We start from the raw sequence: 72,089 nt of genomic DNA, 5'->3' as shown, positions 1-72,089 counted from the left end.
GCCCAATTTCACTTGTCATTTCAATGTCACTTTCCGGCCCACAAGCATAAACGCCACCGGCAACGGGAGTTCCCAAAATCCAAACAAATGTTGGAAGATATTTTTAAGTCTCCACATCTTTCTTACTTTTCTATATGAAAATAAAATGTAAGTATCACAATTACACACATACGAAAGTTTTTTTTTTAATTCAGTTTCATAATTACCAATTTTTAGTGAATAATCCTGAAATTTATGAAAATACATACATTTTAAGGTTATGTCATAATGTTTTCATTGTTATATTTGTGTTATATTTTGTTTTTGTGATTTTAGTGGACTACACCAATACACCAACAAAGGTTATGTGTTTTGCACCAGATTGAAAGCATCATAGCGAAAAACGGACCTGTCATTTCTTTAAATTTCTAAAAGAGCCTCACTACTTTTCCACATGCAAAGAGGTTAACCAAGGAGAAATTAAAGAAATTGTCAGAAACCTAGGTAGGTCTATACTTCCAACTTATCTTTATTTATTCTTGTATTATTCTTTATATATACTTGATTTTTTTCAAGGTAAATACAGAATTGCTTAGTACAAACCTATCTATACCCAGTACAAGTTTGTCCACTTCTTTGAAGCATGGTACTTCAAACAGAGAAACTGTCAACGATTTGGTAGAAGGTGAGCCCATGTCAAATTCCAGTAAGAGAGATGATTTCAATTTTGCACCAACAGCAGAGCCGAAATTCATTTTGCTTATTAAGTTTTGCAAATTAAGTTTTTCATATGAGCATATAAAAAATATTCATAACAAAGTTCAGTTGTATACAGGTTTGACATGTAATAAATATTTTGTAACCTTATTTAATAATAGTAATCTAATAAGTTAATTAGTTTTATACATTATTTAACTAATAATTGTATAGTTCACATAGAATAGACAGAAATTATATGTACATATATAAAAAAATGTATTAAGATAAGGACAACATGTATTAAAGCATAACACATAATATAGACACACACACATTAAAAATTATGATTGTATGTTATGTAGCATTAGAGCCTAAAAACATTAAGGAGAATAAAGGTCGTTATTGGCAAATGACAATATTATTTTCTCTATTTCCTACATTTTTGGTGAAGGGAATAGGCTCTGCCCTAAAAAGCCAGGTTAAACCAAGAGCAAAAAAGTTTAAGTCTCATGAGTGTAAGTAAAGTAAACCTTTCTATTGAAAAGGCCATCCAAGATAAAAAAAATATACTAAAAATATTAATGTTAATTCTTTAGCGACATCTAGGGTGGATATGCTGAATCAACTCATCAATTAATTCACTGTCGTACTGATGAAAGTTATGGCGTATTCACCAAAGTATGCAGATAATCGCTGAATTCAAAATAATTTCATTTGCGTTTTCAAATTATGCTTCAAATTCAAAACTTCTTTTTTTACATTAAAGGCCATTCAAAACTTGGTAGAAAAGTTTAATTTCCACGATTTATACGTGCCACAAGATAAAGGGAAAACAGGGTCCCATTTATTAGGGTATTGGGATAAGTCAACCGGGTTTATATGTCGATTTTTTTTATTTTGAAAAGCAATTGTAATAAAATATGAAAAGAATTAACGGGAAAAGAGTTAGTAATAAAAGAAACTATTAACAAATTGAATCGAAGCTATAGGGGCCGAGATATTAGTAAAAATGTGGGAAAAACAAAAGAAAACTGGTTTTTTCCCACGGTAATTTTTTTTTTTTTTAATGATTATTGACAAATTTTATAGTAAGCCCTAAACTAACAATTTCTAGTAAAAAAACTAAATAAAAAAATAATTTTTTTTTTGGTCGAAAATCGAAAGGGGTATGTATACCCACGAAAAATTTCAAAAAAATGATTTTTATTTTTTTCTAAATTAACTGTAAGTCTGAGAACTTTTTGTTTCCAACAAAAGTTCTTAGGAATTTTACGAGGTATCCGTGTGTCAAAACGAATCGGTTCTAACTATCATAGAATCGGAGAAAATTGAAAAAAACTATAAAACATAAATATCGAATTATCATGAGCCCTATGGAAAAATTTCAATTTTTTATTTTTCTATCCTATACTACTTCAAAGTACCTTTAAAAAAGGTTATTATCAATTTGACTCTAAAACAAACGGAAAACCTATTTCTTTGCATTTTTCGATTTTCGAACAAAATCCGGGTCAAAATGAGCATTTTTCCAAAATATGCTCCGAATTCAAAATTTCTTTTTTCTACTTAAAGAGGACTTAAAAAGTAGTAAAAAAAGCCTTATGACAAATTTTTGCACGAGTATACGAGTGCCACAATTTAAAGATAAAGATCAGGTCCCATAAGAATTGATAATTGGGGATAAGAAAACCGGGTTTTTTCGTGGATTTTTTTCATTTTTCAGTTTAATTTTTGAAAGCCAATACTAATTAAATATGAATAGACAGATGACGAAAAAGGAGTAAAAAAAACATCAATGAATTGAGTCGAAGCTATAGAAACCGAGATAGATATTAATAAAAAGGTGGAAAAAACAAAAGAAAACTCGTTTTTTGCCATGGTACCATTTTTTTTCCTAAAATAATTATTGGCAAATTTTAAAGTAGGCCCTAAACTAATAATTTCCAGTAAAAAAACCCAATAAAAAAAAAAAAATTTTTTTGGTCGAAAATCGAAAGGGGTATACCCACGAAAATTTTCGAAAAAATGATTTTTATTTTTTTCTGAATTAACTGTGAGTCTGAGAACTTTTTGTTTCAAACAAAAGTTCTCGGGAATATTACGAGGTATCCGTATGTCAAAACGAATTGATTCTAGTTATCATAGAATCGGAGAAAATTGAAAAAAACTGTAAAACATAAATATCGAATTATCAAGAGCCCTATGGAAAAATATCAATTTTTTATTCTTCTATCCTGCACTACTTCAGAGTACCTTTAAAAAAGGTTATTACCAATTTGACTCTAAAATGAATAGAAACCCTATTTCTTTGCAATTTTCGATTTTCGAACAAAATCCGGGGTCAAAATGACCATTTTTTCAAAATATGCTCCGAATTCAAAATTTCTTTTTTCTGGTTAAAGACCATTCAAAAACTAGTAAAAAAGCTTTATGACAAATTTTTCCACGATTCATACGAGTGCCACAATATAAATAGAAAGATTAGGTCCCATAAGAATTCATATTTGGGGATAAGAAAACCGGGTTTTTTCGTGGATTTTTTTGATTTTTCAGTTTTATTTTTTAAAGCCAATAGTAATAAAATATCAAAAGAATTGACAGGAGAAGAATAAGAAATAAAAGAAACCATAAACGAATTGAATCGAAGCTATAGAAGCCGAGATATAAGTAAAAATGTGGGAAAAATAAAAGAAAACTTCCTTTTTCCCACCGTACAATTTTTTTTTCCTAAAATGATTATTGGCAAATTTTCAAGTAGGCCCTAAACTAACAATTTCCAGTAAAAAAACCCATTAAAAAAATAATTTTTTTTTTGGTCGAAAATCGAAAGGGGTATACTCACGAAAATTTTCGTAAAAATGATTTTTATTTTTTTCTAAATTAACTGTAACTCTGACAACTTTTTGTTTTAAATAAAAGTTCTCAGGAATATTATGGGGTATCCGTATGTCAAAACGAATCGATTCTAGCTATCATAGAATCGGAGAAAATTGAAATAAACTGTAAAACATAAATATCGAATTATCAAGAGCCCTATGGAAAAATATCAATTTTTTATTTTTCTATCCTGCACTTCTTCAGAGTACCTTTAAAAAAGGTTATTACCAATTTGACTCTAAAATGAACAGAAACCCTATTTCTTTGCAATTTTCGATTTTCGAACAGAATCCGGGGTCAAAATGACCATTTTTTCAAAATATGCTTCGAATTCAAAATTTCTTTTTTCTGGTTAAAGACCATTCAAAAACTAGTAAAAAAGCTTTATGATAAATTTTTCCACGATTCATACGAGTGCCACAATATAAATAGAAAGATTAGGTCCCATAAGAAGCAATGTATTAGGATAAGAAAAAGTGGTTTGTTCCTTGTTTTTTTTTTTAATTTTTATTTTAAAAGGCAATTATAATAAAATAAAAAAAATTTAAAGAAAAGAAAACGAATAAAAAATTTATCAACTTATTGAATTGAAGCTATAAAAGCCGTGATATCAGTAATATAGTAAAATAATACAAAAAATACACCTTTTTTTGACAATGCATCAATGTCTTTTTTTTCTAAATTGATAAACTATTTATATAAATTTATTACCAATTTAGCAACCCCCACTAAAAGAACCCTAACTAAAATAAAACTATTATTACTATTATTTTTTTTCCAGATATTTATACCTTGTCTTAACCTTTATGCTGCTATTACTATTATTATAAATATTATCTTTCTTGTAAATGTCCTTAAACCTTAAAACACCCTTTATAATACGATTACTATAAATATAAATAATATTTTCCTTATGAAAGCACTAAAACCCTAAAATATGCTGACGATTATTATTACTTTTATTATAAATAATATTCTCCTTATTAATGCACTTAAACTTTAAAACACCCTGTAGATTAATATTACTATTATTATAAATATTATTTTCCTTATAAATGCCTTAAAACCTTAAAACCCCCCGTATAATTCTATTTATATATTATTATTATCCTCATAAATGTTCCATAATATCAATACCCTCTGTATATTTCAAATATATATTTATTAATATTTATATTCGTTTTATTTATCCTAGTAATTTATCAAGAAACCGCGTAAAATTGTCCCCATAATACTAATAATATTCATTAATAAAATAACTCATGACGTCACGAGACGAACACGACGCGTTTATAATTGTTGCCAGACATCCTCCATCCTTCTCTCAAACCGCTTTTCCTACTCTAACTCGTAGCGTAAACGGGCCGAATTTGCCGCCACAATACCCCGAAAACCCCGCGCTTACGTCATCAGACCATATGCGGCTCGATAGTGACGTCATCCCTATGCCTTTACATTGGGTCAATTTGGTGCTGGACCGCCAACGTTATTGTACCATGAGCTGGCTCCCTGTGTCTCGAGGGTATGACTGGTTGATTGGAACGGCTTATTTTTGGGGGTTTTTCTTAAATAACAGCGGGCCCCCGGAAAATGGTAACATTTGAAGAAAAACGGTTTTTAGTGGATTATAGCCAGATAGTGTCCGGTGGTTTCAGAAAAAAAATGGTTGTCGTAGGTGTCATAGGTATGCCGGTATTAAGCGTCAAAGTTAAAAAAAGGTGTAGAGCAAAAACTACTCTACGTAGAAGGTTGTAGAGTATGTCGAAAAATAGGATTTAAATAGTTCTTAAAACGCTGAAAGTTTGAAGTTTCTAGGTGCCGCCAATAAAGAGTTATTAAGAAAAATAGAAAAAATCGGTCAAAAAAAGGCTCAAAAAGGGGTTTATATTTGTTAACACAGCTCACCCTGTATAATACGTAGCACCATGAATAATACCTCTATTTAATCCTAAAGGATTAAGCTTACAAACGGTGTTAACAAAAAAAATTAAAAAAATTTTTTAGAAGTAGAAAAAAATTTATTTCTCGAAAAATTCACTTTTTTTTTTTCGAAAAAAAAAATTTTAAGTTTGAGCTCGTTTATCTCGGAAGGAGTTTCTTTTGGAAAAAAATAGTTTTAATAAAAAAAAAAGCTACATTTACGTAGAAAAGGTCTGTTTTGTTCGCATTACCGGGAACTTTACCGTTTAGGCCCCACAGCCGTTTAAGTCCGCGAGGTACCGCGCAAAAAGTTCAAAATTCATTCACAGAAAAATCCGACTTCTAAAGGGTTTATCTTAAAAAGCGCCCTTTAGGAGCTGCTTTATATAAAGGCCTTTAACGTCAATGAGTTTCAGAAAAATCGGCCCGGTCAGTTTTCCACAACGACTTAATCAAATTTTTTTCGTCAAAAAACCGTTTTTTGCCACGCCCACCCCTTCGGGGTGGGCGTGGCGAAAAATTTTTTTCACCGTTATATACTCTCATCCTTCCTACATATAACGGTAAAAACCCGAAAGAAAAATTCGCCATAGAAAAAAAGTTATTAGCGTTTTTGTGTCGAAAGTCGGAACCTCCGCCAATTTTTGTCGGTGCGTTCTTACAATACGCGAAGCGTATTGTAACAAGTAGACGCTTCGCGTCTACTTTGGTCCGTGGGGACCAGTAGAAATTTTTAAAATTTTTGTCAGTACTACAAAAAAAAATCTCTACAATAATCCAAGGAGTGCCCTAAACACGCAGTGGGGAAGAGACCTGCCGTATCCTCATAAGGCTCTGAGTTCAAACCTTAGCCTCGGCATGGTGCTCTACCCAACTTTTTCTTTTTTTAGTACTTCGACAGAATTAACATCTATAGTAAATACAGAGAGAAAAGGGGAGGTCTCATTATCTATTATAATCAGAAATACATTTTATTGAAATATTACTAACTTATTTCTGGGTGAGTTACTTATTATATTAGGTATTACGTCACTTATAGCAAAAATCAATTTAGAAATTTTTATCTCACACGCTCAACAATTGAAAAGAAGAAGAAAATAGACTTATTCAAGTTCAAGTTAAATTTAAGTTCATATTTCTTTTAAATACGTGAATAAGTCTATTTTCTTCTTCTTTTCAATTGTTGAGCGTGTGAGATAAAATTTTCTAATTGATTTTTGGTATAAGTGACGTAATACCCAATATAATAAGTAACTCATTATGAATTCGTCACAACAATAAAGATTTTACTTATTTCTGGGTATCATGCTTCAGAGAACCATGATGTGTTACAATACGCTCCGCTCTCAAGTAACTCGTATAAATATAACCAATATTCAATGATACCTTCATATTTTATTATATTGCGCCATCTATGGTAAATACGCTAAAACAGAGTTCTCAATTATAATACACTGTTGTACTGACGAACGTTATGGCGTATTCGCCATAGTATGCAGATAATTTCATTTACGTTTTTAAATTATGCTCCAAATTCAAAATGTATTTTTTTACCTTAAAGACCATTCAAAATTAAGTAAAAAGATTTATAAATAAATTTTCCACGATTTATCCGTGCCACAAGATAAAGGAAAAAAGAGGGTCCCATTTATTAGAGTATTGGAATAAGACAACCGTGTTTTTATGTCGATTTTTTTTATTTTTCAAATTTATTTTTGAAAGCTTATAGTAATAAGATATAAAAAGAATTGACATGAGGAGAATAAGGAATAAAAGAAACCAAAAACGAAATGAATCGAAACTATAGAAGCCGAGATATAAGTAAAAATGTGGGAAAAACAAAAGAAAACTGGTTTTTTCCCACCGTACCATTTTTTTTCCTAAAATGATTATTGGCAAATTTCAAAGTAAGCCCTAAACTAACAATTTCTATTAAAAAAACCCAATAAAAAAATAATTTTTTTTTGGTCAAAAATCGAAAGGGTTTTTATTTTTTTATAAATAAAATATAACTCTGACAACTTTTTGTATTAAATAAAAGTTCTCAGGCATATCACGAGGTATGCGTATGTCAAAATAAATCGGTTGTAGCTATCATAGAATCGGAGAAAATTGAAAAAAAACTATAAAACATAAATATTCAATTATCATGAGCCCTATGGAAAAATTTCAATTTTTTATTTTTCTATCCTATACTACTTCAGAGTACCTTTAAAAAAGATTATTACCGATTTGACTCTAAAACGAACGGAAAACCTATTTCTTTGCATTTTTCGATTTTCGAACAAAATCCGGGTCAAAATGAGCATTTTTTCAAAATATGCTCCGAATTCAAAATTTCGTTTTTCTACTTAAAGACGACTTAAAAAGTAGTAAAAAAGCTTCATGACAATTTTTTCCACGATTCATACGAGTGGCACAATATAAATAGAAAGATTAGGTCCCATAAGAATTGATGTTTGGGATAAGAAAATCGGGTTTTTTCGTGGATTTTTGTAATTTTTCAGTTTTATTTTTGAAAGCCAATACTAATTATATATGAAAGGAGTAGACAGATGAAGAAAAAGGAGTAAAAAAAACCATCAGTGAATTAAGTCGAAGCTATAGAAACCGAGATATTAATAAAAAAGGTGGAAAAAACAAAAGAAAACTTGTTTTTTCCCATGGTACCATTTTTTTTCCTAAAATAATTATTGGCAAATTTTAAAGTAAACCCTTAACTAATAATTTCCAGTAAAAAAACTCAATAAAAAAATAATTTTTTTTTTGGACAAAAATCGAAAGGGGTATACCCACGAAAAATTTCGAAAAAATGGTTTTTATTTTTTTCCAAATTAACTGTAACTCTGACAACTTTTTGTTTCGAATAAAAGTTCTCAGGAATTTTATGAGGTATCCGCATGTCAAAATAAATCGGTTCTAGCTATCATAGAATCGGAGAAAATTAAAAAAAACTGTAAAACATAAATATCGAAATATCAAGAGCCCTATGGAAAAATGTAAATTTTTTATTTTTCTATCCTACACTACTTCAGAGTACCTTTAAAAAAGGTTATTACCAATTTGACTCTAAAATGAACAGAAACCCTATTTCTTTGCAATTTTCGATTTTCGAACCAAATCCGGGGTCAAAATGACTATTTTTTCAAAATATGCTCCGAATTCAAAAATTCTTTTTTCTAGCTAATGTCCATTCAAAAACTAGTGAAAAAGCCTTATGACAAAATTTTCCACGATTTATACGAGTGTCACAATATAAAGAGAAACATTAGGTCCCATAAGAATTCATGTTTGGAAATAAGAAAACCGGGTTTCTTCGTGGATTTTTTTTATTTTTTAGGTTAATTTTTGAAAGTTAATAGTAATAAGATATCAAAAGAATTGACAGAAGAAGAATAAGAAAAAAAAATAAATAATCAACGAATTGAATCGAAGCTATAGAAGCCGAGATATAAGTAAAAATGTGGGAAAAACAAAAGAAAACTTGTTTTTTTTTTCCCCGTACAATTTTTTTTTCCTAAAATGATTATTGGCCGATTTTAAAGTAAGCCCTAAACTAACAATTTCCAGTAAAAAAACTCAATAAAAAAATAATTTTTTTTTGGTCGAAAATCGAAAGGGGGATACCCACGAAAATTTTCGAAAAAATGATTTTTATTTTTTTCTAAGTTAACTGTAAGTCTGAGAACTTTTTGCTTTCAACAAAAGTTCTTAGGAATATTACGAGGTATCGGTATGTTAAAACGAATCGGTTCTAACTATCATAGAATCGGAGAAAATTGAAAAAAACTGTAAAACATAAATATCGAATTATCAAGAGCCCTATGGAAAAATTTCAATTTTTTATTTTTCTATCCTCCACTACTTCAGAGTACCTTTAAAAAAGGTTATTACCAATTTGACTCTAAAATGAACAGAAATCCTATTTCTTTGCAATTTTCGATTTTCGAACAAAATCCGGGGTCAAAATTACCATTTTTTCAAAATATGTTCCCAATTCAAAATTTCTTTTTTCTGGTTAAAGACCATTCAAAAACTAGTAAAAAAGCTTCATGACAAATTTTTCCGCGATTCATACGAGTGGCACAATATAAATAGAAAGATTAGGTCCCATAAGAATTGATGTTTGGGGATAAGAAAATCGGGTTTTTTCGTGGATTTTTGTAATTTTTCAGTTTTATTTTTGAAAGCCAATACTAATTATATATGAAAGGAGTAGACAGATGAAGAAAAAGGAGTAAAAAAAACCATCAGTGAATTAAGTCGATGCTATAGAAACCGAGATATTAATAAAAAGGTGGAAAAAACAAAAGAAAACTTGTTTTTTCCCATGGTACCATTTTTTTTTCCTAAAATAATTATTGGCAAATTTTAAAGTAAACCCTTAACTAATAATTTCCAGTAAAAAAACTCAATAAAAAAATAATTTTTTTTTTGGACAAAAATCGAAAGGGGTATACCCACGAAAAATTTCGAAAAAATGGTTTTTATTTTTTTCTAAATTAACTGTAACTCTGACAACTTTTTGTTTCAAATAAAAGTTCTCAGGAATTTTATGAGGTATCCGTATGTCAAAATAAATCGGTTCTAGCTATCATAGAATCGGAGAAAATTGAAAAAAACTGTAAAACATAAATATCGAAAGATCAAGAGCCCTATGGAAAAATGTAAATTTTTTATTTTTCTATCCTACACTACTTCAGAGTACCTTTAAAAAAGGTTATTACCAATTTGACTCTAAAATGAACAGAAACCCTATTTCTTTGCAATTTTCGATTTTCGAACCAAATCCGGGGTCAAAATGACCATTTTTTCAAAATATGCTCCGAATTCAAAAATTCTTTTTTCTAGCTAATGTCCATTCAAAAACTAGTAAAAAAGCTTAATAGCAAAATTTTCCACGATTTAAAGGAGTGCCACAATATAAAGAGAAAGATTGGGTCCCATAAGAATTCATGTTTGGGGATAAGAAAAGCGTGTTTTTTCGTGGATTTTTTTGATTTTTCAGTTTTATTTTTGAGAGCCAATAGTAATAAAGTATTAAAAGAATTGACAGGAGAAGAATAAGAAATAAAAGAAACCATAAACGAATTGAATCGAAGCTATAGAAGCCGAGATATAAGTAAAAATGTGGGAAAAACAAAAGAAAACTTCCTTTTTCTCACCGTACAATTTTTTTTTCCTAAAATGATTAATGGCAAATTTTAAAGTAAGCCCTAAACTAACAATTTCCAGTAAAAAAACTCAATAAAAAAAAAATTTTTTTTTGGACGAAAAATTTCGAAAAAATGGTTTTTATTTTTTTATAAATAAACTATAACTCTGATAACTTTTTGTATTAAATAAAAGTTCTTGGGTATATTAAGAGGTATTCGCCTGTCAAAACGAATTAGTTCTAGCTATTATAGAATCGGAGAAAATTGAAAAAAACTGTAAAACATAAATATCGAATTATCAAGAGCCCTATGGCAAAATTTTAATTTTTTATTTTCCTATCCTGTACTACTTTAGAGTACCTTTAAAAAAGATTATTACCGATTTGACTCTAAAATGAACGGAAAACCTATTTCTTTGCATTTTTCGATTTTCGAACAAAATCCGGGTCAAAATGACCATTTTTTCAAAATATGCTCCGAATTCAAAATTTCATTTTTCTGGTTAAAGACCATTCAAAAACTAGTAAAAAAGCTTTATGACAAATTTTTCCACGATTCATACGAGTGTCACAATCTAAAGAGGAAGATCAGGTCCCATAAGAAGCAATGTATTAGGATAGGAAAAAGTGGTTTGTTTCTTGTTTTTTTTTTTTTAATTTTTATTTTAAAAGTCAATTATAATAAAATAAAAAAAATTTAAAGAAAAAAAAAACGAATAAAAAAATTTATCAACTTATTGAATTGAAGCTATGAAAGCCGTGATCTCAATAATATAGTAAAAAATATATAAAAATACACCTTTTTTTGACACCGCATCAATGTCTTTTTTTTCTAAATTGATAAACTATTAATATAAATTTATTACCAATTTAGCAACCCCCACTAAAAGAACCCTAACTAAAATAAAACTATTATTACTATTATTATAAATATTATCTTTCTTGTCAATGTCCTTAAACCTTAAAACACCCTTTATAATATGATTAATATAATTATAAGTAATATTTTCCTTATAAATGCCTTAAAACCTTAAAACCCCCCCGTATAATTCTATTTATATACTATTATTATCCTCATAAATGTTCCGTAATATCAATACCCTCTGTATATTTCAAATATATATTTCTTAATATTTATATTCATTTTATTTATCCTAGTAATTTATCAAGAAACCGCGTAAAATTGTCCCCATAATACTAATAATATTCATTAATAAAATAACTCATGACGTCACGAGACGAACACGACGCGTTTATAATTGTTGCCAGACATCCTCCATCCTTCTCTCAAACCGCTTTTCCTACTCTAACTCGTAGCGCAAACGGGGCCGAATTTGCCGCCACAATACCCCGAAAACCCCGCGCTTACGTCATCTGGCCATGTGCGACTCGATAATGACGTCGTCCGTATGCCTTTACATTGGGTCAATTTGGTGCTGGACCGCCACCGTTATTGTACCATGAGCTGGCTCCCTGTGTCTCGAGGGTATGACTGGTTGATTGGAACGGCTTATTTTTGGGGGTTTTTCTTAAATAACAGCTCGTTGCGGAAAAACGGTAACATTTGAAGAAAAACGGTTTTTAGTGGATTATAGCCAGATAGTGTCCGGTGATTTCAGAAAAAAAATGGTTTCCGTAGGTGTCATAGGTATGCCGGTATAAAGCGTCAAAGTTAAAAAAAGGTGTAGAGCAAAAACTGCTCTACGTAGAAGACTGTAGACTATGTCGAAAAATAGGATTTAAAAAGTTCTTAAAATGCTGAAAGTTTGAAATTTCTAGGTGCCGCCAATAAAGAGTTATTAAGAAAAGTAGAAAAAAACGGTCAAAAAAAGGCTTAAAAAGGGGTTTATATTTGTTAACACAGCTCACCCCGTATAATACGTAGCACCATGAATAATACCTCTATTTAATCCTAAAGGATTAAGCTTTCAAACGGTGTTAACAAAAAAATTTAAAAAAATTTTTTAGAAGTAGAAAAAAATTTATTTCTCGAAAAATTCACTTTTTTTTTTCTCGAAAAAAAAATTTTTAAGTTTGAGCTCGTTTATCTCGGAAGGAGTTTCTTTTGGAAAAAAATAGTTAAGATAAAAAAGAAAGCTACATTTACGTAGAAAAGGGCTGTTTTATTCGCATTATCGGGAACATTACCGTTTAGGCCCCACGGCCGTTTAAGTCCGCGAGGTACCGCGCAAAAAGTTCAAAATTCATTCACAGAAAAATCCGACTTCTAAAGGGTTTATCTTAAAAAGCGCCCTTTAGGAGCTGCTTTATATAAAGGCCTTTAACGTCAATGAGTTTCAGAAAAATCGGCCCGGTCAGTTTTCCACAACGACTTAATCAAATTTTTTTCGTCAAAAAACCGTTTTTTGCCACGCCCACCCCTTCGGGGTGGGCGTGGCGAAAAAATTTTTTCACCGTTATATACTCTCATCCTTCCTACATATAACGGTAAAAACCGGAAAAAAAAATTCGGGATAGAACCAAAGTTATTAGCGTTTATGTGACGCAGGGTCCGAAAATCCTTCAATTTAGCTGGATGCGTTCTTACAATACGCGAAGCGTATTGTAACAAGTAGACGCTTCGCGTCTACTTTGGTCCGTGGGGACCAGTAGAAATTTTTAAAATTTTTGTCAGTACTAAAAAAAAAAATCTCGACAATTATCCAAGGAGTGCCCTAAACACGCAGTGGGGAAGAGACCTGCCGTATCCTCATAAGGCTCTGAGTTCAAATCTTTGCCTCGGCATGGTGCTCTACCCAACTTTTTCTTTTTTTAGTACTTCGAAAAAATTAACATCTATAGTAAATCCAAAAATCTCATCCATTATTCTCTAAGAGACCAACATACAAAATTGACGAAAAACAAAGAAAAACACAAAGTCACGGTCTCACAACATGTAATTAAACGGGCTACACGTGTTTCGCTCTAGTTAGAGCATCATCAGGCCTTTAGAAGCCATCCACACACTTATGCTGTAACTGATGATGCTCTAACTAGAGCGAAACACGTGTAGCCCGTTTAATTACATGTTGTGAGACCGTGACTTTGTGTTTTTCTTTGTTTTTCGTCAATCTATAGTAAATACAGAGAGAAAAGGAAAGGTCTTATTATATATTATAATCAAAAATAAATTCCATTGAAATATTACTAACTTATTTCTGGGTATCATGCTTCAGAGAACCATGATGTGTTACAATACGCTCCGCTCTTTAATTTTAGTTTAGTAGAAAATATTCTCAAAACCTACATATATCAAAATTATGTCAGGGTTCTAAAATGAATCGGTAATAAAATCGTAAACCAGATCAACATTGGAAATAATTTAAAAAATTTGCTTTGGTCCGATTGAAAAAAGTACTATACTACCAAATAGTTACATCTATTCTGTAGCAATAAAAGTTATAAAATTCTGTCTATTATTAATTTTAATATTATAAAGTGTATCGTTTAACTCTTAGCCATTATTTATAATTTAATTGTTAATTATGCCTAAAAAAACGAATTAACAACTTTGGTATTGTTTGGAAGGTAAACAGCTTAATTCCTTTATGTAAAGCCACCTTAACATGTTTTTGCATAATTCTGACTCACGTTGGTTGCTATCGGGCTTAAGCCATAAAAATCGAAGAAAAAAAGAAGAAGACGAAGAGACTTTCACTTGTCATTTCAATGTCACTTTCCGGCCCACAAGCATAAACGCCACCGGCAACGGAAGTTCCCAAAATCCAAACAAATGTTGGAAGATATTTTTAAGTCTCCGCATCTTTCTTACTTTCCTATATGAAAATAAAATGTAAGTATCACAATTACACACATACAAGTTTTTTTTTTTAATTCAGTTTCATAATTACCAATTTTTAGTGAATAATCCTGAAATTTATGAAAATACATACATTTTAAGGTTATGTCATAATGTTTTGATTGTTATATTTGATTTTGTTTTTGTTATTTTAGTGGACTACACCAACAAAGGTTATGTGTTTTGCACCAGATTGAAAGCATCATAGCGAAAAACGGACCTGTCATATCTTTAAATTTTCAAAAGAGCCCCTGGAAAAAGAAAAATGAATATCTTTGCCAAGGAATAGGTACTAAGGTATTTTAACTAAATCTTTCATTTTTTTTAATACCTAAATGAGGTAATTTATAAATTTTGTTCCTTGTAGGCAAATGGATAAAAAACCTTCAGTCCATGCATTGGTATGTAATTGTTGACAAAAATACAATGAATGGCCTCACTACTTTTCCACATGCAAAGAGGTTAACCAAGGAGAAATTAAAGAAATTGTCAAAAACCTAGGTAAGTCTATACTTCCAACTTATTTTTATTTATTTCAAAGCTTGATTTTTTTCAAGGTAAATACAGAATTGCTTAGTACAAACATATCTATACCCAGTACAAGTTCGTCCACTTCTTTGAAGCATGGTACTTCAAACAGAGACACTGTCAACAATTTTGTAGAAGGTGAGCCGGTGTCAAATTCCAGTAAGGGACATGATTTCAATTTTGCACCAACAGCAGAGCTAAAATTCATTTTGCCGCAAAAAACTGGAGGATGTGAAAGAAAAAAGTGCAGAAGTTAAAATTAAGTTTTTCATATGAGCACATAAAAAATAATCATGACAAAGTTCAGTTGTATACAGGTTTGACATGTAATAAATATTTTTGTAATCTTATTAAGTTAATTAGTTTTATATATTATTTAAATAATAATTGTATACTTCACATAGAATATGCAGAAATTATATGTACATATATAAATTTTTTTATTAAGATAAGGACAACATGTATTAAAGCATAAAACATAATATAAACACACACGTAATATCTTCATTAAAAATTATGATTGTATGTTATGTAGCATTAGAGCCTAAAAACATTAAGGAGAATAAAGGTCGTTATTGGCAAATGACAATATTATTTTCTCTATTTCCTACATTTTTGGTGAAGGGAATAGGCTCTGCCCTAAAAAGCCAGGTTAAACCAAGAGCAAAAAAGTTTAGGTCTCATGAGTGTAAGTAAAGTAAACCTTTCTATTAAAAAGGCCATCCAAGATAAAAAAAAATATACTAAAAATATTAATGTTAATTCTTTAGCGACATCTAGGGTGGATATGCTGAATCAACTCATCAATTAATTCACTGTCGTACTGATGAAAGTTATGGCGTATTCACCAAAGTATGCAGATAATCGCTGATTTCAAAATAATTTTATTTGCGTTTTCAAATTATGCTTAAAATTCAAAACTTCTTTTTTTACCTTAAAGGCCATGCAAAACTTAGTAGAAAAGTTTATTAAGTAAATTTTCCACGATTTATACGTGCCACAAGATAAAGGGAAAAGAGGGTCCCATTTATTAGGGTATTGGGATAAGACAACTAGGTTTTTATGTCGATTTTTTTTATTTTCCATTTTTATTTTGAAAAGCAATTGTAATAAAATATAAAAAGAATTAACAGGAAAAGAATCGGTAATAAAAGAAACTATTAACGAATTGAATCGAAGCTATAGAAGCCGAGATATTAGTAAAAATGTGGGAAAAACAAAAGAAAACTGGTTTTTTCCCACGGTACAATTTTTTTTTTTTTAAATGATTATTGACAAATTTTAAAGTAAGGCCTAAACTAACAATTTCCAGTAAAAAAACTCAATAAAAAATAAATTTTTTTTTTGGTCGAAAATCGAAAGGGGTATACCCACGAAAAATTTCGAAAAAATGATTTTTATTTTTTTCTGAATTAACTGTGAGTCTGAGAACTTTTTGTTTCAAACAAAAGTTCTCGGGAATATTACGAGGTATCCGTATGTCAAAACGAATCGGTTCTAGCTATTATAGAATCGGAGAAAATTGCAAAAAACTGTAAAACATAAATATCGGATTATCAAGAGCCCTATGGAAAAATATCAATTTTTTATTTTTCTATCCTGCACTACTTCAGAGTACCTTTAAAAAAGGTTATTACCAGTTTGACTCTAAAATGAACAGAAACCCTATTTCTTTGCAATTTTCGATTTTCGAACAAAATCCGGGGTCAAAATGACCATTTTTTCAAAATATGCTCTGAATTTAAAATTTCTTTTTTCTGGTTAAAGACCATTCAAAAACTAGTAAAAAAGCTTAATAGCAAAATTTTCCACGATTTTAATGAGTGCCACAATATAAAGAGAAAGATTAGGTCCCATAAGAATTCATGTTTGGGGATAAGAAAACCGGGTTTTTTCGTGGATTTTTTTGATTTTTCAGTTTTATTTTTGAGAGCCAATAGTAATAAAGTATTAAAAGAATTGACAGGAGAAGAATAAGAAATAAAAGAAACCATAAACGAATTGAATCGAAGCTATAGAAGCCGAGATATAAGTAAAAATGTGGGAAAAACAAAAGAAAACTTCCTTTTTCCCACCGTACAATTTTTTTTTCCTAAAATGATTAATGGCAAATTTTAAAGTAAACCCTAAACTAACAATTTCCAGTAAAAAAACTCAATAAAAAAAAAATTTTTTTTTGGTCGAAAATCGAAAGGGGTATACCCACGAAAAATTTCGAAAAAATGATTTTTATTTTTTTCTGAATTAACTGTGAGTCTGAGAACTTTTTGTTTCAAACAAAAGTTCTCGGGAATATTACGAGATATCCGTATGTCAAAACGAATCGGTTCTAGCTATCATAGAATCGGAGAAAATTGAAAAAAACTGTAAAACATAAATATCGAATTATCAAGAGCCCTATGGCAAAATTTTAATTTTTTATTTTCCTATCCTGTACTACTTTAGAGTACCTTTAAAAAAGATTATTACCGATTTGACTCTAAAATGAACGGAAAACCTATTTCTTTGCATTTTTCGATTTTCGAACAAAATCCGGGTCAAAATGACCATTTTTTCAAAACATGCTCCGAATTCAAAATTTCTTTTTTCTGGTTAAAGACCATTCAAAAACTAGTAAAAAAGCTTTATGACAAATTTTTCCAGGATCCATACGAGTGCCACAATATAAATAGAAAGATTAGGTCCCATAAGAATTCATGTTTGGGGATAAGAAAACCGGGTTTTTTCGTGGATTTTTTTGATTTTTCAGTTTTATTTTTGAGAACCAATAGTAACTGGATATAAAAAGAATTGACAGGAGAAGAATAAGGAATAAAAGAAACCATAAACGAATTGAATCAAAGCTACAGAACCCGCGATACTATAGTAAAAATGTGGGAAAAACAAAAGAAAACTGGTTTTTTTCCCACCGTACAATTTTTTTTCCTAAAACGATTATTGGCATATTTTAAAGTAAGCCCTAAACTAACAATTTCCAGTAAAAAAGCCCAATAAAAAAATAATTTTTTTTTTGGTCGAAAATCGAAAGGGGTATACCCACGAAAAATTTCGAAAAAATGGTTTTTATTTTTTTATAAATAAACTATAACTCTGATAACTTTTTGTATTAAATAAAAGTTCTTGGGTATATTAAGAGGTATTCGCCTGTCAAAACGAATTAGTTCTAGCTATTATAGAATCGGAGAAAATTGAAAAAAACTGTAAAACATAAATGTCGAATTATCAAGAGCCCTATGGCAAAATTTTAATTTTTTATTTTCCTATCCTGTACTACTTTAGAGTACCTTTAAAAAAGATTATTACCGATTTGACTCTAAAATGAACGGAAAACCTATTTCTTTGCATTTTTCGATTTTCGAACAAAATCCGGGTCAAAATGACCATTTTTTCAAAATATGCTCCGAATTCAAAATTTCTTTTTTCTGGTTAAAGACCATTCAAAAACTAGTGAAAAAGGTTTATGACAAATTTTTCCACGATTCATACGAGTGTCACAATCTAAAGAGGAAGATCAGGTCCCATAAGAAGCAATGTATTAGGATAGGAAAAAGTGGTTTGTTTCTTGTTTTTTTTTTTTTAATTTTTATTTTAAAAGGCAATTATAATAAAATAAAAAAAATTTAAAGAAAAAAAAAACGAATAAAAAAATTTATCAACTTATTGAATTGAAGCTATGAAAGCCGTGATCTCAATAATATAGTAAAAAAAATATAAAAATACACCTTTTTTTGACACCGCATCAATGTCTTTTTTTTCTAAATTGATAAACTATTAATATAAATTTATTACCAATTTAGCAACCCCCACTAAAAGAACCCTAACTAAAATAAAACTATTATTACTATTATTTTTTTTCCAGATATTTATACCTTGTCCTAACCTTTATGCTGCTATTACTATTATTATAAATATTATCTTTCTTGTCAATGTCCTTAAACCTTAAAACACCCTTTATAATATGATTAATATAATTATAAGTAATATTTTCCTTATAAATACCTTAAAACCTTAAAACCCCCCCCGTATAATTCTATTTATATACTATTATTATCCTCATAAATGTTCCGTAATATCAATACCCTCTGTATATTTCAAATATATATTTCTTAATATTTATATTCATTTTATTTATCCTAGTAATTTATCAAGAAACCGCGTAAAATTGTCCCCATAATACTAATAATATTCATTAATAAAATAACTCATGACGTCACGAGACGAACACGACGCGTTTATAATTGTTGCCAGACATCCTCCATCCTTCTCTCAAACCGCTTTTCCTACTCTAACTCGTAGCGCAAACGGGGCCGAATTTGCCGCCACAATACCCCGAAAACCCCGCGCTTACGTCATCTGGCCATGTGCGACTCGATAATGACGTCGTCCGTATGCCTTTACATTGGGTCAATTTGGTGCTGGACCGCCACCGTTATTGTACCATGAGCTGGCTCCCTGTGTCTCGAGGGTATGACTGGTTGATTGGAACGGCTTATTTTTGGGGGTTTTTCTTAAATAACAGCTCGTTGCGGAAAAACGGTAACATTTGAAGAAAAACGGTTTTTAGTGGATTATAGCCAGATAGTGTCCGGTGATTTCAGAAAAAAAATGGTTTCCGTAGGTGTCATAGGTATGCCGGTATAAAGCGTCAAAGTTAAAAAAAGGTGTAGAGCAAAAACTGCTCTACGTAGAAGATTGTAGACTATGTCGAAAAATAGGATTTAAAAAGTTCTTAAAATGCTGAAAGTTTGAAATTTCTAGGTGCCGCCAATAAAGAGTTATTAAGAAAAGTAGAAAAAAACGGTCAAAAAAAGGCTCAAAAAGGGGTTTATATTTATTAACACAGCTCACCCCGTATAATACGTAGCACCATGAATAATACCTCTATTTAATCCTAAAGGATTAAGCTTTCAAACGGTGTTAACAAAAAAATTTAAAAAAATTTTTTAGAAGTAGAAAAAAATTTATTTCTCGAAAAATTCACTTTTTTTTTTCTCGAAAAAAAAATTTTTAAGTTTGAGCTCGTTTATCTCGGAAGGAGTTTCTTTTGGAAAAAAATAGTTTAGATAAAAAAGAAAGCTACATTTACGTAGAAAAGGGCTGTTTTATTCGCATTACCGGGAACATTACCGTTTAGGCCCCACGGCCGTTTAAGTCCGCGAGGTACCGCGCAAAAAGTTCAAAATTCATTCACAGAAAAATCCGACTTCTAAAGGGTTTATCTTAAAAAGCGCCCTTTAGGAGCTGCTTTATATAAAGGCCTTTAACGTCAATGAGTTTCAGAAAAATCGGCCCGGTCAGTTTTCCACAACGACTTAATCAAATTTTTTTCGTCAAAAAACCGTTTTTTGCCACGCCCACCCCTTCGGGGTGGGCGTGGCGAAAAAATTTTTCCACCGTTATATACTCTCATCCTTCCTACATATAACAGTAAAAACCGGAAAAAAAAATTCGGGATAGAACCAAAGTTATTAGCGTTTATGTGACGCAGGGTCCGAAAATCCTTCAATTTAGCTGGATGCGTTCTTACAATACGCGAAGCGTATTGTAACAAGTAGACGCTTCGCGTCTACTTTGGTCCGTGGGGACCAGTAGAAATTTTTAAAATTTTTGTCAGTACTACAAAAAAAAATCTCCACAATTATCCAAGGAGTGCCCTAAACACGCAGTGGGGAAGAGACCTGCTGTATCCTCATAAGGCTCTGAGTTCAAACCTTAGCCTCGGCATGGTGCTCTACCCAACTTTTTCTTTTTTTAGTACTTCGAAAAAATAAACATCTATAGTAAATACAGAGAGAAAAGGGAAGGTCTCATTATCTATTATAATCAGAAATAAATTTTATTGAAATATTACTTACTTATTTCTGGGTATCATGCTTCAGAGAACCATGATGTGTTACAATACGCTCCGCTCTCAAGTAACTCGTATAAATATAACCAAAATTCAATGATACCTTCTTAGTTTATTATAATGCGCCATCTATGGTAAATACGCTAAAACAGAGTCCTCAATTATAATACACTGTTGTACTGACGAACGTTATGGCGTATTCGCCATAGTATGCAGATAATTTCATTTACCTTTTTAAATTATGCTCCAAATTCAAAATGTATTTTTTTACCTTAAAGGCCATTCAAAATTAAGTAAAAAAGTTTTATAAATAAATTTTCCACGATTTATCCGTGTCACAAGATAAAGGAAAAAGAGGGTCCCATTTATTAGAGTATTGGAAAAAGACAACCGTGTTTTTATGTCGATTTTTTTTATTTTTCAAATTTATTTTTAAAAGCTTATAGTAAATAAGATATAAAAAGAATTGACATGAGGAGAATAAGGAATAAAAGTAACCAAAAACGAAATGAATCGAAACTATAGAAGCCGAGATATAAGTAAAAATGTGGGAAAAACAAAAGAAAACTGGTTTTTTCCTGCCGTACCATTTTTTTTTCCTAAAATGATTATTGGCAAATTTCAAAGTAAGCCCTAAACTAACAATTTCTATTAAAAAAACCCAATAAAAAAATAATTTTTTTTTTGGTCAAAAATCGAAAGGGGTATACCCACGAAAAATTTCGAAAAAATGGTTTTTATTTTTTTCTAAATTAACTGTAACTCTGACAACTTTTTGTTTCAAATAAAAGTTCTCAGGCATATCACGAGGTATGCGTATGTCAAAATAAATCGGTTGTAGCTATCATAGAATCGGAGAAAATTGAAAAAAACTATAAAACATAAATATTGAATTATCATGAGCCCTATGGAAAAATTTTAATTTTTTATTTTTCTATCCTATACTACTTCAGAGTACCTTTAAAAAAGATTATTACCGATTTGACTCTAAAACGAACGGAAAACCTATTTCTTTGCATTTTTCGATTTTCGAACAAAATCCGGGTCAAAATGAGCATTTTTTCAAAATATGCTCCGAATTCAAAATTTCTTTTTTCTACTTAAAGACGACTTAAAAAGTAGTAAAAAAGCTTCATGACAAATTTTTCCACGATTCATACGAGTGGCACAATATAAATAGAAAGATTAGGTCCCATAAGAATTGATGTTTGGGGATAAGAAAATCGGGTTTTTTCGTGGATTTTTGTAATTTTTTAGTTTTATTTTTGAAAGCCAATACTAATTAAATATGAAAGGAGTAGACAGATGAAGAAAAAGGAGTAAAAAAAACCATCAGTGAATTAAGTCGAAGCTATAGAAACCGAGATATTAATAAAAAGGTGGAAAAAACAAAAAAAAACTCGTTTTTTCCCACGGTACCATTTTTTTTTGCTAAAATAATTATTGGCAAATTTTAAAGTAAACCCTAAACTAATAATTTCCAGTAAAAAAACTCAATAAAAAAATAATTTTTTTTTTGGTCAAAAATCGAAAGGGGTATACCCACGAAAAATTTCGAAAAAATGGTTTTTATTTTTTTCTAAATTAACTGTAACTCTGACAACTTTTTGTTTCAAATAAAAGTTCTCAGGAATTTTATGAGGTATCCGCATGTCAAAATAAATCAGTTCTAGCTATTATAGAATCGGAGAAAATTGAAAAAAACTGTAAAACATAAATATCGAAATATCAAGAGCCCTATGGAAAAATGTAAATTTTTTATTTTTCTATCCTACACTACTTCAGAGTACCTTTAAAAAAGGTTATTACCAATTTGACTCTAAAATGAACAGAAACCCTATTTCTTTGCAATTTTCGATTTTCGAACCAAATCCGGGGTCAAAATGACCATTTTTTCAAAATATGCTCCGAATTTAAAAATTCTTTTTTCTAGCTAATGTCCATTCAAAAAGTAGTGAAAAAGCCTTATGACAAAATTTTCCACGATTTATACGAGTGTCACAATATAAAGAGAAACATTAGGTCCCATAAGAATTCATGTTTGGGAATAAGAAAACCGGGTTTCTTCGTCGATTTTTTTTTATTTTTTAGGTTAATTTTTGAAAGTTAATAGTAATAAGATATCAAAAGAATTGACAGAAGAAGAATAAGAAAAAAAAAGAAACAATCAACGAATTGAATCGAAGCTATAGAAGCCGAGATATAAGTAAAAATGTGGGAAAAACAAAAGAAAACTGGTTTTTTCCCCCGTACAATTTTTTTTTCCTAAAATGATTATTGGCCGATTTTAAAGTAAGCCCTAAACTAACAATTTCCAGTAAAAAAACTCAATAAAAAAATAATTTTTTTTTGGGCGAAAATCGAAAGGGGTATACCCACGAAAAATTTCGAAAAAATGGTTTTTATTTTTCTATAAATAAACTATAACTCTGACAACTTTTTGTAATAAATAAAAGTTCTTGGGTATATTAAGAGGTATTCGCCTGTCAAAACGAATTGGTTCTAGCTATTATAGAATCGGAGAAAATTGAATAAAACTGTAAAACATAAATATCGAATTATCAAGAGTCCTATGGAAAAATGTCAATTTTTTATTTTTCTATCTTGCACTACTTCAGAGTACCTTTAAAAAAGGTTATTACCAATTTGACTCTAAAATGAACAGAAACCCTATTTCTTTGCAATTTTCGATTTTCGAACAAAATCCGGGGTCAAAATGACCATTTTTTCAAAATATGCTCCAAATTCAAAATTTCTTTTTTCTGGTTAAAGACCATTCAAAAACTAGTAAAAAAGCTTTATGACGAATTTTTCCACGATTCATACGAGTGTCACAATCTAAAGAGGAAGATCAGGTCCCATAAGAAGCAATGTATTAGGATAGGAAAAAGTGGTTTGTTTCTTGTTTTTTTTTTTTAATTTTTATTTTAAAAGGCAATTATAATAAATTAAAAAAAATTTAAGGAAAAAAAAACGAATAAAAAAATTTATCAACTTATTGAATTGAAGCTATGAAAGCCGTGATCTCAATAATATAGTAAAAAAATATAAAAATACACCTTTTTTTGACACCGCATCAATGTCTTTTTTTTCTAAATTGATAAACTATTAATATAAATTTATTACCAATTTAGCAACCCCCACTAAAAGAACCCTACTAAAATAAAACTATTATCACTATTTTTTTTTTCCAGATATTTATACCTTGTCCTAACCTTTATGCTGCTATTACTATTATTATAAATATTATTTTCCTTATTTATGCCCTCAACCTTAAAACCCCCCGTATAATTCTATTTCCATACTATTATTATCCTCATAAATGTTCCATAATATCAATACCCTCTGTATATTTCTTAATATTTATATTCATTTTATTTATCCTAGTAATTTATCAAGAAACCGCGTAAAATTGTCCCCATAATACTAATAATATTCATTAATAAAATAACTCATGACGTCACGAGACGAACACGACGCGTTTATAATTGTTGCCAGACATCCTCCATCCTTCTCTCAAACCGCTTTTCCTACTCTAACTCGTAGCGCAAACGGGCCGAATTTGCCGCCACAATACCCCGAAAACCCCGCGCTTACGTCATCTGGCCATGTGCGACTCGATAGTGACGTCGTCCGTATGCTTTTACATTGGGGCAATTGGGTGCTGGACCGCCAACTATTTTGTACCATGCGTTGGCTCCCGTGGTGTCGACGGTATGATTGGTTGATTGGAACGGCTTATTTTTGGGGGTTTTTCTTAAATAACAGCGCATTGCGGGAAAACGGTAACATTTGAAGAAAAACGGTTTTTAGTGGATTATAGCCAGATAGTGTCCGGTGATTTCAGAAAAAAAATGGTTTTCGTAGGTGTCATAGGTATGCCGGTATAAAGCGTCAAAGTTAAAAAAAGGTGTAGAGCAAAAACTACTCTACGTAAAAGGTTGTAGAGTACGTCGAAAAATAGGATTTAAAAAGTTCTTAAAGCGCTGAAAGTTTGAAATTTTTAGGTGCTCCCATTAAAGAGTTATTAAGAAAAATAGAAAAAATCGGTCAAAAAAAGGCTCAAAAAGGGGTTCATATTTGTTAACACAGCTCTCCCTGTATAATACCTAGCGACATGATTAATACCTCTATTTAATCCTAAAGGATTAGGCTTTTAAATAGTGTAAACAAGAAAAATAAAAAAAAATTTTTACTAGTAGAAAAAAAATCATTTCTCAAAAAATTCCCTTTTTTTTTTTTCGAAAAAAAAAATTTTACGTTTGTGCTCGTTTATCTCGGAAGCAGTTGCTTTTTGAAAAAAATTGTTTTAACAAAAAAGATAGCTACATTCACGTAGAAAAGGACTGTTTTATTCGCATCATCATGAAGGTCACCGTTAAGGCCCCACCAATGTTTAAGTCCGCGAGGTACCGCGCAAAAAGTTCAAATTTCATTCACAGAAAAATCCGACTTCCAATGGGTTTTTTTTTTTAAGCTCCCCTTCTGCACTGCTTCCCATGAAGGGCTTTGACGTCAGTGAGTTTCAGAAAATTCGGCTCAGTCAGTTTTTCACAAACCTCTGCAGCGGCTGTTTTCGCGAAAAATGCGGTTTTTTTGCCACGCCCGCCCCTTCGGGGCGGCGTGGCCAAAAAAAATCTACACCGTCACGTAGCCTCAACCTTCCCACATATAACGGTGAAAACCAGAAAAAAAAATTCGCCATAGAAGCAAAGTTATTAACGTTTATGTGACGCAGGGTCCCGAAAATCACCCAACTATGTACGGTGCGTTCTTACAATACGCGAAGCGTATTGTAACAAGTAGACGCTTCGCGTCTACTTTGGTCCGTGGGGACCAGTAGAAATTTTTAAAATTTTTGTCAGTACTACAAAAAAAAATCTCTACAATAATCCAAGGAGTGCCCTAAACACGCAGTGGGGAAGAGACCTGCCGTATCCTCATAAGGCTCTGAGTTCAAACCTTAGCCTCGGCATGGTGCTCTACCCAACTTTTTCTTTTTTTAGTACTTCGACAGAATTAACATCTATAGTAAATACAGAGAGAAAAGGGGAGGTCTCATTATCTATTATAATCAGAAATACATTTTATTGAAATATTACTAACTTATTTCTGGGTGAGTTACTTATTATATTAGGTATTACGTCACTTATAGCAAAAATCAATTTAGAAATTTTTATCTCACACGCTCAACAATTGAAAAGAAGAAGAAAATAGACTTATTCAAGTTCAAGTTAAATTTAAGTTCATATTTCTTTTAAATACGTGAATAAGTCTATTTTCTTCTTCTTTTCAATTGTTGAGCGTGTGAGATAAAATTTTCTAATTGATTTTTGGTATAAGTGACGTAATACCCAATATAATAAGTAACTCATTATGAATTCGTCACAACAATAAAGATTTTACTTATTTCTGGGTATCATGCTTCAGAGAACCATGATGTGTTACAATACGCTCCGCTCTCAAGTAACTCGTATAAATATAACCAATATTCAATGATACCTTCATATTTTATTATATTGCGCCATCTATGGTAAATACGCTAAAACAGAGTTCTCAATTATAATACACTGTTGTACTGACGAACGTTATGGCGTATTCGCCATAGTATGCAGATAATTTCATTTACGTTTTTAAATTATGCTCCAAATTCAAAATGTATTTTTTTACCTTAAAGACCATTCAAAATTAAGTAAAAAGATTTATAAATAAATTTTCCACGATTTATCCGTGCCACAAGATAAAGGAAAAAAGAGGGTCCCATTTATTAGAGTATTGGAATAAGACAACCGTGTTTTTATGTCGATTTTTTTTATTTTTCAAATTTATTTTTGAAAGCTTATAGTAATAAGATATAAAAAGAATTGACATGAGGAGAATAAGGAATAAAAGAAACCAAAAACGAAATGAATCGAAACTATAGAAGCCGAGATATAAGTAAAAATGTGGGAAAAACAAAAGAAAACTGGTTTTTTCCCACCGTACCATTTTTTTTCCTAAAATGATTATTGGCAAATTTCAAAGTAAGCCCTAAACTAACAATTTCTATTAAAAAAACCCAATAAAAAAATAATTTTTTTTTGGTCAAAAATCGAAAGGGTTTTTATTTTTTTATAAATAAAATATAACTCTGACAACTTTTTGTATTAAATAAAAGTTCTCAGGCATATCACGAGGTATGCGTATGTCAAAATAAATCGGTTGTAGCTATCATAGAATCGGAGAAAATTGAAAAAAAACTATAAAACATAAATATTCAATTATCATGAGCCCTATGGAAAAATTTCAATTTTTTATTTTTCTATCCTATACTACTTCAGAGTACCTTTAAAAAAGATTATTACCGATTTGACTCTAAAACGAACGGAAAACCTATTTCTTTGCATTTTTCGATTTTCGAACAAAATCCGGGTCAAAATGAGCATTTTTTCAAAATATGCTCCGAATTCAAAATTTCGTTTTTCTACTTAAAGACGACTTAAAAAGTAGTAAAAAAGCTTCATGACAATTTTTTCCACGATTCATACGAGTGGCACAATATAAATAGAAAGATTAGGTCCCATAAGAATTGATGTTTGGGATAAGAAAATCGGGTTTTTTCGTGGATTTTTGTAATTTTTCAGTTTTATTTTTGAAAGCCAATACTAATTATATATGAAAGGAGTAGACAGATGAAGAAAAAGGAGTAAAAAAAACCATCAGTGAATTAAGTCGAAGCTATAGAAACCGAGATATTAATAAAAAAGGTGGAAAAAACAAAAGAAAACTTGTTTTTTCCCATGGTACCATTTTTTTTCCTAAAATAATTATTGGCAAATTTTAAAGTAAACCCTTAACTAATAATTTCCAGTAAAAAAACTCAATAAAAAAATAATTTTTTTTTTGGACAAAAATCGAAAGGGGTATACCCACGAAAAATTTCGAAAAAATGGTTTTTATTTTTTTCCAAATTAACTGTAACTCTGACAACTTTTTGTTTCGAATAAAAGTTCTCAGGAATTTTATGAGGTATCCGCATGTCAAAATAAATCGGTTCTAGCTATCATAGAATCGGAGAAAATTAAAAAAAACTGTAAAACATAAATATCGAAATATCAAGAGCCCTATGGAAAAATGTAAATTTTTTATTTTTCTATCCTACACTACTTCAGAGTACCTTTAAAAAAGGTTATTACCAATTTGACTCTAAAATGAACAGAAACCCTATTTCTTTGCAATTTTCGATTTTCGAACCAAATCCGGGGTCAAAATGACTATTTTTTCAAAATATGCTCCGAATTCAAAAATTCTTTTTTCTAGCTAATGTCCATTCAAAAACTAGTGAAAAAGCCTTATGACAAAATTTTCCACGATTTATACGAGTGTCACAATATAAAGAGAAACATTAGGTCCCATAAGAATTCATGTTTGGAAATAAGAAAACCGGGTTTCTTCGTGGATTTTTTTTATTTTTTAGGTTAATTTTTGAAAGTTAATAGTAATAAGATATCAAAAGAATTGACAGAAGAAGAATAAGAAAAAAAAATAAATAATCAACGAATTGAATCGAAGCTATAGAAGCCGAGATATAAGTAAAAATGTGGGAAAAACAAAAGAAAACTTGTTTTTTTTTTCCCCGTACAATTTTTTTTTCCTAAAATGATTATTGGCCGATTTTAAAGTAAGCCCTAAACTAACAATTTCCAGTAAAAAAACTCAATAAAAAAATAATTTTTTTTTGGTCGAAAATCGAAAGGGGGATACCCACGAAAATTTTCGAAAAAATGATTTTTATTTTTTTCTAAGTTAACTGTAAGTCTGAGAACTTTTTGCTTTCAACAAAAGTTCTTAGGAATATTACGAGGTATCGGTATGTTAAAACGAATCGGTTCTAACTATCATAGAATCGGAGAAAATTGAAAAAAACTGTAAAACATAAATATCGAATTATCAAGAGCCCTATGGAAAAATTTCAATTTTTTATTTTTCTATCCTCCACTACTTCAGAGTACCTTTAAAAAAGGTTATTACCAATTTGACTCTAAAATGAACAGAAATCCTATTTCTTTGCAATTTTCGATTTTCGAACAAAATCCGGGGTCAAAATTACCATTTTTTCAAAATATGTTCCCAATTCAAAATTTCTTTTTTCTGGTTAAAGACCATTCAAAAACTAGTAAAAAAGCTTCATGACAAATTTTTCCGCGATTCATACGAGTGGCACAATATAAATAGAAAGATTAGGTCCCATAAGAATTGATGTTTGGGGATAAGAAAATCGGGTTTTTTCGTGGATTTTTGTAATTTTTCAGTTTTATTTTTGAAAGCCAATACTAATTATATATGAAAGGAGTAGACAGATGAAGAAAAAGGAGTAAAAAAAACCATCAGTGAATTAAGTCGATGCTATAGAAACCGAGATATTAATAAAAAGGTGGAAAAAACAAAAGAAAACTTGTTTTTTCCCATGGTACCATTTTTTTTTCCTAAAATAATTATTGGCAAATTTTAAAGTAAACCCTTAACTAATAATTTCCAGTAAAAAAACTCAATAAAAAAATAATTTTTTTTTTGGACAAAAATCGAAAGGGGTATACCCACGAAAAATTTCGAAAAAATGGTTTTTATTTTTTTCTAAATTAACTGTAACTCTGACAACTTTTTGTTTCAAATAAAAGTTCTCAGGAATTTTATGAGGTATCCGTATGTCAAAATAAATCGGTTCTAGCTATCATAGAATCGGAGAAAATTGAAAAAAACTGTAAAACATAAATATCGAAAGATCAAGAGCCCTATGGAAAAATGTAAATTTTTTATTTTTCTATCCTACACTACTTCAGAGTACCTTTAAAAAAGGTTATTACCAATTTGACTCTAAAATGAACAGAAACCCTATTTCTTTGCAATTTTCGATTTTCGAACCAAATCCGGGGTCAAAATGACCATTTTTTCAAAATATGCTCCGAATTCAAAAATTCTTTTTTCTAGCTAATGTCCATTCAAAAACTAGTAAAAAAGCTTAATAGCAAAATTTTCCACGATTTAAAGGAGTGCCACAATATAAAGAGAAAGATTGGGTCCCATAAGAATTCATGTTTGGGGATAAGAAAAGCGTGTTTTTTCGTGGATTTTTTTGATTTTTCAGTTTTATTTTTGAGAGCCAATAGTAATAAAGTATTAAAAGAATTGACAGGAGAAGAATAAGAAATAAAAGAAACCATAAACGAATTGAATCGAAGCTATAGAAGCCGAGATATAAGTAAAAATGTGGGAAAAACAAAAGAAAACTTCCTTTTTCTCACCGTACAATTTTTTTTTCCTAAAATGATTAATGGCAAATTTTAAAGTAAGCCCTAAACTAACAATTTCCAGTAAAAAAACTCAATAAAAAAAAAATTTTTTTTTGGACGAAAAATTTCGAAAAAATGGTTTTTATTTTTTTATAAATAAACTATAACTCTGATAACTTTTTGTATTAAATAAAAGTTCTTGGGTATATTAAGAGGTATTCGCCTGTCAAAACGAATTAGTTCTAGCTATTATAGAATCGGAGAAAATTGAAAAAAACTGTAAAACATAAATATCGAATTATCAAGAGCCCTATGGCAAAATTTTAATTTTTTATTTTCCTATCCTGTACTACTTTAGAGTACCTTTAAAAAAGATTATTACCGATTTGACTCTAAAATGAACGGAAAACCTATTTCTTTGCATTTTTCGATTTTCGAACAAAATCCGGGTCAAAATGACCATTTTTTCAAAATATGCTCCGAATTCAAAATTTCATTTTTCTGGTTAAAGACCATTCAAAAACTAGTAAAAAAGCTTTATGACAAATTTTTCCACGATTCATACGAGTGTCACAATCTAAAGAGGAAGATCAGGTCCCATAAGAAGCAATGTATTAGGATAGGAAAAAGTGGTTTGTTTCTTGTTTTTTTTTTTTTAATTTTTATTTTAAAAGTCAATTATAATAAAATAAAAAAAATTTAAAGAAAAAAAAAACGAATAAAAAAATTTATCAACTTATTGAATTGAAGCTATGAAAGCCGTGATCTCAATAATATAGTAAAAAATATATAAAAATACACCTTTTTTTGACACCGCATCAATGTCTTTTTTTTCTAAATTGATAAACTATTAATATAAATTTATTACCAATTTAGCAACCCCCACTAAAAGAACCCTAACTAAAATAAAACTATTATTACTATTATTATAAATATTATCTTTCTTGTCAATGTCCTTAAACCTTAAAACACCCTTTATAATATGATTAATATAATTATAAGTAATATTTTCCTTATAAATGCCTTAAAACCTTAAAACCCCCCCGTATAATTCTATTTATATACTATTATTATCCTCATAAATGTTCCGTAATATCAATACCCTCTGTATATTTCAAATATATATTTCTTAATATTTATATTCATTTTATTTATCCTAGTAATTTATCAAGAAACCGCGTAAAATTGTCCCCATAATACTAATAATATTCATTAATAAAATAACTCATGACGTCACGAGACGAACACGACGCGTTTATAATTGTTGCCAGACATCCTCCATCCTTCTCTCAAACCGCTTTTCCTACTCTAACTCGTAGCGCAAACGGGGCCGAATTTGCCGCCACAATACCCCGAAAACCCCGCGCTTACGTCATCTGGCCATGTGCGACTCGATAATGACGTCGTCCGTATGCCTTTACATTGGGTCAATTTGGTGCTGGACCGCCACCGTTATTGTACCATGAGCTGGCTCCCTGTGTCTCGAGGGTATGACTGGTTGATTGGAACGGCTTATTTTTGGGGGTTTTTCTTAAATAACAGCTCGTTGCGGAAAAACGGTAACATTTGAAGAAAAACGGTTTTTAGTGGATTATAGCCAGATAGTGTCCGGTGATTTCAGAAAAAAAATGGTTTCCGTAGGTGTCATAGGTATGCCGGTATAAAGCGTCAAAGTTAAAAAAAGGTGTAGAGCAAAAACTGCTCTACGTAGAAGACTGTAGACTATGTCGAAAAATAGGATTTAAAAAGTTCTTAAAATGCTGAAAGTTTGAAATTTCTAGGTGCCGCCAATAAAGAGTTATTAAGAAAAGTAGAAAAAAACGGTCAAAAAAAGGCTTAAAAAGGGGTTTATATTTGTTAACACAGCTCACCCCGTATAATACGTAGCACCATGAATAATACCTCTATTTAATCCTAAAGGATTAAGCTTTCAAACGGTGTTAACAAAAAAATTTAAAAAAATTTTTTAGAAGTAGAAAAAAATTTATTTCTCGAAAAATTCACTTTTTTTTTTCTCGAAAAAAAAATTTTTAAGTTTGAGCTCGTTTATCTCGGAAGGAGTTTCTTTTGGAAAAAAATAGTTAAGATAAAAAAGAAAGCTACATTTACGTAGAAAAGGGCTGTTTTATTCGCATTATCGGGAACATTACCGTTTAGGCCCCACGGCCGTTTAAGTCCGCGAGGTACCGCGCAAAAAGTTCAAAATTCATTCACAGAAAAATCCGACTTCTAAAGGGTTTATCTTAAAAAGCGCCCTTTAGGAGCTGCTTTATATAAAGGCCTTTAACGTCAATGAGTTTCAGAAAAATCGGCCCGGTCAGTTTTCCACAACGACTTAATCAAATTTTTTTCGTCAAAAAACCGTTTTTTGCCACGCCCACCCCTTCGGGGTGGGCGTGGCGAAAAAATTTTTTCACCGTTATATACTCTCATCCTTCCTACATATAACGGTAAAAACCGGAAAAAAAAATTCGGGATAGAACCAAAGTTATTAGCGTTTATGTGACGCAGGGTCCGAAAATCCTTCAATTTAGCTGGATGCGTTCTTACAATACGCGAAGCGTATTGTAACAAGTAGACGCTTCGCATCTACTTTAGTCCGTGGGGACCAGTAGAAATTTTAAAAATTTTTGTCAGTACTACAAAAAAAAAATCTCCAAAATTATCCAAGGAATGCCCTAAACACGCAGTGGGGAAGAGACCTGCCGTATCCTCATAAGGCTCTGAGTTCAAACCTTAGCCTCGGCATGGTGCTCTACCCAACTTTTTCTTTTTTTAGTACTTGGAAAACATTAACATCTATAATAAATCCAAAAATCTCATCCATTATTCTCTAAGAGACCAACATACAAAATTGACGAAACACAAAGTCACGGTCTCACAACATGTAATTAAACGGGCTACACGTGTTTCGCTCTAGTTAGAGCATCATCAGGCCTTTAGAAGCCATCCACACACTTATGCTGTAACTGATGATGCTCTAACTAGAGCGAAACACGTGTAGCCCGTTTAATTACATGTTGTGAGACCGTGACTTTGTGTTTTTCTTTGTTTTTCGTCAATCTATAGTAAATACAGAGAGAAAAGGAAAGGTCTTATTATATATTATAATCAAAAATAAATTTCATTGAAATATTACTAACTTATTTCTGGGTATCATGCTTCAGAGAACCATGATGTGTTACAATACGCTCCGCTCTTTAATTTTAGTTTAGTAGAAAATATTCTCAAAACCTACATATATCAAAATTATGTCAGGGTTCTAAAATGAATCGGTAATAAAATCGTAAACCAGATCAACATTGGAAATAATTTAAAAAATTTGCTTTGGTCCGATTGAAAAAAGTACTATACTACCAAATAGTTACATCTATTCTGTAGCAATAAAAGTTATAAAATTCTGTCTATTATTAATTTTAATATTATAAAGTGTATCGTTTAACTCTTAGCCATTATTTATAATTTAATTGTTAATTATGCCTAAAAAAACGAATTAACAATTTTGGTATTGTTTGGAAGGTAAACAGCTTAATTCCTTTATGTAAAGCCACCTTAACATGTTTTTGCATAATTCTGACTCACGTTGGTTGCTATCGGGCTTAAGCCATAAAAATCGAAGAAAAAAAGAAGAAGACGAAGAGACTTTCACTTGTCATTTCAATGTCACTTTCCGGCCCACAAGCATAAACGCCACCGGCAACGGAAGTTCCCAAAATCCAAACAAATGTTGGAAGATATTTTTAAGTCTCCGCATCTTTCTTACTTTCCTATATGAAAATAAAATGTAAGTATCACAATTACACACATACAAGTTTTTTTTTTTAATTCAGTTTCATAATTACCAATTTTTAGTGAATAATCCTGAAATTTATGAAAATACATACATTTTAAGGTTATGTCATAATGTTTTGATTGTTATATTTGATTTTGTTTTTGTTATTTTAGTGGACTACACCAACAAAGGTTATGTGTTTTGCACCAGATTGAAAGCATCATAGCGAAAAACGGACCTGTCATATCTTTAAATTTTCAAAAGAGCCCCTGGAAAAAGAAAAATGAATATCTTTGCCAAGGAATAGGTACTAAGGTATTTTTACTAAATCTTTCATTTTTTTTAATACCTAAATGAGCTAATTTATAAATTTTGTTCCTTGTAGGCAAATGGATAAAAAACCTTCAGTCCATGCATTGGTATGTAATTGTTGACAAAAATACAATGAATGGCCTCACTACTTTTCCACATGCAAAGAGGTTAACCAAGGAGAAATTAAAGAAATTGTCAAAAACCTAGGTAAGTATATACTTCCAACTTATTTTTATTTATTTCAAAGCTTGATTTTTTTCAAGGTAAATACAGAATTGCTTAGTACAAACATATCTATACCCAGTACAAGTTCGTCCACTTCTTTGAAGCATGGTACTTCAAACAGAAACACTGTCAACAATTTTGTAGAAGGTGAGCCGGTGTCAAATTCCAGTAAGGGACATGATTTCAATTTTGCACCAACAGCAGAGCTAAAATTCATTTTGCCGCAAAAAACTGGAGGATGTGAAAGAAAAAAGTGCAGAAGTTAAAATTAAGTTTTTCATATGAGCACATAAAAAATAATCATGACAAAGTTCAGTTGTATACAGGTTTGACATGTAATAAATATTTTTGTAATCTTATTAAGTTAATTAGTTTTATATATTATTTAAATAATAATTGAATACTTCACATAGAATATGCAGAAATTATATGTACATATATAAATTTTTTTATTAAGATAAGGACAACATGTATTAAAGCATAACACATAATATAAACACACACGTAATATCTTCATTAAAAATTATGATTGTATGTTATGTAGCATTAGAGCCTAAAAACATTAAGGAGAATAAAGGTCGTTATTGGCAAATGACAATATTATTTTCTCTATTTCCTACATTTTTGGTGAAGGGAATAGGCTCTGCCCTAAAAAGCCAGGTTAAACCAAGAGCAAAAAAGTTTAGGTCTCATGAGTGTAAGTAAAGTAAACCTTTCTATTAAAAAGGCCATCCAAGATAAAAAAAAATATACTAAAAATATTAATGTTAATTCTTTAGCGACATCTAGGGTGGATATGCTGAATCAACTCATCAATTAATTCACTGTCGTACTGATGAAAGTTATGGCGTATTCACCAAAGTATGCAGATAATCGCTGATTTCAAAATAATTTTATTTGCGTTTTCAAATTATGCTTAAAATTCAAAACTTCTTTTTTTACCTTAAAGGCCATGCAAAACTTAGTAGAAAAGTTTATTAAGTAAATTTTCCACGATTTATACGTGCCACAAGATAAAGGGAAAAGAGGGTCCCATTTATTAGGGTATTGGGATAAGACAACTAGGTTTTTATGTCGATTTTTTTTATTTTCCATTTTTATTTTGAAAAGCAATTGTAATAAAATATAAAAAGAATTAACAGGAAAAGAATCGGTAATAAAAGAAACTATTAACGAATTGAATCGAAGCTATAGAAGCCGAGATATTAGTAAAAATGTGGGAAAAACAAAAGAAAACTGGTTTTTTCCCACGGTACAATTTTTTTTTTTTTAAATGATTATTGACAAATTTTAAAATAAGCCCTAAACTAACAATTTCCAGTAAAAAAACTCAATAAAAAAAAAATTTTTTTTTTGGTCGAAAATCGAAAGGGGTATACCCACGAAAAATTTCGAAAAAATGATTTTTATTTTTTTCTGAATTAACTGTGAGTCTGAGAACTTTTTGTTTCAAACAAAAGTTCTCGGGAATATTACGAGATATCCGTATGTCAAAACGAATCGGTTCTAGCTATCATAGAATCGGAGAAAATTGAAAAAAACTGTAAAACATAAATATCGAATTATCAAGAGCCCTATGGCAAAATTTTAATTTTTTATTTTCCTATCCTGTACTACTTTAGAGTACCTTTAAAAAAGATTATTACCGATTTGACTCTAAAATGAACGGAAAACCTATTTCTTTGCATTTTTCGATTTTCGAACAAAATCCGGGTCAAAATGAGCATTTTTTCAAAATATGCTCTAAATTCAAAATTTCTTTTTTCTGCTTAAAGACGACTTAAAAAGTAGTAAAAAAGCTTTATGACAAATTTTTCCACGATTCATACGAGTGCCACAATATAAATAGAAAGATTAGGTCCCATAAGAATTGATGTTTGGGGATAAGAAAACCGGCTTTTTCCGTGGATTTTTGCCATTTTTCAGTTTTATTTTTGAAAGCCAATACTAATTAAATATGAAAGGAGTAGACAGATGAAGAAAAAGGAGTAAAAAAAACCATCAGTGAATTGAATCGAAGCTATAGAAACCGAGATATTAATAAAAAGGTAGAAAAAACAAAAGAAAACTCGTTTTTTCCCATGATACCATTTTTTTTTCCTAAAATAATTATTGGCAAATTTTAAAATAAGCCCTAAACTAATAATTTCCAGTAAAAAAACTCAATAAAAAAATAATTTTTTTTTTGGTCAAAAATCGAAAGGGGTATACCCACGAAAAATTTCGAAAAAATGATTTTTATTTTTTTCTAAATTAACTGTAACTCTGACAACTTTTTGTTTCAAATAAAAGTTCACAGGAATTTTATGAGGTATCCGCATGTCAAAATAAATCGGTTCTAGCTATTATATAATCGGAGAAAATTGAAAAAAACTGTAAAACATAAATATCGAAATATCAAGAGCCCTATGAAAAAATGTCAATTTTTTATTTTTCTATCCTACACTACTTCAGAGTACCTTTAAAAAATTTTATTACCAATTTGACTCTAAAATGAACAGAAACCCTATTTCTTTGCAATTTTCGATTTTCGAACCAAATCCGGGGTCAAAATGACAATTTTTTCAAAATATGCTCCGAATTCAAAAATTCTTTTTTCTAGTTAATGTCCATTCAAAAACTAGTGAAAAAGCTTTATGACAAAATTTTCCACGATTTATACGAGTGTCACAATATAAAGAGAAACATTAGGTCCCATAAGAATTCATGTTTGGGGATAAGAAAACCGGGTTTTTTCGTGGATTTTTTTGATTTTTCAGTTTTATTTTTGAAAGCCAATAGTAATAAAATATCAAAAGAATTGACAGGAGAAGAATAAGAAATAAAAGAAACCATAAACGAATTGAATCGAAGCTATAGAAGCCGAGATATAAGTAAAAATGTGGGAAAAATAAAAGAAAACTTCCTTTTTCCCACCGTACAATTTTTTTTTCCTAAAATGATTATTGGCAAATTTTCAAGTAGGCCCTAAACTAATAATTTCCAGTAAAAAAACTCAATAAAAAAAAAAAATTTTTTTGTTCGAAAATCGAAAGGGGTATACCCACGAAAATTTTCGAAAAAATTATTTTTATTTTTTTCTGAATTAACTGTGAGTCTGAGAACTTTTTGTTTCAAACAAAAGTTCTCGGGAATATTACGAGGTATCCGCATGTCAAAACGAATCGGTTCTAGCTATCATAGAATCGGAGAAAATTGAAAAAAACTGTAAAACATAAATATCGATTTATCAAGAGCCCTATGGAAAAATATCAATTTTTTATTTTTCTATCCTGCACTACTTCAGAGTACCTTTAAAAAAGGTTATTACCAATTTGACTCTAAAATGAACAGAAACCCTATTTCTTTGCAATTTTCGATTTTCGAACAAAATCCGGGGTCAAAATGACAATTTTTTCAAAATATGCTCCGAATTCAAAATTTCTTTCTTCTGCTTAAAGACCATTCAATAACTAGTAAAAAAGCTTTATGACAAATTTTTCCACGATTCATACGAGTGTCACAATCTAAAGAGAAAGATCAGGTCCCATAAGAAGCAATGTATTAGGATAAGAAAAAGTGGTTTGTTTCTTGTTTTTTTTTTTTAATGTTTATTTTAAAAGGCAATTATAATAAAATAAAAAAAAATTAAAGAAAAGAAAACGAATAAAAAATTTATCAACTTATTGAATTGAAGCTATAAAAGCCGTGATATCAGTAATATAGTAAAATAATACAAAAAATACACCTTTTTTTGACACCGCATCAATGTCTTTTTTTTCTAAATTGATAAACTATTTATATAAATTTATTACCAATTTAGCAACCCCCACTAAAAGAACCCTAACTAAAATAAAACTATTATTACTATTATTTTTTTTCCAGATATTTATACCTTGTCTTAACCTTTATGCTGCTATTACTATTATTATAAATATTATCTTTCTTGTAAATGTCCTTAAATCTTAAAACACCCTTTATAATACGATTACTATAATTATAAATAATATTTTCCTTATGAAAGCACTAAAACCCTAAAATATGCTGACGATTAATATTACTTTTATTATATATAATATTCTCCTTATTAATGCACTTCAACTTTAAAACACCCTGTAGATTAATATTACTATAATTATAAATATTATTTTCCTTATAAATGCCTTAAAACCTTAAAACCCCCGGTATAATTCTATTTCCATACTATTATTATCCTCATAAATGTTCCGTAATATCAATACCCTCTGTATATTTCAAATATATATTTATTAATATTTATATTCATTTTATTTATCCCAGTAATTTATCAAGAAACCGCGTAAAATTGTCCCCATAATACTAATAATATTCATTAATAAAATAACTCATGACGTCACGAGACGAACACGACGCGTTTATAATTGTTGCCAGACATCCTCCATCCTTCTCTCAAACCGCTTTTCCTACTCTAACTCGTAGCGCAAACGGGGCCGAATTTGCCGCCACAATACCCCGAAAACCCCGCGCTTACGTCATCTGGCCATGTGCGACTCGATAATGACGTCGTCCGTATGCCTTTACATTGGGTCAATTTGGTGCTGGACCGCCACCGTTATTGTACCATGAGCTGGCTCCCTGTGTCTCGAGGGTATGACTGGTTGATTGGAACGGCTTATTTTTGGGGGTTTTTCTTAAATAACAGCGGGCCCCCGGAAAATGGTAACATTTGAAGAAAAACGGTTTTTAGTGGATTATAGCCAGATAGTGTCCGGTGGTTTCAGAAAAAAAATGGTTGTCGTAGGTGTCATAGGTATGCCGGTATTAAGCGTCAAAGTTAAAAAAGGGTGTAGAGCAAAAACTACTCTACGTAGAAGGTTGTAGAGTATGTCGAAAAATAGGATTTAAATAGTTCTTAAAACGCTGAAAGTTTGAAGTTTCTAGGTGCCGCCAATAAAGAGTTATTAAGAAAAATAGAAAAAATCGGTCAAAAAAAGGCTCAAAAAGGGGTTTATATTTGTTAACACAGCTCACCCTGTATAATACGTAGCACCATGAATAATACCTCTATTTAATCCTAAAGGATTAAGCTTTCAAACGGTGTTAACAAAAAAAATTAAAAAAATTTTTTAGAAGTAGAAAAAAATTTATTTCTCGAAAAATTCACTTTTTTTTTTTCGAAAAAAAAAATTTTAAGTTTGAGCTCGTTTATCTCGGAAGGAGTTTCTTTTGGAAAAAAATAGTTTTAATAAAAAAGAAAGCTACATTTACGTAGAAAAGGTCTGTTTTGTTCGCATTACCGGGAACTTTACCGTTTAGGCCCCACAGCCGTTTAAGTCCGCGAGGTACCGCGCAAAAAGTTCAAAATTCATTCACAGAAAAATCCGACTTCTAAAGGGTTTATCTTAAAAAGCGTCCTTTAGGAGCTGCTTTATATAAAGGCCTTTAACGTCAATGAGTTTCAGAAAAATCGGCCCGGTCAGTTTTCCACAACGACTTAATCAAATTTTTTTCGTCAAAAAACCGTTTTTTGCCACGCCCACCCCTTCGGGGTGGGCGTGGCGAAAAATTTTTTACACCGTTATATACTCTCATCCTTCCTACATATAACGGTAAAAACCCGAAAGAAAAATTCGCCATAGAAAAAAAGTTATTAGCGTTTTTGTGTCGAAAGTCGGAACCTCCGCCAATTTTTGTCGGTGCGTTCTTACAATACGCGAAGCGTATTGTAACAAGTAGACGCTTCGCGTCTACTTTGGTCCGTGGGGACCAGTAGAAATTTTTAAAATTTTTGTCAGTACTAAAAAAAAAAAATCTCGACAATTATCCAAGGAGTGCCCTAAACACGCAGTGGGGAAGAGACCTGCCGTATCCTCATAAGGCTCTGAGTTCAAATCTTTGCCTCGGCATGGTGCTCTACCCAACTTTTTCTTTTTTTAGTACTTCGAAAAAATTAACATCTATAGTAAATCCAAAAATCTCATCCATTATTCTCTAAGAGACCAACATACAAAATTGACGAAAAACAAAGAAAAACACAAAGTCACGGTCTCACAACATGTAATTAAACGGGCTACACGTGTTTCGCTCTAGTTAGAGCATCATCAGGCCTTTAGAAGCCATCCACACACTTATGCTGTAACTGATGATGCTCTAACTAGAGCGAAACACGTGTAGCCCGTTTAATTACATGTTGTGAGACCGTGACTTTGTGTTTTTCTTTGTTTTTCGTCAATCTATAGTAAATACAGAGAGAAAAGGAAAGGTCTTATTATATATTATAATCAGAAATAAATTTCATTGAAATATTACTTACTTATTTCTGGGTATCATGCTTCAGAGAACCATGATGTGTTACAATACGCTCCGCTCTTTAATTTTAGTTTAGTAGAAAATATTCTCAAAACCTGCATATATCAAAATTATGTCAAGGTTCTAAAATGAATCGGTAATAAAATCGTAAACCAGATCAACATTGGAAATAATTTAAAAAATTTGCTTTGGTCCGATTGAAAAAAGTACTATACTACCAAATAGTTACATCTATTCTGTAGCAATAAAAGTTATAAAATTCTGTCTATTATTAATTTTAATATTATAAAGTGTATCGTTTAACTCTTAGCCATTATTTACAATTTAATTGTTAATTATGCCTGAAAAAACGAATTAACAACTTTGGTATTGTTTGGAAGGTAAACAGCTTAATTCCTTTATGTAAAGCCACCTTAACATGTTTTTGCATAATTCTGACTCACGTTGGTTGCTATTGGGCTTAAGCCATAAAAATCGAAGAAAAAAAGAAGAAGACGAAGAGACTTTCACTTGTCATTTCAATGTCACTTTCCGGCCCACAAGCATAAACGCCACCGGCAACGGAAGTTCCCAAAATCCAAACAAATGTTGGAAGATATTTTTAAGTCTCCACATCTTTCTTACTTTCCTATATGAAAATAAAATGTAAGTATCACAATTACACACATACAAGTTTTTTTTTTAATTCAGTTTCATAATTACCAATTTTTAGTGAATAATCCTGAAATTTATGAAAATACATACATTTTAAGGTTATGTCATAATGTTTTGATTGTTATATTTGATTTTGTTTTTGTTATTTTAGTGGACTACACCAACAAAGGTTATGTGTTTTGCACCAGATTGAAAGCATCATAGCGAAAAACGGACCTGTCATATCTTTAAATTTTCAAAAGAGCCCCTGGAAAAAGAAAAATGAATATCTTTGCCAAGGAATACTAAGGTATTTTTACTAAATCTTTCATTTTTTTTAATACCTAAATGAGGTAATCTATAAATTTTGTTCCTTGTAGGCAAATGGATAAAAAACCTTCAGTCCATGCATTGGTATGTAATTGTTGACAAAAATACAATGAATGGCCTCACTACTTTTCCACATGCAAAGAGGTTAACCAAGGAGAAATTAAAGAAATTGTCAAAAACCTAGGTAAGTCTATACTTCCAACTTATCTTTATTTATTTCAAAGCTTGATTTTTTTCAAGGTAAATACAGAATTGCTTAGTACAAACATATCTATACCCAGTACAAGTTCGTCCACTTCTTTGGAGCATGGTACTTCAAACAGAGACACTGTCAACAATTTTGTAGAAGGTGAGCCGGTGTCAAATTTCAGTAAGGGACATGATTTCAATTTTGCACCAACAGCAGAGCTAAAATTCATTTTGCCGCAAAAAACTGGAGGATGTGAAAGAAAAAAGTGCAGAAGTTAAAATTAAGTTTTTCATATGAGCACATAAAAAATAATCATGACAAAGTTCAGTTGTATACAGGTTTGACATGTAATAAATATTTTTGTAATCTTATTAAGTTAATTAGTTTTATATATTATTTAAATAATAATTGTATACTTCACATAGAATATGCAGAAATTATATGTACATATATAAATTTTTTTATTAAGATAAGGACAACATGTATTAAAGCATAACACATAATATAAACACACACGTAATATCTTCATTAAAAATTATGATTGTATGTTATGTAGCATTAGAGCCTAAAAACATTAAGGAGAATAAAGGTCGTTATTGGCAAATGACAATATTATTTTCTCTATTTCCTACATTTTTGGTGAAGGGAATAGGCTCTGCCCTAAAAAGCCAGGTTAAACCAAGAGCAAAAAAGTTTAGGTCTCATGAGTGTAAGTAAAGTAAACCTTTCTATTAAAAAGGCCATCCAAGATAAAAAAAAATATACTAAAAATATTAATGTTAATTCTTTAGCGACATCTAGGGTGGATATGCTGAATCAACTCATCAATTAATTCACTGTCGTACTGATGAAAGTTATGGCGTATTCACCAAAGTATGCAGATAATCGCTGAATTCAAAATAATTTTATTTGCGTTTTCAAACTATGCTTAAAATTCAAAAATTCTTTTTTTACCTTAAAGGCCATGCAAAACTTAGTAGAAAAGTTTATTAAGTAAATTTTCCACGATTTATACGTGCCACAAGATAAAGGGAAAAGAGGGTCCCATTTATTAGGGTATTGGGATAAGACAACTAGGTTTTTATGTCGATTTTTTTTATTTTCCATTTTTATTTTGAAAAGCAATTGTAATAAAATATAAAAAGAATTAACAGGAAAAGAATCGGTAATAAAAGAAACTATTAACGAATTGAATCGAAGCTATAGAAGCCGAGATATTAGTAAAAATGTGGGAAAAACAAAAGAAAACTGGTTTTTTCCCACGTTACAATTTTTTTTTTTTTAAATGATTATTGACAAATTTTAAAGTAAGCCCTAAACTAACAATTTCCAGTAAAAAAACTCAATAAAAAAAAAATTTTTTTTTGGTCGAAAATCGAAAATCCCACGAAAAATTTCGAAAAAATGATTTTTATTTTTTTCTGAATTAACTGTGAGTCTGAGAACTTTTTGTTTCAAACAAAAGTTCTCGGGAATATTACGAGGTATCCGTATGTCAAAACGAATCGGTTCTAGCTATTATAGAATCGGAGAAAATTGCAAAAAACTGTAAAACATAAATATCGAATTATCAAGAGCCCTATGGAAAAATATCAATTTTTTATTTTTCTATCCTGCACTACTTCAGAGTACCTTTAAAAAAGGTTATTACCAATTTGACTCTAAAATGAACAGAAACCCTATTTCTTTGCAATTTTCGATTTTCGAACAAAATCCGGGGTCAAAATGACCATTTTTTCAAAATATGCTCTGAATTTAAAATTTCTTTTTTCTGGTTAAAGACCATTCAAAAACTAGTAAAAAAGCTTTATGACAAATTTTTCCACGATCCATACGAGTGCCACAATATAAATAGAAAGATTAGGTCCCATAAGAATTCATGTTTGGGGATAAGAAAACCGGGTTTTTTCGTGGATTTTTTTGATTTTTCAGTTTTATTTTTGAGAGCCAATAGTAATAAAGTATTAAAAGAATTGACAGGAGAAGAATAAGAAATAAAAGAAACCATAAACGAATTGAATCGAAGCTATAGAAGCCGAGATATAAGTAAAAATGTGGGAAAAACAAAAGAAAACTTCCTTTTTCCCACCGTACAATTTTTTTTTCCTAAAATGATTAATGGCAAATTTTAAAGTAAACCGTAAACTAACAATTTCCAGTAAAAAAACTCAATAAAAAAAAAATTTTTTTTTTGGTCGAAAATCGAAAGGGGTATACCCACGAAAAATTTCGAAAAAATGATTTTTATTTTTTTCTGAATTAACTGTGAGTCTGAGAACTTTTTGTTTCAAACAAAAGTTCTCGGGAATATTACGAGGTATCCGTATGTCAAAACGAATCGGTTCTAGCTATCATAGAATCGGAGAAAATTGAAAAAAACTGTAAAACATAAATATCGAATTATCAAGAGCCCTATGGCAAAATTTTAATTTTTTATTTTCCTATCCTGTACTACTTTAGAGTACCTTTAAAAAAGATTATTACCGATTTGACTCTAAAATGAACGGAAAACCTATTTCTTTGCATTTTTCAATTTTCGAACAAAATCCGGGTCAAAATGACCATTTTTTCAAAATATGCTCCGAATTCAAAATTTCTTTTTTCTGGTTAAAGACCATTCAAAAACTAGTAAAAAAGCTTTATGACAAATTTTTCCACGATCCATACGAGTGCCACAATATAAATAGAAAGAGTAGGTTCCATAAGAATTCATGTTTGGGGATAAGAAAACCGGGTTTTTTCGTGGATTTTTTTGATTTTTCAGTTTTATTTTTGAGAACCAATAGTAACTGGATATAAAAAGAATTGACAGGAGAAGAATAAGGAATAAAAGAAACCATAAACGAATTGAATCAAAGCTACAGAACCCGCGATACTATAGTAAAAATGTGGGAAAAACAAAAGAAAACTGGTTTTTTCCCACCGTACAATTTTTTTTCCTAAAACGATTATTGGCAAATTTTAAAGTAAGCCCTAAACTAACAATTTCCAGTAAAAAAGCCCAATAAAAAAATAATTTTTTTTTTGGTCGAAAATCGAAAGGGGTATACCCACGAAAAATTTCGAAAAAATGGTTTTTATTTTTTTATAAATAAACTATAACTCTGATAACTTTTTGTATTAAATAAAAGTTCTTGGGTATATTAAGAGGTATTCGCCTGTCAAAACGAATTGGTTCTAGCTATTATAGAATCGGAGAAAATTGAAAAAAACTGTAAAACATAAATATCGAATTATCAAGAGCCCTATGGCAAAATTTTAATTTTTTATTTTCCTATCCTGTACTACTTTAGAGTACCTTTAAAAAAGATTATTACCGATTTGACTCTAAAATGAACGGAAAACCTATTTCTTTGCATTTTTCGATTTTCGAACAAAATCCGGGTCAAAATGACCATTTTTTCAAAATATGCTCCGAATTCAAAATTTCTTTTTTCTGGTTAAAGACCATTCAAAAACTAGTAAAAAAGCTTTATGACAAATTTTTCCACGATTCATACGAGTGTCACAATCTAAAGAGGAAGATCAGGTTCCATAAGAAGCAATGTATTAGGATAGGAAAAAGTGGTTTGTTTCTTGTTTTTTTTTTTTAATTTTTATTTTAAAAGGCAATTATAATAAAATAAAAAAAATTTAAAGAAAAAAAAAACGAATAAAAAAATTTATCAACTTATTGAATTGAAGCTATGAAAGCCGTGATCTCAATAATATAGTAAAAAAAATATAAAAATACACCTTTTTTTGACACCGCATCAATGTCTTTTTTTTCTAAATTGATAAACTATTAATATAAATTTATTACCAATTTAGCAACCCCTACTAAAAGAACCCTAACTAAAATAAAACTATTATTACTATTATTTTTTTTCCATATATTTATACCTTGTCCTAACCTTTATGCTGCTATTACTATTATTATAAATATTATCTTTCTTGTCAATGTCCTTAAACCTTAAAACACCCTTTATAATATGATTAATATAATTATAAGTAATATTTTCCTTATAAATGCCTTAAAACCTTAAAACCCCCCGTATAATTCTATTTCCATACTATTATTATTCTCATAAATGTTCCGTAATATCAATACCCTCTGTATATTTCAAATATATATTTCTTAATATTTATATTCATTTTATTTATCCTAGTAATTTATCAAGAAACCGCGTAAAATTGTCCCCATAATACTAATAATATTCATTAATAAAATAACTCATGACGTCACGAGAGGAACACGACGCGTTTATAATTGTTGCGAGACATCCTCCATCCTTCTCTCAAACCGCTTTTCCTACTCTAACTCGTAGCGCAAACGGGCCGAATTTGCCGCCACAATACCCCGAAAACCCCGCGCTTACGTCATCTGACCATGTGCAACTCGATAGTGACGTCGTCCGTATGCCTTTACATTGGGTCAATTTGGTGCTGGACCGCCAACTATTTTGTACCATGCGTTGGCTCCCGTGGTGTCGACGGTATGACTGGTTGATTGGAACGGCTTATTTTTGGGGGTTTTTCTTAAATAACAGCGCATTGCGGAAAAACGGTAACATTTGAAGAAAAACGGATTTCAGTGGATTATAGCCAGATAGTGTCCGGTGATTTCAGAAAAAAAATGGTTTTCGTAGGTGTCATAGGTATGCCGGTATAAAGCGTCAAAGTTAAAAAAAGGTGTAGAGCAAAAACTACTCTACGTAGAAGGTTGTAGAGTACGTCGAAAAATAGGATTTAAAAAGTTCTTAAAACGCTGAAAGTTTGAAATTTCTAGGTGCCGCCAATAAAGAGTTATTAAGAAAAGTAGAAAAAAACGGTCAAAAAAAGGCTCAAAAAGGGGTTTATATTTATTAACACAGCTCACCCCGTATAATACGTAGCACCATGAATAATACCTCTATTTAATCCTAAAGGATTAAGCTTTCAAACGGTGTTAACAGAAAAATTAAAAAAAATTTTTTAGAAGTAGAAAAAAATTTATTTCTCGAAAAATTCACTTTTTTTTTTCTCGAAAAAAAAATTTTTAAGTTTGAGCTCGTTTATCTCGGAAGGAGTTTCTTTTGGAAAAAAATAGTTTAGATAAAAAAGAAAGCTACATTTACGTAGAAAAGGGCTGTTTTATTCGCATTATCGGGAACATTACCGTTTAGGCCCCACGGCCGTTTAAGTCCGCGAGGTACCGCGCAAAAAGTTCAAAATTCATTCACAGAAAAATCCGACTTCTAAAGGGTTTATCTTAAAAAGCGCCCTTTAGGAGCTGCTTTATATAAAGGCCTTTAACGTCAATGAGTTTCAGAAAAATCGGCCCGGTCAGTTTTCCACAACGACTTAATCAAATTTTTTTCGTCAAAAAACCGTTTTTTGCCACGCCCACCCCTTCGGGGTGGGCGTGGCGAAAAAATTTTTTCACCGTTATATACTCTCATCCTTCCTACATATAACGGTAAAAACCGGAAAAAAAAATTCGGGATAGAACCAAAGTTATTAGCGTTTATGTGACGCAGGGTCCGAAAATCCTTCAATTTAGCTGGATGCGTTCTTACAATACGCGAAGCGTATTGTAACAAGTAGACGCTTCGCGTCTACTTTGGTCCGTGGGGACCAGTAGAAATTTTTAAAATTTTTGGCAGTACTACAAAAAAAAATCTCCACAATTATCCAAGGAGTGCCCTAAACACGCAGTGGGGAAGAGACCTGCTGTATCCTCATAAGGCTCTGAGTTCAAACCTTAGCCTCGGCATGGTGCTCTACCCAACTTTTTCTTTTTTTAGTACTTCGAAAAAATAAACATCTATAGTAAATACAGAGAGAAAAGGGAAGGTCTCATTATCTATTATAATCAGAAATAAATTTTATTGAAATATTACTTACTTATTTCTGGGTATCATGCTTCAGAGAACCATGATGTGTTACAATACGCTCCGCTCTCAAGTAACTCGTATAAATATAACCAAAATTCAATGATACCTTCTTAGTTTATTATAATGCGCCATCTATGGTAAATACGCTAAAACAGAGTCCTCAATTATAATACATTGTTGTACTGACGAACGTTATGGCGTATTCGCCATAGTATGCAGATAATTTCATTTACCTTTTTAAATTATGCTCCAAATTCAAAATGTATTTTTTTACCTTAAAGGCCATTCAAAATTAAGTAAAAAAGTTTTATAAATAAATTTTCCACGATTTATCCGTGTCACAAGATAAAGGAAAAAGAGGGTCCCATTTATTAGAGTATTGGAAAAAGACAACCGTGTTTTTATGTCGATTTTTTTTATTTTTCAAATTTATTTTTAAAAGCTTATAGTAAATAAGATATAAAAAGAATTGACATGAGGAGAATAAGGAATAAAAGTAACCAAAAACGAAATGAATCGAAACTATAGAAGCCGAGATATAAGTAAAAATGTGGGAAAAACAAAAGAAAACTGGTTTTTTCCCACCGTACCATTTTTTTTTCCTAAAATGATTATTGGCAAATTTCAAAGTAAGCCCTAAACTAACAATTTCTATTAAAAAAACCCAATAAAAAAATAATTTTTTTTTTGGTCAAAAATCGAAAGGGGTATACCCACGAAAAATTTCGAAAAAATGGTTTTTATTTTTTTATAAATAAAATATAACTCTGACAACTTTTTGTATTAAATAAAAGTTCTCAGGCATATCACGAGGTATGCGTATGTCAAAATAAATCGGTTGTAGCTATCATAGAATCGGAGAAAATTGAAAAAAACTATAAAACATAAATATTGAATTATCATGAGCCCTATGGAAAAATTTCAATTTTTTATTTTTCTATCCTATACTACTTCAGAGTACCTTTAAAAAAGATTATTACCGATTTGACTCTAAAACGAACGGAAAACCTATTTCTTTGCATTTTTCGATTTTCGAACAAAATCCGGGTCAAAATGAGCATTTTTTCAAAATATGCTCCGAATTCAAAATTTCGTTTTTCTACTTAAAGACGACTTAAAAAGTAGTAAAAAAGCTTCATGACAAATTTTTCCACGATTCATACGAGTGGCACAATATAAATAGAAAGATTAGGTCCCATAAGAATTGATGTTTGGGGATAAGAAAATCGGGTTTTTTCGTGGATTTTTGTAATTTTTCAGTTTTATTTTTGAAAGCCAATACTAATTATATATGAAAGGAGTAGACAGATGAAGAAAAAGGAGTAAAAAAAACCATCAGTGAATTAAGTCGAAGCTATAGAAACCGAGATATTAATAAAAAGGTGGAAAAAACAAAAGAAAACTTGTTTTTTCCCATGGTACCATTTTTTTTTCCTAAAATAATTATTGGCAAATTTTAAAGTAAACCCTTAACTAATAATTTCCAGTAAAAAAACTCAATAAAAAAATAATTTTTTTTTTGGACAAAAATCGAAAGGGGTATACCCACGAAAAATTTCGAAAAAATGGTTTTTATTTTTTTCTAAATTAACTGTAACTCTGACAACTTTTTGTTTCGAATAAAAGTTCTCAGGAATTTTATGAGGTATCCGCATGTCAAAATAAATCGGTTCTAGCTATCATAGAATCGGAGAAAATTGAAAAAAACTGTAAAACATAAATATCGAAATATTAAGAGCCCTATGGAAAAATGTAAATTTTTTATTTTTCTATCCTACACTACTTCAGAGTACCTTTAAAAAAGGTTATTACCAATTTGACTCTAAAATGAACAGAAACCCTATTTCTTTGCAATTTTCGATTTTCGAACCAAATCCGGGGTCAAAATGACTATTTTTTCAAAATATGCTCCGAATTCAAAAATTCTTTTTTCTAGCTAATGTCCATTCAAAAACTAGTGAAAAAGCCTTATGACAAAATTTTCCACGATTTATACGAGTGTCACAATATAAAGAGAAACATTAGGTCCCATAAGAATTCATGTTTGGAAATAAGAAAACCGGGTTTCTTCGTGGATTTTTTTTATTTTTTAGGTTAATTTTTGAAAGTTAATAGTAATAAGATATCAAAAGAATTGACAGAAGAAGAATAAGAAAAAAAAATAAATAATCAACGAATTGAATCGAAGCTATAGAAGCCGAGATATAAGTAAAAATGTGGGAAAAACAAAAGAAAACTGGTTTTTTTTCCCCGTACAATTTTTTTTTCCTAAAATGATTATTGGCCGATTTTAAAGTAAGCCCTAAACTAACAATTTCCAGTAAAAAAACTCAATAAGAAAATAATTTTTTTTTGGTCAAAAATCGAAAGGGGTATACCCACGAAAAATTTCGAAAAAATGGTTTTTATTTTTTTATAAATAAACTATAACTCTGACAACTTTTTGTAATAAATAAAAGTTCTTGGGTATATTAAGAGGTATTGGCCTGTCAAAACGAATTGGTTCTAGCTATTATAGAATCGGAGAAAATTGAATAAAACTGTAAAACATAAATATCGAATTATCAAGAGTCCTATGGAAAAATGTCAATTTTTTATTTTTCTATCTTGCACTACTCCAGAGTACCTTTAAAAATGGTTATTACCAATTTGACTCTAAAATGAACAGAAACCCTATTTCTTTGCAATTTTCGATTTTCGAACAAAATCCGGGGTCAAAATGACCATTTTTTCAAAATATGCTCCAAATTCAAAATTTCTTTTTTCTGGTTAAAGACCATTCAAAAACTAGTAAAAAAGCTTTATGACGAATTTTTCCACGATTCATACGAGTGTCACAATCTAAAGAGGAAAATCAGGTCCCATAAGAAGCAATGTATTAGGATAGGAAAAAGTGGTTTGTTTCTTGTTTTTTTTTAAATTTTTATTTTAAAAGGCAATTATAATAAAATAAAAAAAATTTAAGGAAAAAAAAACGAATAAAAAAATTTATCAACTTATTGAATTGAAGCTATGAAAGTCGTGATCGCAATAATATAGTAAAAAAATATAAAAATACACCTTTTTTTGACACCGCATCAATGTCTTTTTTTTCTAAATTGATAAACTATTAATATAAATTTATTACCAATTTAGCAACCCCCACTAAAAGAACCCTACTAAAATAAAACTATTATCACTATTATTTTTTTTCCAGATATTTATACCTTGTCCTAACCTTTATGCTGCTATTACTATTATTATAAATATTATCTTTCTTGTAAATGTCCTTAAACCTTAAAACACCCTTTATAATACGATTACTATAATTATAAATAATATTTTCCTTATGAAAGCACCAAAACCTCAAAACATGCTGAAGATTAATATTACTTTTATTATAAATAATATTCTCCTTATTAATGCACTTAAACTTTAAAACACCCTGTAGATTAATATTACTATTATTATAAATATTATTTTCCTTATAAACGCCTTAAAACCTTAACGCCCCCGGTATATTCCGATTACTATTAAGACAAATAATATTTTCCTTATTTATGCCCTCAACCTTAAAACCCCCCGTATAATTACTATTTTTATACTATTATTATTATCCGCATAAATATCCCGTAATATCAATACCCTCTGTATATTACAAATATATATTTATTCATATTCATTTAATTTATCCTAGTAATTTATCAAGAAACCGCGTAAAATTGTCCCCATAATACTAATAATATTCATTAATAAAATAACTCATGACGTCACGAGACGAACACGACGCGTTTATAATTGTTGCCAGACATCCTCCATCCTTCTCTCAAACCGCTTTTCCTACTCTAACTCGTAGCGCAAACGGGGCCGAATTTGCCGCCACAATACCGAAAACCCCGCGGTTACGTCATCTGGCCATGTGCGACTCGATAATGACGTCGTCCGTATGCTTTTACATTGGGGCAATTTGGTGCTGGACCGCCAACTATTTTGTACCATACGTTGGCTCCCGTGGTGTCGACGGTATGATTGGTTGATTGGAACGGCTTATTTTTGGGGGTTTTTCTTAAATAACAGCGCATTGCGGGAAAACGGTAACATTTGAAGAAAAACGGTTTTTAGTGGATTATAGCCAGATAGTGTCCGGTGATTTCAGAAAAAAAATGGTTTTCGTAGGTGTCATAGGTATGCCGGTATAAAGCGTCAAAGTTAAAAAAAGGTGTAGAGCAAAAACCGCTCTACGTAGAAGACTGTAGACTATGTCGAAAAATAGGATTTAAAAAGTTCTTAAAATGCTGAAAGTTTGAAATTTCTAGGTGCCGCCAATAAAGAGTTATTAAAAAAAGTAGAAAAAAACGGTCAAAAAAAGGCTCAAAAAGGGGTTTATATTTGTAAACACAGCTCACCCTGTATAATACGTAGCACCATGAATAATACCTCTATTTAATCCTAAAGGATTAAGCTTTCAAACGGTGTTAACAAAAAAAATAAAAAAAATTTTTTAGAAGTAGAAAAAAATTTATTTCTCGAAAAATTCACTTTTTTTTTTTTCGAAAAAAAAAATTTTAAGTTTGAGCTCGTTTATCTCGGAAGGAGTTTCTTTTGGAAAAAAATAGTTTTAATAAAAAAGAAAGCTACATTTACGTAGAAAAGGGCTGTTTTATTCGCATTATCGGGAACGTTACCGTTTAGGCCCCACAGCCGTTTAAGTCCGCGAGGTACCGCGCAAAAAGTTCAAAATTCATTCACAGAAAAATCCGACTTCTAAAGGGTTTATCTTAAAAAGCGCCCTTTGGGAGCAGGTTTCCGTGGAGGTCTTTGATGTCAATGAGTTTCATAAAATTCGGCTCAGTCAATTTTCCCCCACCCGCCAAAGATCCTGTTTTCGCGAAAAAAGCAGTTTTTTGCCACGCCCGCCCCTTCGGGGCGGCGTGGCCAAAAAAAATTTACATCATCACGTAGCCTCAACCTTCCCACATAAAACGGTGAAAACCAGAAAAAAAAAATCGCCATAGGAGCAAAGTTATTAACGTTTATGTGACGCAGGGTCCGAAAATCCCTCAATTTAGCAGGATGCGTTCTTACAATACGCGAAGCGTATTGTAACAAGTAGACGCTTCGCATCTACTTTAGTCCGTGGGGACCAGTAGAAATTTTAAAAATTTTTGTCAGTACTACAAAAAAAAAATCTCCAAAATTATCCAAGGAATGCCCTAAACACGCAGTGGGGAAGAGACCTGCCGTATCCTCATAAGGCTCTGAGTTCAAACCTTAGCCTCGGCATGGTGCTCTACCCAACTTTTTCTTTTTTTAGTACTTGGAAAACATTAACATCTATAATAAATCCAAAAATCTCATCCATTATTCTCTAAGAGACCAACATACAAAATTGACGAAACACAAAGTCACGGTCTCACAACATGTAATTAAACGGGCTACACGTGTTTCGCTCTAGTTAGAGCATCATCAGGCCTTTAGAAGCCATCCACACACTTATGCTGTAACTGATGATGCTCTAACTAGAGCGAAACACGTGTAGCCCGTTTAATTACATGTTGTGAGACCGTGACTTTGTGTTTTTCTTTGTTTTTCGTCAATCTATAGTAAATACAGAGAGAAAAGGAAAGGTCTTATTATATATTATAATCAAAAATAAATTTCATTGAAATATTACTAACTTATTTCTGGGTATCATGCTTCAGAGAACCATGATGTGTTACAATACGCTCCGCTCTTTAATTTTAGTTTAGTAGAAAATATTCTCAAAACCTACATATATCAAAATTATGTCAGGGTTCTAAAATGAATCGGTAATAAAATCGTAAACCAGATCAACATTGGAAATAATTTAAAAAATTTGCTTTGGTCCGATTGAAAAAAGTACTATACTACCAAATAGTTACATCTATTCTGTAGCAATAAAAGTTATAAAATTCTGTCTATTATTAATTTTAATATTATAAAGTGTATCGTTTAACTCTTAGCCATTATTTATAATTTAATTGTTAATTATGCCTAAAAAAACGAATTAACAATTTTGGTATTGTTTGGAAGGTAAACAGCTTAATTCCTTTATGTAAAGCCACCTTAACATGTTTTTGCATAATTCTGACTCACGTTGGTTGCTATCGGGCTTAAGCCATAAAAATCGAAGAAAAAAAGAAGAAGACGAAGAGACTTTCACTTGTCATTTCAATGTCACTTTCCGGCCCACAAGCATAAACGCCACCGGCAACGGAAGTTCCCAAAATCCAAACAAATGTTGGAAGATATTTTTAAGTCTCCGCATCTTTCTTACTTTCCTATATGAAAATAAAATGTAAGTATCACAATTACACACATACAAGTTTTTTTTTTTAATTCAGTTTCATAATTACCAATTTTTAGTGAATAATCCTGAAATTTATGAAAATACATACATTTTAAGGTTATGTCATAATGTTTTGATTGTTATATTTGATTTTGTTTTTGTTATTTTAGTGGACTACACCAACAAAGGTTATGTGTTTTGCACCAGATTGAAAGCATCATAGCGAAAAACGGACCTGTCATATCTTTAAATTTTCAAAAGAGCCCCTGGAAAAAGAAAAATGAATATCTTTGCCAAGGAATAGGTACTAAGGTATTTTTACTAAATCTTTCATTTTTTTTAATACCTAAATGAGCTAATTTATAAATTTTGTTCCTTGTAGGCAAATGGATAAAAAACCTTCAGTCCATGCATTGGTATGTAATTGTTGACAAAAATACAATGAATGGCCTCACTACTTTTCCACATGCAAAGAGGTTAACCAAGGAGAAATTAAAGAAATTGTCAAAAACCTAGGTAAGTATATACTTCCAACTTATTTTTATTTATTTCAAAGCTTGATTTTTTTCAAGGTAAATACAGAATTGCTTAGTACAAACATATCTATACCCAGTACAAGTTCGTCCACTTCTTTGAAGCATGGTACTTCAAACAGAAACACTGTCAACAATTTTGTAGAAGGTGAGCCGGTGTCAAATTCCAGTAAGGGACATGATTTCAATTTTGCACCAACAGCAGAGCTAAAATTCATTTTGCCGCAAAAAACTGGAGGATGTGAAAGAAAAAAGTGCAGAAGTTAAAATTAAGTTTTTCATATGAGCACATAAAAAATAATCATGACAAAGTTCAGTTGTATACAGGTTTGACATGTAATAAATATTTTTGTAATCTTATTAAGTTAATTAGTTTTATATATTATTTAAATAATAATTGAATACTTCACATAGAATATGCAGAAATTATATGTACATATATAAATTTTTTTATTAAGATAAGGACAACATGTATTAAAGCATAACACATAATATAAACACACACGTAATATCTTCATTAAAAATTATGATTGTATGTTATGTAGCATTAGAGCCTAAAAACATTAAGGAGAATAAAGGTCGTTATTGGCAAATGACAATATTATTTTCTCTATTTCCTACATTTTTGGTGAAGGGAATAGGCTCTGCCCTAAAAAGCCAGGTTAAACCAAGAGCAAAAAAGTTTAGGTCTCATGAGTGTAAGTAAAGTAAACCTTTCTATTAAAAAGGCCATCCAAGATAAAAAAAAATATACTAAAAATATTAATGTTAATTCTTTAGCGACATCTAGGGTGGATATGCTGAATCAACTCATCAATTAATTCACTGTCGTACTGATGAAAGTTATGGCGTATTCACCAAAGTATGCAGATAATCGCTGATTTCAAAATAATTTTATTTGCGTTTTCAAATTATGCTTAAAATTCAAAACTTCTTTTTTTACCTTAAAGGCCATGCAAAACTTAGTAGAAAAGTTTATTAAGTAAATTTTCCACGATTTATACGTGCCACAAGATAAAGGGAAAAGAGGGTCCCATTTATTAGGGTATTGGGATAAGACAACTAGGTTTTTATGTCGATTTTTTTTATTTTCCATTTTTATTTTGAAAAGCAATTGTAATAAAATATAAAAAGAATTAACAGGAAAAGAATCGGTAATAAAAGAAACTATTAACGAATTGAATCGAAGCTATAGAAGCCGAGATATTAGTAAAAATGTGGGAAAAACAAAAGAAAACTGGTTTTTTCCCACGGTACAATTTTTTTTTTTTTAAATGATTATTGACAAATTTTAAAATAAGCCCTAAACTAACAATTTCCAGTAAAAAAACTCAATAAAAAAAAAATTTTTTTTTTGGTCGAAAATCGAAAGGGGTATACCCACGAAAAATTTCGAAAAAATGATTTTTATTTTTTTCTGAATTAACTGTGAGTCTGAGAACTTTTTGTTTCAAACAAAAGTTCTCGGGAATATTACGAGATATCCGTATGTCAAAACGAATCGGTTCTAGCTATCATAGAATCGGAGAAAATTGAAAAAAACTGTAAAACATAAATATCGAATTATCAAGAGCCCTATGGCAAAATTTTAATTTTTTATTTTCCTATCCTGTACTACTTTAGAGTACCTTTAAAAAAGATTATTACCGATTTGACTCTAAAATGAACGGAAAACCTATTTCTTTGCATTTTTCGATTTTCGAACAAAATCCGGGTCAAAATGAGCATTTTTTCAAAATATGCTCTAAATTCAAAATTTCTTTTTTCTGCTTAAAGACGACTTAAAAAGTAGTAAAAAAGCTTTATGACAAATTTTTCCACGATTCATACGAGTGCCACAATATAAATAGAAAGATTAGGTCCCATAAGAATTGATGTTTGGGGATAAGAAAACCGGCTTTTTCCGTGGATTTTTGCCATTTTTCAGTTTTATTTTTGAAAGCCAATACTAATTAAATATGAAAGGAGTAGACAGATGAAGAAAAAGGAGTAAAAAAAACCATCAGTGAATTGAATCGAAGCTATAGAAACCGAGATATTAATAAAAAGGTAGAAAAAACAAAAGAAAACTCGTTTTTTCCCATGATACCATTTTTTTTTCCTAAAATAATTATTGGCAAATTTTAAAATAAGCCCTAAACTAATAATTTCCAGTAAAAAAACTCAATAAAAAAATAATTTTTTTTTTGGTCAAAAATCGAAAGGGGTATACCCACGAAAAATTTCGAAAAAATGATTTTTATTTTTTTCTAAATTAACTGTAACTCTGACAACTTTTTGTTTCAAATAAAAGTTCACAGGAATTTTATGAGGTATCCGCATGTCAAAATAAATCGGTTCTAGCTATTATATAATCGGAGAAAATTGAAAAAAACTGTAAAACATAAATATCGAAATATCAAGAGCCCTATGAAAAAATGTCAATTTTTTATTTTTCTATCCTACACTACTTCAGAGTACCTTTAAAAAATTTTATTACCAATTTGACTCTAAAATGAACAGAAACCCTATTTCTTTGCAATTTTCGATTTTCGAACCAAATCCGGGGTCAAAATGACAATTTTTTCAAAATATGCTCCGAATTCAAAAATTCTTTTTTCTAGTTAATGTCCATTCAAAAACTAGTGAAAAAGCTTTATGACAAAATTTTCCACGATTTATACGAGTGTCACAATATAAAGAGAAACATTAGGTCCCATAAGAATTCATGTTTGGGGATAAGAAAACCGGGTTTTTTCGTGGATTTTTTTGATTTTTCAGTTTTATTTTTGAAAGCCAATAGTAATAAAATATCAAAAGAATTGACAGGAGAAGAATAAGAAATAAAAGAAACCATAAACGAATTGAATCGAAGCTATAGAAGCCGAGATATAAGTAAAAATGTGGGAAAAATAAAAGAAAACTTCCTTTTTCCCACCGTACAATTTTTTTTTCCTAAAATGATTATTGGCAAATTTTCAAGTAGGCCCTAAACTAATAATTTCCAGTAAAAAAACTCAATAAAAAAAAAAAATTTTTTTGTTCGAAAATCGAAAGGGGTATACCCACGAAAATTTTCGAAAAAATTATTTTTATTTTTTTCTGAATTAACTGTGAGTCTGAGAACTTTTTGTTTCAAACAAAAGTTCTCGGGAATATTACGAGGTATCCGCATGTCAAAACGAATCGGTTCTAGCTATCATAGAATCGGAGAAAATTGAAAAAAACTGTAAAACATAAATATCGATTTATCAAGAGCCCTATGGAAAAATATCAATTTTTTATTTTTCTATCCTGCACTACTTCAGAGTACCTTTAAAAAAGGTTATTACCAATTTGACTCTAAAATGAACAGAAACCCTATTTCTTTGCAATTTTCGATTTTCGAACAAAATCCGGGGTCAAAATGACAATTTTTTCAAAATATGCTCCGAATTCAAAATTTCTTTCTTCTGCTTAAAGACCATTCAATAACTAGTAAAAAAGCTTTATGACAAATTTTTCCACGATTCATACGAGTGTCACAATCTAAAGAGAAAGATCAGGTCCCATAAGAAGCAATGTATTAGGATAAGAAAAAGTGGTTTGTTTCTTGTTTTTTTTTTTTAATGTTTATTTTAAAAGGCAATTATAATAAAATAAAAAAAAATTAAAGAAAAGAAAACGAATAAAAAATTTATCAACTTATTGAATTGAAGCTATAAAAGCCGTGATATCAGTAATATAGTAAAATAATACAAAAAATACACCTTTTTTTGACACCGCATCAATGTCTTTTTTTTCTAAATTGATAAACTATTTATATAAATTTATTACCAATTTAGCAACCCCCACTAAAAGAACCCTAACTAAAATAAAACTATTATTACTATTATTTTTTTTCCAGATATTTATACCTTGTCTTAACCTTTATGCTGCTATTACTATTATTATAAATATTATCTTTCTTGTAAATGTCCTTAAATCTTAAAACACCCTTTATAATACGATTACTATAATTATAAATAATATTTTCCTTATGAAAGCACTAAAACCCTAAAATATGCTGACGATTAATATTACTTTTATTATATATAATATTCTCCTTATTAATGCACTTCAACTTTAAAACACCCTGTAGATTAATATTACTATAATTATAAATATTATTTTCCTTATAAATGCCTTAAAACCTTAAAACCCCCGGTATAATTCTATTTCCATACTATTATTATCCTCATAAATGTTCCGTAATATCAATACCCTCTGTATATTTCAAATATATATTTATTAATATTTATATTCATTTTATTTATCCCAGTAATTTATCAAGAAACCGCGTAAAATTGTCCCCATAATACTAATAATATTCATTAATAAAATAACTCATGACGTCACGAGACGAACACGACGCGTTTATAATTGTTGCCAGACATCCTCCATCCTTCTCTCAAACCGCTTTTCCTACTCTAACTCGTAGCGCAAACGGGGCCGAATTTGCCGCCACAATACCCCGAAAACCCCGCGCTTACGTCATCTGGCCATGTGCGACTCGATAATGACGTCGTCCGTATGCCTTTACATTGGGTCAATTTGGTGCTGGACCGCCACCGTTATTGTACCATGAGCTGGCTCCCTGTGTCTCGAGGGTATGACTGGTTGATTGGAACGGCTTATTTTTGGGGGTTTTTCTTAAATAACAGCGGGCCCCCGGAAAATGGTAACATTTGAAGAAAAACGGTTTTTAGTGGATTATAGCCAGATAGTGTCCGGTGGTTTCAGAAAAAAAATGGTTGTCGTAGGTGTCATAGGTATGCCGGTATTAAGCGTCAAAGTTAAAAAAGGGTGTAGAGCAAAAACTACTCTACGTAGAAGGTTGTAGAGTATGTCGAAAAATAGGATTTAAATAGTTCTTAAAACGCTGAAAGTTTGAAGTTTCTAGGTGCCGCCAATAAAGAGTTATTAAGAAAAATAGAAAAAATCGGTCAAAAAAAGGCTCAAAAAGGGGTTTATATTTGTTAACACAGCTCACCCTGTATAATACGTAGCACCATGAATAATACCTCTATTTAATCCTAAAGGATTAAGCTTTCAAACGGTGTTAACAAAAAAAATTAAAAAAATTTTTTAGAAGTAGAAAAAAATTTATTTCTCGAAAAATTCACTTTTTTTTTTTCGAAAAAAAAAATTTTAAGTTTGAGCTCGTTTATCTCGGAAGGAGTTTCTTTTGGAAAAAAATAGTTTTAATAAAAAAGAAAGCTACATTTACGTAGAAAAGGTCTGTTTTGTTCGCATTACCGGGAACTTTACCGTTTAGGCCCCACAGCCGTTTAAGTCCGCGAGGTACCGCGCAAAAAGTTCAAAATTCATTCACAGAAAAATCCGACTTCTAAAGGGTTTATCTTAAAAAGCGTCCTTTAGGAGCTGCTTTATATAAAGGCCTTTAACGTCAATGAGTTTCAGAAAAATCGGCCCGGTCAGTTTTCCACAACGACTTAATCAAATTTTTTTCGTCAAAAAACCGTTTTTTGCCACGCCCACCCCTTCGGGGTGGGCGTGGCGAAAAATTTTTTACACCGTTATATACTCTCATCCTTCCTACATATAACGGTAAAAACCCGAAAGAAAAATTCGCCATAGAAAAAAAGTTATTAGCGTTTTTGTGTCGAAAGTCGGAACCTCCGCCAATTTTTGTCGGTGCGTTCTTACAATACGCGAAGCGTATTGTAACAAGTAGACGCTTCGCGTCTACTTTAGTCCGTGGGGACCAGTAGAAATTTTAAAAATTTTTGTCAGTACTACAAAAAAAAAATCTCCAAAATTATCCAAGGAGTGCCCTAAACACGCAGTGGGGAAGAGACCTGCCGTATCCTCATAAGGCTCTGAGTTCAAACCTTAGCCTCGGCATGGTGCTCTACCCAACTTTTTCTTTTTTTAGTACTTGGAAAACATTAACATCTATAATAAATCCAAAAATCTCATCCATTATTCTCTAAGAGACCAACATACAAAATTGACGAAACACAAAGTCACGGTCTCACAACATGTAATTAAACGGGCTACACGTGTTTCGCTCTAGTTAGAGCATCATCAGGCCTTTAGAAGCCATCCACACACTTATGCTGTAACTGATGATGCTCTAACTAGAGCGAAACACGTGTAGCCCGTTTAATTACATGTTGTGAGACCGTGACTTTGTGTTTTTCTTTGTTTTTCGTCAATCTATAGTAAATACAGAGAGAAAAGGAAAGGTCTTATTATATATTATAATCAAAAATAAATTTCATTGAAATATTACTAACTTATTTCTGGGTATCATGCTTCAGAGAACCATGATGTGTTACAATACGCTCCGCTCTTTAATTTTAGTTTAGTAGAAAATATTCTCAAAACCTACATATATCAAAATTATGTCAGGGTTCTAAAATGAATCGGTAATAAAATCGTAAACCAGATCAACATTGGAAATAATTTAAAAAATTTGCTTTGGTCCGATTGAAAAAAGTACTATACTACCAAATAGTTACATCTATTCTGTAGCAATAAAAGTTATAAAATTCTGTCTATTATTAATTTTAATATTATAAAGTGTATCGTTTAACTCTTAGCCATTATTTATAATTTAATTGTTAATTATGCCTAAAAAAACGAATTAACAACTTTGGTATTGTTTGGAAGGTAAACAGCTTAATTCCTTTATGTAAAGCCACCTTAACATGTTTTTGCATAATTCTGACTCACGTTGGTTGCTATCGGGCTTAAGCCATAAAAATCGAAGAAAAAAAGAAGAAGACGAAGAGACTTTCACTTGTCATTTCAATGTCACTTTCCGGCCCACAAGCATAAACGCCACCGGCAACGGAAGTTCCCAAAATCCAAACAAATGTTGGAAGATATTTTTAAGTCTCCGCATCTTTCTTACTTTCCTATATGAAAATAAAATGTAAGTATCACAATTACACACATACAAGTTTTTTTTTTTAATTCAGTTTCATAATTACCAATTTTTAGTGAATAATCCTGAAATTTATGAAAATACATACATTTTAAGGTTATGTCATAATGTTTTGATTGTTATATTTGATTTTGTTTTTGTTATTTTAGTGGACTACACCAACAAAGGTTATGTGTTTTGCACCAGATTGAAAGCATCATAGCGAAAAACGGACCTGTCATATCTTTAAATTTTCAAAAGAGCCCCTGGAAAAAGAAAAATGAATATCTTTGCCAAGGAATAGGTACTAAGGTATTTTAACTAAATCTTTCATTTTTTTTAATACCTAAATGAGGTAATTTATAAATTTTGTTCCTTGTAGGCAAATGGATAAAAAACCTTCAGTCCATGCATTGGTATGTAATTGTTGACAAAAATACAATGAATGGCCTCACTACTTTTCCACATGCAAAGAGGTTAACCAAGGAGAAATTAAAGAAATTGTCAAAAACCTAGGTAAGTCTATACTTCCAACTTATTTTTATTTATTTCAAAGCTTGATTTTTTTTCAAGGTAAATACAGAATTGCTTAGTACAAACATATCTATACCCAGTACAAGTTCGTCCACTTCTTTGAAGCATGGTACTTCAAACAGAGACACTGTCAACAATTTTGTAGAAGGTGAGCCGGTGTCAAATTCCAGTAAGGGACATGATTTCAATTTTGCACCAACAGCAGAGCTAAAATTCATTTTGCCGCAAAAAACTGGAGGATGTGAAAGAAAAAAGTGCAGAAGTTAAAATTAAGTTTTTCATATGAGCACATAAAAAATAATCATGACAAAGTTCAGTTGTATACAGGTTTGACATGTAATAAATATTTTTGTAATCTTATTAAGTTAATTAGTTTTATATATTATTTAAATAATAATTGTATACTTCACATAGAATATGCAGAAATTATATGTACATATATAAATTTTTTTATTAAGATAAGGACAACATGTATTAAAGCATAAAACATAATATAAACACACACGTAATATCTTCATTAAAAATTATGATTGTATGTTATGTAGCATTAGAGCCTAAAAACATTAAGGAGAATAAAGGTCGTTATTGGCAAATGACAATATTATTTTCTCTATTTCCTACATTTTTGGTGAAGGGAATAGGCTCTGCCCTAAAAAGCCAGGTTAAACCAAGAGCAAAAAAGTTTAGGTCTCATGAGTGTAAGTAAAGTAAACCTTTCTATTAAAAAGGCCATCCAAGATAAAAAAAATATACTAAAAATATTAATGTTAATTCTTTAGCGACATCTAGGGTGGATATGCTGAATCAACTCATCAATTAATTCACTGTCGTACTGATGAAAGTTATGGCGTATTCACCAAAGTATGCAGATAATCGCTGATTTCAAAATAATTTTATTTGCGTTTTCAAATTATTCTTAAAATTCAAAACTTCTTTTTTTACCTTAAAGGCCATGCAAAACTTAGTAGAAAAGTTTATTAAGTAAATTTTCCACGATTTATACGTGCCACAAGATAAAGGGAAAAGAGGGTCCCATTTATTAGGGTATTGGGATAAGACAACTAGGTTTTTATGTCGATTTTTTTTATTTTCCATTTTTATTTTGAAAAGCAATTGTAATAAAATATAAAAAGAATTAACAGGAAAAGAATCGGTAATAAAAGAAACTATTAACGAATTGAATCGAAGCTATAGAAGCCGAGATATTAGTAAAAATGTGAGAAAAACAAAAGAAAACTGGTTTTTTCCCACGGTACAATTTTTTTTTTTTTAAATGATTATTGACAAATTTTAAAGTAAGGCCTAAACTAACAATTTCCAGTAAAAAAACTCAATAAAAAATAAATTTTTTTTTTGGTCGAAAATCGAAAGGGGTATACCCACGAAAAATTTCGAAAAAATGATTTTTATTTTTTTCTGAATTAACTGTGAGTCTGAGAACTTTTTGTTTCAAACAAAAGTTCTCGGGAATATTACGAGGTATCCGTATGTCAAAACGAATCGGTTCTAGCTATTATAGAATCGGAGAAAATTGCAAAAAACTGTAAAACATAAATATCGGATTATCAAGAGCCCTATGGAAAAATATCAATTTTTTATTTTTCTATCCTGCACTACTTCAGAGTACCTTTAAAAAAGGTTATTACCAATTTGACTCTAAAATGAACAGAAACCCTATTTCTTTGCAATTTTCGATTTTCGAACAAAATCCGGGGTCAAAATGACCATTTTTTCAAAATATGCTCTGAATTTAAAATTTCTTTTTTCTGGTTAAAGACCATTCAAAAACTAGTAAAAAAGCTTAATAGCAAAATTTTCCACGATTTAAATGAGTGCCACAATATAAAGAGAAAGATTAGGTCCCATAAGAATTCATGTTTGGGGATAAGAAAACCGGGTTTTTTCGTGGATTTTTTTGATTTTTCAGTTTTATTTTTGAGAGCCAATAGTAATAAAGTATTAAAAGAATTGACAGGAGAAGAATAAGAAATAAAAGAAACCATAAACGAATTGAATCGAAGCTATAGAAGCCGAGATATAAGTAAAAATGTGGGAAAAACAAAAGAAAACTTCCTTTTTCCCACCGTACAATTTTTTTTTCCTAAAATGATTAATGGCAAATTTTAAAGTAAACCCTAAACTAACAATTTCCAGTAAAAAAACTCAATAAAAAAAAAATTTTTTTTTGGTCGAAAATCGAAAGGGGTATACCCACGAAAAATTTCGAAAAAAATGATTTTTATTTTTTTCTGAATTAACTGTGAGTCTGAGAACTTTTTGTTTCAAACAAAAGTTCTCGGGAATATTACGAGATATCCGTATGTCAAAACGAATCGGTTCTAGCTATCATAGAATCGGAGAAAATTGAAAAAAACTGTAAAACATAAATATCGAATTATCAAGAGCCCTATGGCAAAATTTTAATTTTTTATTTTCCTATCCTGTACTACTTTAGAGTACCTTTAAAAAAGATTATTACCGATTTGACTCTAAAATGAACGGAAAACCTATTTCTTTGCATTTTTCGATTTTCGAACAAAATCCGGGTCAAAATGACCATTTTTTCAAAACATGCTCCGAATTCAAAATTTCTTTTTTCTGGTTAAAGACCATTCAAAAACTAGTAAAAAAGCTTTATGACAAATTTTTCCACGATCCATACGAGTGCCACAATATAAATAGAAAGATTAGGTCCCATAAGAATTCATGTTTGGGGATAAGAAAACCGGGTTTTTTCGTGGATTTTTTTGATTTTTCAGTTTTATTTTTGAGAACCAATAGTAACTGGATATAAAAAGAATTGACAGGAGAAGAATAAGGAATAAAAGAAACCATAAACGAATTGAATCAAAGCTACAGAACCCGCGATACTATAGTAAAAATGTGGGAAAAACAAAAGAAAACTGGTTTTTTTCCCACCGTACAATTTTTTTTCCTAAAACGATTATTGGCATATTTTAAAGTAAGCCCTAAACTAACAATTTCCAGTAAAAAAGCCCAATAAAAAAATAATTTTTTTTTTGGTCGAAAATCGAAAGGGGTATACCCACGAAAAATTTCGAAAAAATGGTTTTTATTTTTTTATAAATAAACTATAACTCTGATAACTTTTTGTATTAAATAAAAGTTCTTGGGTATATTAAGAGGTATTCGCCTGTCAAAACGAATTAGTTCTAGCTATTATAGAATCGGAGAGAAATTGAAAAAAACTGTAAAACATAAATATCGAATTATCAAGAGCCCTATGGCAAAATTTTAATTTTTTATTTTCCTATCCTGTACTACTTTAGAGTACCTTTAAAAAAGATTATTACCGATTTGACTCTAAAATGAACGGAAAACCTATTTCTTTGCATTTTTCGATTTTCGAACAAAATCCGGGTCAAAATGACCATTTTTTCAAAATATGCTCCGAATTCAAAATTTCTTTTTTCTGGTTAAAGACCATTCAAAAACTAGTGAAAAAGGTTTATGACAAATTTTTCCACGATTCATACGAGTGTCACAATCTAAAGAGGAAGATCAGGTCCCATAAGAAGCAATGTATTAGGATAGGAAAAAGTGGTTTGTTTCTTGTTTTTTTTTTTTTAATTTTTATTTTAAAAGGCAATTATAATAAAATAAAAAAAATTTAAAGAAAAAAAAAAACGAATAAAAAAATTTATCAACTTATTGAATTGAAGCTATGAAAGCCGTGATCTCAATAATATAGTAAAAAAAATATAAAAATACACCTTTTTTTGACACCGCATCAATGTCTTTTTTTTCTAAATTGATAAACTATTAATATAAATTTATTACCAATTTAGCAACCCCCACTAAAAGAACCCTAACTAAAATAAAACTATTATTACTATTATTTTTTTTCCAGATATTTATACCTTGTCCTAACCTTTATGCTGCTATTACTATTATTATAAATATTATCTTTCTTGTCAATGTCCTTAAACCTTAAAACACCCTTTATAATATGATTAATATAATTATAAGTAATATTTTCCTTATAAATACCTTAAAACCTTAAAACCCCCCCGTATAATTCTATTTATATACTATTATTATCCTCATAAATGTTCCGTAATATCAATACCCTCTGTATATTTCAAATATATATTTCTTAATATTTATATTCATTTTATTTATCCTAGTAATTTATCAAGAAACCGCGTAAAATTGTCCCCATAATACTAATAATATTCATTAATAAAATAACTCATGACGTCACGAGACGAACACGACGCGTTTATAATTGTTGCCAGACATCCTCCATCCTTCTCTCAAACCGCTTTTCCTACTCTAACTCGTAGCGCAAACGGGGCCGAATTTGCCGCCACAATACCCCGAAAACCCCGCGCTTACGTCATCTGGCCATGTGCGACTCGATAATGACGTCGTCCGTATGCCTTTACATTGGGTCAATTTGGTGCTGGACCGCCACCGTTATTGTACCATGAGCTGGCTCCCTGTGTCTCGAGGGTATGACTGGTTGATTGGAACGGCTTATTTTTGGGGGTTTTTCTTAAATAACAGCTCGTTGCGGAAAAAACGGTAACATTTGAAGAAAAACGGTTTTTAGTGGATTATAGCCAGATAGTGTCCGGTGATTTCAGAAAAAAAATGGTTTCCGTAGGTGTCATAGGTATGCCGGTATAAAGCGTCAAAGTTAAAAAAAGGTGTAGAGCAAAAACTGCTCTACGTAGAAGATTGTAGACTATGTCGAAAAATAGGATTTAAAAAGTTCTTAAAATGCTGAAAGTTTGAAATTTCTAGGTGCCGCCAATAAAGAGTTATTAAGAAAAGTAGAAAAAAACGGTCAAAAAAAGGCTCAAAAAGGGGTTTATATTTATTAACACAGCTCACCCCGTATAATACGTAGCACCATGAATAATACCTCTATTTAATCCTAAAGGATTAAGCTTTCAAACGGTGTTAACAAAAAAATTTAAAAAAATTTTTTAGAAGTAGAAAAAAATTTATTTCTCGAAAAATTCACTTTTTTTTTTCTCGAAAAAAAAATTTTTAAGTTTGAGCTCGTTTATCTCGGAAGGAGTTTCTTTTGGAAAAAAATAGTTTAGATAAAAAAGAAAGCTACATTTACGTAGAAAAGGGCTGTTTTATTCGCATTACCGGGAACATTACCGTTTAGGCCCCACGGCCGTTTAAGTCCGCGAGGTACCGCGCAAAAAGTTCAAAATTCATTCACAGAAAAATCCGACTTCTAAAGGGTTTATCTTAAAAAGCGCCCTTTAGGAGCTGCTTTATATAAAGGCCTTTAACGTCAATGAGTTTCAGAAAAATCGGCCCGGTCAGTTTTCCACAACGACTTAATCAAATTTTTTTCGTCAAAAAACCGTTTTTTGCCACGCCCACCCCTTCGGGGTGGGCGTGGCGAAAAAATTTTTCCACCGTTATATACTCTCATCCTTCCTACATATAACGGTAAAAATCGGAAAAAAAAATTCGGGATAGAACCAAAGTTATTAGCGTTTATGTGACGCAGGGTCCGAAAATCCTTCAATTTAGCTGGATGCGTTCTTACAATACGCGAAGCGTATTGTAACAAGTAGACGCTTCGCGTCTACTTTGGTCCGTGGGGACCAGTAGAAATTTTTAAAATTTTTGTCAGTACTACAAAAAAAAATCTCCACAATTATCCAAGGAGTGCCCTAAACACGCAGTGGGGAAGAGACCTGCTGTATCCTCATAAGGCTCTGAGTTCAAACCTTAGCCTCGGCATGGTGCTCTACCCAACTTTTTCTTTTTTTAGTACTTCGAAAAAATAAACATCTATAGTAAATACAGAGAGAAAAGGGAAGGTCTCATTATCTATTATAATCAGAAATAAATTTTATTGAAATATTACTTACTTATTTCTGGGTATCATGCTTCAGAGAACCATGATGTGTTACAATACGCTCCGCTCTCAAGTAACTCGTATAAATATAACCAAAATTCAATGATACCTTCTTAGTTTATTATAATGCGCCATCTATGGTAAATACGCTAAAACAGAGTCCTCAATTATAATACACTGTTGTACTGACGAACGTTATGGCGTATTCGCCATAGTATGCAGATAATTTCATTTACCTTTTTAAATTATGCTCCAAATTCAAAATGTATTTTTTTACCTTAAAGGCCATTCAAAATTAAGTAAAAAAGTTTTATAAATAAATTTTCCACGATTTATCCGTGTCACAAGATAAAGGAAAAAGAGGGTCCCATTTATTAGAGTATTGGAAAAAGACAACCGTGTTTTTATGTCGATTTTTTTTATTTTTCAAATTTATTTTTAAAAGCTTATAGTAAATAAGATATAAAAAGAATTGACATGAGGAGAATAAGGAATAAAAGTAACCAAAAACGAAATGAATCGAAACTATAGAAGCCGAGATATAAGTAAAAATGTGGGAAAAACAAAAGAAAACTGGTTTTTTCCTGCCGTACCATTTTTTTTTCCTAAAATGATTATTGGCAAATTTCAAAGTAAGCCCTAAACTAACAATTTCTATTAAAAAAACCCAATAAAAAAATAATTTTTTTTTTGGTCAAAAATCGAAAGGGGTATACCCACGAAAAATTTCGAAAAAATGGTTTTTATTTTTTTCTAAATTAACTGTAACTCTGACAACTTTTTGTTTCAAATAAAAGTTCTCAGGCATATCACGAGGTATGCGTATGTCAAAATAAATCGGTTGTAGCTATCATAGAATCGGAGAAAATTGAAAAAAACTATAAAACATAAATATTGAATTATCATGAGCCCTATGGAAAAATTTTAATTTTTTATTTTTCTATCCTATACTACTTCAGAGTACCTTTAAAAAAGATTATTACCGATTTGACTCTAAAACGAACGGAAAACCTATTTCTTTGCATTTTTCGATTTTCGAACAAAATCCGGGTCAAAATGAGCATTTTTTCAAAATATGCTCCGAATTCAAAATTTCTTTTTTCTACTTAAAGACGACTTAAAAAGTAGTAAAAAAGCTTCATGACAAATTTTTCCACGATTCATACGAGTGGCACAATATAAATAGAAAGATTAGGTCCCATAAGAATTGATGTTTGGGGATAAGAAAATCGGGTTTTTTCGTGGATTTTTGTAATTTTTTAGTTTTATTTTTGAAAGCCAATACTAATTAAATATGAAAGGAGTAGACAGATGAAGAAAAAGGAGTAAAAAAAACCATCAGTGAATTAAGTCGAAGCTATAGAAACCGAGATATTAATAAAAAGGTGGAAAAAACAAAAAAAAACTCGTTTTTTCCCACGGTACCATTTTTTTTTGCTAAAATAATTATTGGCAAATTTTAAAGTAAACCCTAAACTAATAATTTCCAGTAAAAAAACTCAATAAAAAAATAATTTTTTTTTTGGTCAAAAATCGAAAGGGGTATACCCACGAAAAATTTCGAAAAAATGGTTTTTATTTTTTTCTAAATTAACTGTAACTCTGACAACTTTTTGTTTCAAATAAAAGTTCTCAGGAATTTTATGAGGTATCCGCATGTCAAAATAAATCAGTTCTAGCTATTATAGAATCGGAGAAAATTGAAAAAAACTGTAAAACATAAATATCGAAATATCAAGAGCCCTATGGAAAAATGTAAATTTTTTATTTTTCTATCCTACACTACTTCAGAGTACCTTTAAAAAAGGTTATTACCAATTTGACTCTAAAATGAACAGAAACCCTATTTCTTTGCAATTTTCGATTTTCGAACCAAATCCGGGGTCAAAATGACCATTTTTTCAAAATATGCTCCGAATTTAAAAATTCTTTTTTCTAGCTAATGTCCATTCAAAAAGTAGTGAAAAAGCCTTATGACAAAATTTTCCACGATTTATACGAGTGTCACAATATAAAGAGAAACATTAGGTCCCATAAGAATTCATGTTTGGGAATAAGAAAACCGGGTTTCTTCGTCGATTTTTTTTTATTTTTTAGGTTAATTTTTGAAAGTTAATAGTAATAAGATATCAAAAGAATTGACAGAAGAAGAATAAGAAAAAAAAAGAAACAATCAACGAATTGAATCGAAGCTATAGAAGCCGAGATATAAGTAAAAATGTGGGAAAAACAAAAGAAAACTGGTTTTTTCCCCCGTACAATTTTTTTTTCCTAAAATGATTATTGGCCGATTTTAAAGTAAGCCCTAAACTAACAATTTCCAGTAAAAAAACTCAATAAAAAAATAATTTTTTTTTGGGCGAAAATCGAAAGGGGTATACCCACGAAAAATTTCGAAAAAATGGTTTTTATTTTTCTATAAATAAACTATAACTCTGACAACTTTTTGTAATAAATAAAAGTTCTTGGGTATATTAAGAGGTATTCGCCTGTCAAAACGAATTGGTTCTAGCTATTATAGAATCGGAGAAAATTGAATAAAACTGTAAAACATAAATATCGAATTATCAAGAGTCCTATGGAAAAATGTCAATTTTTTATTTTTCTATCTTGCACTACTTCAGAGTACCTTTAAAAAAGGTTATTACCAATTTGACTCTAAAATGAACAGAAACCCTATTTCTTTGCAATTTTCGATTTTCGAACAAAATCCGGGGTCAAAATGACCATTTTTTCAAAATATGCTCCAAATTCAAAATTTCTTTTTTCTGGTTAAAGACCATTCAAAAACTAGTAAAAAAGCTTTATGACGAATTTTTCCACGATTCATACGAGTGTCACAATCTAAAGAGGAAGATCAGGTCCCATAAGAAGCAATGTATTAGGATAGGAAAAAGTGGTTTGTTTCTTGTTTTTTTTTTTTAATTTTTATTTTAAAAGGCAATTATAATAAATTAAAAAAAATTTAAGGAAAAAAAAACGAATAAAAAAATTTATCAACTTATTGAATTGAAGCTATGAAAGCCGTGATCTCAATAATATAGTAAAAAAATATAAAAATACACCTTTTTTTGACACCGCATCAATGTCTTTTTTTTCTAAATTGATAAACTATTAATATAAATTTATTACCAATTTAGCAACCCCCACTAAAAGAACCCTACTAAAATAAAACTATTATCACTATTTTTTTTTTCCAGATATTTATACCTTGTCCTAACCTTTATGCTGCTATTACTATTATTATAAATATTATTTTCCTTATTTATGCCCTCAACCTTAAAACCCCCCGTATAATTCTATTTCCATACTATTATTATCCTCATAAATGTTCCATAATATCAATACCCTCTGTATATTTCTTAATATTTATATTCATTTTATTTATCCTAGTAATTTATCAAGAAACCGCGTAAAATTGTCCCCATAATACTAATAATATTCATTAATAAAATAACTCATGACGTCACGAGACGAACACGACGCGTTTATAATTGTTGCCAGACATCCTCCATCCTTCTCTCAAACCGCTTTTCCTACTCTAACTCGTAGCGCAAACGGGCCGAATTTGCCGCCACAATACCCCGAAAACCCCGCGCTTACGTCATCTGGCCATGTGCGACTCGATAGTGACGTCGTCCGTATGCTTTTACATTGGGGCAATTGGGTGCTGGACCGCCAACTATTTTGTACCATGCGTTGGCTCCCGTGGTGTCGACGGTATGATTGGTTGATTGGAACGGCTTATTTTTGGGGGTTTTTCTTAAATAACAGCGCATTGCGGGAAAACGGTAACATTTGAAGAAAAACGGTTTTTAGTGGATTATAGCCAGATAGTGTCCGGTGATTTCAGAAAAAAAATGGTTTTCGTAGGTGTCATAGGTATGCCGGTATAAAGCGTCAAAGTTAAAAAAAGGTGTAGAGCAAAAACTACTCTACGTAAAAGGTTGTAGAGTACGTCGAAAAATAGGATTTAAAAAGTTCTTAAAGCGCTGAAAGTTTGAAATTTTTAGGTGCTCCCATTAAAGAGTTATTAAGAAAAATAGAAAAAATCGGTCAAAAAAAGGCTCAAAAAGGGGTTCATATTTGTTAACACAGCTCTCCCTGTATAATACCTAGCGACATGATTAATACCTCTATTTAATCCTAAAGGATTAGGCTTTTAAATAGTGTAAACAAGAAAAATAAAAAAAAATTTTTACTAGTAGAAAAAAAATCATTTCTCAAAAAATTCCCTTTTTTTTTTTTCGAAAAAAAAAATTTTACGTTTGTGCTCGTTTATCTCGGAAGCAGTTGCTTTTTGAAAAAAATTGTTTTAACAAAAAAGAT

General features: G+C 30.5%; 4 long non-coding RNA genes across 14 annotated transcripts; all 4 read left to right on the top strand.

Annotated features, from left to right (window-relative positions):
- The first annotated feature begins 73 nt into the window (after positions 1-73).
- Positions 74-691, top strand: LOC126743833 (uncharacterized). The gene is made up of 3 exons (XR_007663008.1): positions 74-147; positions 316-483; positions 556-691. It is a non-coding gene; the product is annotated as an uncharacterized LOC126743833 (long non-coding RNA).
- A 13,080-nt stretch (positions 692-13,771) lies between these two features.
- Positions 13,772-15,363, top strand: LOC126743815 (uncharacterized). Of its 2 annotated transcripts, none has more exons than XR_007663003.1 (3): positions 13,772-14,718; positions 14,797-14,930; positions 14,987-15,363. It is a non-coding gene; the product is annotated as an uncharacterized LOC126743815 (long non-coding RNA). The 2 variants fall into 2 exon arrangements; XR_007663001.1 differs by having other exon boundaries at positions 13,772-14,726.
- A 17,372-nt stretch (positions 15,364-32,735) lies between these two features.
- LOC126743753 (uncharacterized) lies at positions 32,736-55,073 on the top strand. 9 transcript variants are annotated; one of them, XR_007662986.1, is made up of 4 exons: positions 32,736-33,858; positions 34,020-34,161; positions 41,664-41,797; positions 54,520-55,073. It is a non-coding gene; the product is annotated as an uncharacterized LOC126743753 (long non-coding RNA). The 9 variants fall into 9 exon arrangements; XR_007662984.1 differs by lacking the exons at positions 34,020-34,161; positions 41,664-41,797 and adding exons at positions 41,456-41,593; positions 54,330-54,463 and having other exon boundaries at positions 32,739-33,858; XR_007662981.1 differs by lacking the exons at positions 32,736-33,858; positions 34,020-34,161; positions 41,664-41,797 and adding exons at positions 40,234-41,295; positions 41,456-41,593; positions 54,330-54,463.
- Positions 55,074-60,324: 5,251 nt separating this feature from the next.
- On the top strand, positions 60,325-62,322 carry LOC126743801 (uncharacterized). 2 transcript variants are annotated; one of them, XR_007662998.1, is made up of 3 exons: positions 60,325-61,676; positions 61,755-61,888; positions 61,946-62,322. It is a non-coding gene; the product is annotated as an uncharacterized LOC126743801 (long non-coding RNA). The 2 variants fall into 2 exon arrangements; XR_007662997.1 differs by having other exon boundaries at positions 60,325-61,684.
- Positions 62,323-72,089: the final 9,767 nt, after the last annotated feature.

Source organism: Anthonomus grandis, chromosome 1 (genome assembly GCF_022605725.1).
Source record: "Anthonomus grandis grandis chromosome 1, icAntGran1.3, whole genome shotgun sequence".
In the NCBI taxonomy this organism is placed as follows: domain Eukaryota; kingdom Metazoa; phylum Arthropoda; class Insecta; order Coleoptera; family Curculionidae; genus Anthonomus; species Anthonomus grandis.
This window is presented reverse-complemented; position numbering and strand designations above follow the sequence as displayed.